The 58,246-nt window shown below is 55.2% G+C and overlaps 3 protein-coding genes across 10 annotated transcripts; 1 reads left to right on the forward strand and 2 right to left on the reverse strand.

Moving 5' to 3' along the window:
• Nucleotides 1–596: 596 nt before the first annotated feature.
• Nucleotides 597–34,310, forward strand: UPF1 (UPF1 RNA helicase and ATPase). Of its 6 annotated transcripts, none has more exons than XM_044948353.2 (25): nucleotides 600–1,070; nucleotides 12,387–12,485; nucleotides 12,917–13,059; nucleotides 14,699–14,788; nucleotides 17,104–17,271; nucleotides 17,655–17,835; nucleotides 18,956–19,117; nucleotides 19,747–19,864; nucleotides 20,015–20,113; nucleotides 20,563–20,671; nucleotides 20,828–20,987; nucleotides 21,091–21,209; nucleotides 21,630–21,794; nucleotides 21,888–22,002; nucleotides 22,789–22,932; nucleotides 23,304–23,517; nucleotides 26,496–26,613; nucleotides 27,010–27,166; nucleotides 27,333–27,475; nucleotides 28,872–29,046; nucleotides 29,557–29,638; nucleotides 30,906–31,067; nucleotides 31,199–31,416; nucleotides 31,751–31,894; nucleotides 32,452–34,310. In XM_044948353.2, exons 1-24 carry the CDS (start codon nucleotides 849–851, stop codon nucleotides 31,868–31,870), a joined length of 3,483 nt encoding a protein of 1,160 aa, XP_044804288.1. In that variant the 5' UTR covers nucleotides 600–848; the 3' UTR covers nucleotides 31,871–31,894; nucleotides 32,452–34,310. The 6 variants fall into 6 exon arrangements, 5 of the variants coding, with proteins under 5 accessions (XP_044804288.1, XP_044804287.1, XP_044804289.1 ...); XM_044948352.1 differs by having other exon boundaries at nucleotides 31,751–31,873; XM_044948354.1 differs by having other exon boundaries at nucleotides 601–1,070; nucleotides 19,747–19,831; nucleotides 31,751–31,873.
• Nucleotides 34,311–34,614: 304 nt separating this feature from the next.
• On the reverse strand, nucleotides 34,615–36,402 carry GDF1 (growth differentiation factor 1). Its single transcript, XM_006058017.3, has 2 exons — nucleotides 36,078–36,402; nucleotides 34,615–35,460 (listed from the first exon to the last, which is right to left on the reverse strand). The coding sequence occupies exons 1-2, from the start codon at nucleotides 36,400–36,402 to the stop codon at nucleotides 34,676–34,678; spliced, it is 1,110 nt and encodes a 369-aa protein (XP_006058079.1). The 3' UTR covers nucleotides 34,615–34,675.
• Nucleotides 36,403–36,647: 245 nt separating this feature from the next.
• CERS1 (ceramide synthase 1) lies at nucleotides 36,648–56,116 on the reverse strand. 3 transcript variants are annotated; one of them, XM_044948357.2, is made up of 8 exons: nucleotides 55,621–56,116; nucleotides 53,272–53,431; nucleotides 48,144–48,324; nucleotides 45,898–46,059; nucleotides 45,211–45,358; nucleotides 44,885–44,994; nucleotides 38,386–38,552; nucleotides 36,653–36,786 (listed from the first exon to the last, which is right to left on the reverse strand). In XM_044948357.2, exons 1-8 carry the CDS (start codon nucleotides 55,855–55,857, stop codon nucleotides 36,776–36,778), a joined length of 1,176 nt encoding a protein of 391 aa, XP_044804292.2. In that variant the 5' UTR covers nucleotides 55,858–56,116; the 3' UTR covers nucleotides 36,653–36,775. The 3 variants fall into 3 exon arrangements, with proteins under 3 accessions (XP_006058078.2, XP_044804292.2, XP_006058076.3); XM_006058016.3 differs by lacking the exon at nucleotides 38,386–38,552 and having other exon boundaries at nucleotides 36,648–36,786; nucleotides 55,621–56,110; XM_006058014.4 differs by lacking the exon at nucleotides 36,653–36,786 and having other exon boundaries at nucleotides 37,986–38,552.
• Between the last annotated feature and the right edge of the window lie 2,130 nt (nucleotides 56,117–58,246).

A 58,246-nucleotide genomic window follows, 5' to 3' on the forward strand; every position in this document is an offset into this window, starting at 1 on the left:
GCCAGGTTTGGGTTTCAACCCAGAGCAGTGCTCCCAATCGCTGTTATTTCATGCCTCTGAATAACACCATTGTCCAGAGCAGCAGCAACCACCTTTTCTGTGTGCTAGGCTCTGTGGAAAGGACTGTCCCCATTCACTGATTCAACCAGTGCACACTGAGCAGCTACTATGTGCCATGCGCCCTCATCTTAAAGATTTGGCGAAATTAGCCCAGGGAGTTTCTCCGAGTGAAGGGGACGCACCACACTTTCCTCGCCAAGCCTCCCCAGCTGGGTGTTCCACCTCGGTAAGGCATCCAGCTGGCGCTCAATTACCCCATGGCACTATCGCCGCTTCTAGGGGCACGGCCGCACCACCCGCTGCCCGAGTGCCACAGACAGCGGTTGAGGCGGACCCAGGAACTCGCTTGGTCGCCGGGACGGCGGTTGGAAGCCCCGCCCCCGCGCGTGCGCGCTGCGCGTCCCGTCTGTCCGCTCGGCTCCGGCAGTACGGGCGCGGTTGAAGGCGTCCTCGAGGAGCGCGCGCGCCTGCGCCGTCGTCGGGCTCGCGCACGCGCACCTGCGCCGGCCTCACGCACGCGCACGGCGGCGACGACGGCGGTGGCGGCGGTTCCTGCCGGGGGCTGCGAGGGCGGGCGGCCCCGAAGGAAGCGACGGAGCTGAGGGGCTCAGCGGCTAGGCGCGCGTGACTCTCAACCCGGCTCGCTCCGCGGCGGGCGTTTTGAGCCGGTCCAGGGGCGCGGACGCGGCGGCGGCGGCGGCGACCCGAGGCCTGCGGCCTAGGCCTCAGCGCGGCGGCGGGCTCGAGTGCGGCGCGGAGCCGGCCGTAGGGCCCTGCGCGGCGGCACAATGAGCGTGGAGGCGTACGGGCCCAGCTCGCAGACGCTCACCTTCTTGGACACTGAGGAGGCCGAGCTGCTCGGCGCCGACACCCAGGGCTCCGAGTTCGAGTTTACCGACTTCACCCTCCCCAGCCAGACGCAGACGCCCCCCGGCGGCCCCGGAGGTGGCGGCGCGGGGGCCCCGGTCGGAGCCGGCCCGGGCGCGGCGGCCGGACAGCTCGACGCGCAGGTGAGCGGCACATGGCGGCGCCGGAAGCCGGGGCCGGGCCTCGGCGGCGGGGGACCTGCTCGGGTTTCCCCTCCGGCCGTACCGGGGCTGATCTGCTCGACTCCTGCAGTCCCGCCTGGTCCAGAGTGACCCGGCCGGGTATCTCCTGCTCAGTACAGGTCCGGAGTAACCTGCCTCCAGTTTCTGCTCTCCAGCCCGACCCGGGTAAACCTACTTCAAGTCCTTCTCTGGTCTCTCCCGAGTGATCTCAGGACTGAGTCTTCGCTGATCGGTCCCAAGTCCCCTTCCGGGCCTGTCCGAAGTGTCCGTCTCTGGCCTGGGCAGGAGTGACTTGTCCCCGAGTTCTCCTTCAGCTGGGTCAGTGCCCCACTCAAGCCAACTCCTGATCTGCGCCGATTCCCCCCTCAGTCTCATCCGACCGCTGCCCCACCCCCTTACCTGTGGTCGCAGTCTGGGCACCCCTGCCCTCATTCATGCCCACTGTGCGGTAGGTTTATATTTCACTGGGCCCACGGACGCTGGCGAGAGGAGGGCTGAGGCTCCTCCAGCAGAAACGGAATTTTTGCATTCAGTAGAGAACCCCAAGCTCGCAGACTTTTAAGATTATTGAGGCGGCAGTTTGCGTTTTTTTTTTTCTTCTTGCATTGCCTGTTGCTGAAACGGACCTGTTACGTAACTCCGCAGCCCTGCCTTGGAAAAGTTGGTTTTGAGTTTGTTCCTCCAGTGGGTGAGTGGTAGTGGGTTTTATATATGTGGCTTTGCCACGTCAGGAACTTTTGTTCTTAATGATGTGAACATTTAGCAAAGGCTGCTTGGTTATTTTAAATTTGGGTTTGTGTTATGAGAGTGTATCCGGCATACACTTCCTGGATCTGAGTCCCTGACCCGGGATGGGAGAGGGCGCTGGCTATGGTCTTGGGCTAGGCTCCCCAAGAATGTAGCCATCATCCTGTGGGTCTCAAATTCCATTCCTGTGCCTGGCACCTCCCTCATTTATTTTCCTGAATTCTCAGCCACAGAAGAGCTATAGGCTTCACTTTGTCACAGGTGTCCCTTGGCATGAGGACCCACTGCCAGAGTCGGGGGAGCCAACCCAGCCTCAGCCAGCATGAGCTGAAACTGTCTCCTGGGGGCTTGCATTCCAGTTGATTGAGTCACTCCCGTGGGTAGACCACCCACTTGGACTTTCTTTTAGCCCCTAATAGAAGCAGAAAACATTTGACTCATTCTAACCCCAGATTCCTTAAAAATAGAAGCTTAATGGGTGGGGCATCAGGGAGAACAGGTGTGCACATATCTGTGTTTTTTCCGTTTTGTTGACATATTATGGGGGAAGGGAGAGTGCGCTTGGGAAGTAAGTGAGCTGCTGTAAGCTCATGATAACACCTGTTATCAGAGTGGTTTCATGCTCTGTGGATGCTGTTTCCACAGCTATAACATGGGAGTAACAGCTGTATTTTTGTTACTTTTAAACATACCTGAAATCTGGACTCACGTTTGAATGAATAGAGCAGACAGTGCTTTCTGTGATTTGTGTCCGGTGTGTCCAGAAGACAGAGGCTAAAGATCTCTTGGCTGAGCAGTGTGCCATGATCCGTGGCAGTTCAGGGTGGCTTTGTGGAACCTTATCGTTTTATTGCAAATCCTTTTTAAACTGTAGACTGTAAAACAGCAAACTTGGGTCAGCTCTGAGTTCTAGTTTTGTCCCTTGGGTTCTGTTTTTGATTAATTGCGGGGGCATGTCTTTCTGTTGAAGTAACTGATTTCTCTTTTTTTTAAAAATAAATTTACTTATTTTTTAATTGAAGGATAATTGCTTTACAGTAATTGATTTCTTTTACTGCACCTGAACACTGGACTGTACTGACTAAGAGTATTAGAACACTCCAGCAGAGGGAAACATTACAGTTGAGCTCACTTGTTATGACATCAAAAGGGTTTGTCCTTTTTCACTTTTAAGTAACTCTGATGACCCACCCACCTGTAGCCTAACTTTGGACTTGTGTTTGGGGAAGAGGAGTGAAAAGTTGATTATCTCCTGTGTTGGTGGCATTGGCTGCCTACGACATTTGGGAGGTTTTCCCTTATTTGTCCTCAAGACTTGCTGTATAACCAAATGTATGGTGGGGCTTCTGTTCCGAGTGCCTTTTGATTTTATCTTTTTGGATGAGTGGCTGTGAATTGTCAAGTGCTGTGCAACTCCTTTTGTTTCACAGCTTTATTGAGATAGAACTCACATCCCGTACACTTCAGGCAATCCGAGTGTGCTCCTCAGTGGCTTTAGTGCAGAGTGTGCAGCCTCGCCTACAGTCGGTTTTAGGACATTTTTGTCACCATGAAAAGAAGCCCGGCGCACCTCAGTCTGCCAGTCCTCCCTTCTCTAACCCCAGGCAACCACTGATCTCTCTTTACCTGCTTTGGACCTTTCATGTAAATGGACTGTATGTGGTCATACTGTGCCTGTGGTCATTTGCTCTTTCACTGAGTATGTTTTCAAGGTTCATCCACGTTGTAGCATGTATCTGCTGCATTCCTTTTTATGACTGAATGTTGTTCCACAGCATGGACAGACGACATTTTGTTTATCTACTTGTCTGTTGGTGGACCTTTGGCTTAGCTACTATGGGAAATGCTGCTGTGAACATCTGTGTACAAATTTCTGTGTGGGTGTAAGCCTTCAGTGAAATTCTGGGTGGTCTGGTAACAGCTGCCTGTTACCTTTTCAGGGGCTACCAGACTGTTTTCTAATGTGTAGCTTTCTATATCACTGATACCACCTCTAATATCAGTCTTGACTGCCAGCTTTGGTTTTGCCTGAAGGTTTAGGTAAGACATGTGTGTCTTGGGGCAGCGGGGAGAATGGCACGCTGAGTTGAACTGAGTTGGTTCAGATAACACTTGTTTTCTTATTTATGAAATGAACTGATATTTGTCACAGCCCTGTCAAGTGTCCTTAAGATAAGGCAACAGTTTTCTTTTGAGTATTTGACCCTTTCGGGGCCTGTCTCCCAGCGTCTCCAAGGGCAGGGAAAGGTGAGTTCAGAAGTCCTTGGCGTGACAGCTGGCGTTGCACCTTCTGGTCTGCCTAGTTGTTATATTTCCCTTTGGTGCTGCTGTCGTGTTTCCTCCAAACATCGGACTTAGGATGATGAAAATGTCGAGTTGGGAACACTACCAAACAAAAGAAGGAGTGAACCACTGATGCCCTCGGCAGCGTGGATGCGTCTCAAAACAAGCACGCTGGGTGAAAGGTGCGCTGAAAAAAAGTATATACTCTGTGATTCTTCTCATATGAAACTCTAGAAGGGGCTAGGTAGCCTGTGGTGACGGAAGGTAGGACAGTGGCTGCGGGGAGGGGAGGACAAAGGCAGGAAGAGACTGGGGGTGATGGACGTGCTTGTTATCTTGATCGATGGATTCATGAGTATTTACATACATCAGTGTGTGTCGGTTTTAAAAGCTGTAAAGAGCTGCTACCTTGCCTTCAAACGCTGGCTGCCTTCAGAAGTCCAGGAAGCTTGTTCTGACACATCCTCGACTATCTAGGTAAACAGATCGTCTTCTGACTCCTGGCCCTTAGCTTATGATGAGGACTGAGTTCCTTACAATCCCAGAGTTCCTGAAAGGGGTGAGTTGAAACTTTGTGTGGCCCTTTTTTGGTTGTGTGAGCACTCGGTTAGCACAACTGTGGCATAGTGCGCGTTGAGAAAACGGGAGCTAAGATGCTGCGAACTTCACAGGAGCTCTGGCAAGCATTCTACAGCGCTTGTCTTTCATTGGATTTCCGGCGTTTGAAAACCAAAAGGGAGGACTTATGTGGCTTAGTGCTGAATAGCTGAAATAGCTTCTAACTCTGTTTACCCAATTAATTTCTTTACCCAGATTTAGCATGATTGAGGGGGAAGTTAACACTAACACCATAGTAAAATTCTCTATCAGCCTAGGTCCCACAACCAAAGAGGAGACACCTTGCAAACAGCTTTACTGAGGTATGGTCGTACACCGTGGAGTCCTCTTGTTTTTAAGTGTTTGATTCAGTGGGTTTTGTTTTTTTTTTAGCTGTGCAGCTATCAGACAGCCACTCACTGTCTTCTGTTTCATGCCACCGCTCTTTCCTCTTCTGTTTTGCTCCTGCTGATCTTGGTAGTCTCTTGTTAAAGCCCTGAGGTAGGGAATCAGATGAGCCCACACTTGGCCACTTCAGCCGGCCCGTCAGGGACGTGTGCGGCCTGTGTGGGTTCCGCGGCGGGGTGCGGAGGCTTGGCCACCCGCTCAGTGACGAGCCCGTGCGCCCCGTGTGTCTGTTCGCCGGTTCTTCGGTTCCCTCCACACAGGCTCCCAGGCTGCCCTCCTTGGCCTGATTCTCGACAGCTGCCCCTCCGTACTTCCCTTTCCGTGTCCTGCTGTGCTCCAGGAGCACTGTGGGCGGTGGCTCCTGCTGGGGGGCAGAGTGAGTCCTTTGTCAAGCTGCTGTGTTAGAAATGGCAGGTGCTGCCCAGTCTGCAGTTGGCCATGGGGACAGTGAGGGTCCAGAGGAGAGGGTGGTCTGCCCGGCAAAGTGAAAGCCTTTACGAGTGGTGCTCCTTGAGTCGTTCAGGAAGGTGTGTGCACTTGGCAGGGAACACAGGGCTTGGCATGGAGGGCTAGCGAGTGCAGGCAAGGGCCAGTGTCTACACTGAGGGGCTCAGCTCGATCTGGGAGCCTTGTGTTGCAGCTGAAGGGTGCCGTGACCTCACTTGAGAGCGGGGCCCTTCGATGTCGGGAGGCCCGGCAGAGTGTGGAGAGCGGGGCCCTCGGATGGCGGGAGGTCCGGCAGAGTGTGGCTGAAGCTAGAAGGGGGATTCAGGTAGAGAGTGCTGGGGTTAGGTGTGTGGCCTTCTGTGTGTGTGACAGAGAACGCTCATGGTACCAGGTGGCCCTTCCTCCTCCTGGGGTCCCACGGCTGGCATCAGATCCTCTTGTCCTTTTAAAACGTGTGCTGGTCCAGTAGCAGCTTGCGAGCTGGACAGCCAAACCCGGCGTCTCAGGACCCCTGTGGACTGGGCTGTGATGGCCTCTAGACCTCCAGTTGGCTCAGGCCGCCTGTGGAGCTTTGGGGACCTTTGTCACGACTGAGGATAGCACCTTCCCGTCTACTCCAGCTCCTCCAGTAGCTCACCGGCTGGGGGTGACGTGAGCCTGGCGGCGCCACTCCTCGTCCCCGGGTGGAAGGCGTTTGGCTGTGCTTGTCTTCCCTCCTCTCAAGTGCGTGGCTCTGCAGAGCTGACACAGTTTCCGGGCAGCACTTTACCACCTGTATTGTATAAAAATGTATGTTACGAATTCTCTCGTGTATAAGTAAATAAAGCAAACCTTGCCCTTCTTTCTTCTTGATTTGATGATTGTGAAGATTTTCCTTTTTCTTTTCCTTCTCTGACGTGTTTTAAAGCAAATCCAACTTATTTCGCTCTTCTGAGGTTGAGCCATATGAGTTAGTAATACTTAGCCGTTTAGACCTACAGTATTTAGAATGCATTTCTACAAACAGAGAAGGGGCGTCTTCATAGCCTCACTGCTGTTATCAAATGAACAGCGCCGACGGTAGTCTTGCCGCGATCGTCTGATACACGGGACTTCCCTTTCTCCAGTCACGTTGTTTACCTGGCCCCAACCCCTGCGAGGGCTGGTGTTAATGTGACTGCCTGTCGTGTCTCCAGCCCTGCTCTCCCGGGCAGCTCCTCTCTCTTTTTATGCCACGAGCCAGGATCCTGTCCAGGTCACTGTCCTGTGAGGGGTCCTGCCTCCTGGACCGAACCTCTCGTCATAGTCTGGCTTCTCCCTGCAGGTGTGGGTGGATCCCATTTCAGTCTGTGAGCTCCTCTGAAAAGTGGCTGACCCCAGAGCTGGGTAGTCGGGCGAGGTAAGCCTCAGCCACCCCAGACAGGTTGAGGGTACTTGTGAGCTTTGGAATGAACTGCAGGGGTGGGCTCAGCTCTCGATGAGAACAAGAAAAGGGGAGGCAGGTGGGGCCCGTTTAACTCAAAGCGTCGGGGCTGCGGTGCTGGGTGGGGCCGTGTGCAGTCCCCTTTGTTGCAGGTCAGAATGGTCAAATTGCAACAGTTTCTTTTGATTAAAACAGATTAAAGAAGGCTAAGAGATTGTATCACAATGTGTAATCATTAACTGGATCTTGAATTTAAAAAACTATAAAGGATGTTTTAGGGCACTGGGGACAGGTGTGTACGTGTGTTAGATAGCAGTGTTATATTAGCATTATTCCTGAGTGTGATGCTTATATTGTGGCTGTGTGGAGAAAGCTCTTGTCCTGGGGCCTGTGACTCTGAAATGGATCAGGAAAGTAAAAGCATTGGTGTGTGTGCGTGCTTGTGCAGAGCAAGAGAGGGAGAGAGCAAGCCTGGTAAAATGGGAGTGGCTGGTAGATCCAAATGGGGGATGAGTGGTCATTCATTCTCGAAGTTTTGAAACTTTTTCAAAGTTGAGGGAGAGGGATCTTCTGTTAGGCTGTTCCTCGGGGCTCAGAGACCCAGCAGCTCCTCTCTGCCTCAGGCCACCTCAGGAAAGGCAGTTTCCCATTCACTCTTTTTTAGACGGTGGAAGAAAAGAATAAATGATGAATCATTTTTCATCACAACCTTTATATTTTGGATGAGAAGATGTATTCATTAAGCCTGTCCTGTGAGAGCATACTAGGGTGTGGGCTTAGTTCTAGGTGCTGGGGTCATAGCGGGAAGCAGAACAGGCAGAGTTGGCCTCACTGGCACCCCTTGGATGGGGTCAGCAGTGGATGGAGACTGAAGGACCAGGAGCTGTCTGTGCAGAAGCCAAGGGGGTAGTGAGTGCAAAGGCCTGGGGAGTGGACCCATTCAGGGACTGAGGGGAAGGTCCATTTTATGGTGAGTGGTTGACGCTTACAAGGTTTGGGTAATGTGTGGTCTGAAAGTTCTTACCAACACATTTGGTGGTAATTTTTAATTAACGTGCGTTTCCTCCGTGAGAATGAAGTGACTTTTCTTCCTGCTGCTCTGATGTGCACAGAATTCTGCAGTGGGTCATAAGAAACTCTCTTGGCAGAAAATCCCTGCAAGGCCTTGATCAGGGGTGGAGAGGAAACTTTCTTTGGCTTTCTAGACCCAGTGACCTGGTGCCTGGGGGTGTGCTCAGAGAGTTCAGGGGGAGGCTTGGGGAGGCCTTTCCCCTCTTGAGCCCAGCAGGACCCAGGGCTCCTGGCTGTAGTTGAGGGGTTGATAACTTCAGTCAGTTCTGTGCCAGACAGGGACCTTCCCCTCCCTCCTTCTGTTATGTTGCCTGGCTTGGGTTGTGTGCCTTCTCTGTGCCAGGCACTCTTTAGTGCTTTAATTCAGTTAATTATAGTTTCTAAGGTCAAATGTATTTTTGAAGTTAATGTTTATCTTAAAACTTTCCAGAAAGTAGAGAGAGAAACTAACAACCCAGCTATGGAAGTCTGTGCTGTGGTCAGGTCACAGCAGGGCAGGAGTCGGGCCGGGCAGGGGCTGGACATGCACGTGTGCGTGTGCAAAAGTACTTGTGAGAAGGGTCACACCCATACTCCCAGCCACACAGCTGAGAGCCTGTCGGGGAATCTGGACTGCTCTCTCTGGTCTCCTTGCCTTAGAGGCTGAGGGAGAGTCCATCTGACTTTGTCTCGTCTGTATTGCATTGTCTCTCAAGAGAGTTCCTAGAGCAGACTTAGATTTCCTGCTCCTTATGAAGCCGGAAGGGTTCATAACAGTGATGCAGGGAAAGGATTGCCGCTTTCAAGAGCCTCACACATTCCCGATGCTGGCTCTCTCCTCCCTCTGTGAGGGGAGAAGTGTGGGGTCTGAGGCCTGGATGAAGCAGGATGTGTAGCTTGGGGGCCCCTGGTGGCACGCAGGTTTCTGTATTACTCTACATACTAATTTTGGCATTTCAGGAAAGTAAAGATTCACATCACTAATGTTTCCTTGAAGAAAAAAGTTTATGCAGCCTGATGACACATTTTAGAGGCTCCTCCTCTAGGAGTTGGTGAGATTTTCATTTTTCTTTTCTTTAAATTAACCATTTTTAAAATTGAAGTATAGTTAAAGTACTGTGTTTGTTTCAGGTGTACAGCAAAATGATTCAGTTACACACACATATATGTATACTCTTTTTCAGGTTGTATTCTGCTATAGTTCCTTATAGGTCTCTATTGCTTATCTGTTTTATACACAGCAGTGTGTACGTGTCAGTCTCAGAATCCTAGTTAACACCTTCCCGCTCAACCCCTTTGGAAACCATAAGTTTGTTTTCTGTGTCTGTGAGTCTTTCTGTTCTGTAAATAAGTTCATTTGTTTCATTATTTATTTGTCTGTTTTTAATATTCCAACATATAAGTGATATCATATGATACTTGTTTTTCTCTGTCTGACTCCACTTACTACGATACTCTCTCATCCATCCATGTTGCTGCAAGAGGCGTTGTTTCATTCTTTCTGATGGCCAAGTGGTATTCCACTGTGTGTGTGCCACACCTTTACCCACTCATCTGTCAGTGGACACTCAGGCTGCTCCCGTGTCCTGACTGTTGTGAATGGTGCTGCTGTGAACACTGGGGGGCATGCATCTTTTCAAATTAGAGTTTTCTCAGGATACATGCCCAGCAGTGGGATTGCTGGATCATATGATAACTCTATTTTTAGTTTTTTGAGGACCCTCCATTGTGGCTGTACCAGTTTACATTCCTACCCAGTGTACCAAGTGTAGGCAGGTTCCTTTTTCTCCACACCTTCTCTAGCATTTATTATTTGTAGACTTTTTAGTCATGGTCATTCTGACTGATGTGAGGTGATACCTTATTTGGTTTGCATTTCTCTAATAATTAGCGATATTGAGCATCTTGTCATGAACCTATTAGCCATCTGTATGTCTTTGGTGAAATATTGGCAAACATTTTCTTAAAGCGCTAGGTACTAAATGTTCTAGACTTTGTGGGACAAGAAGCAAATACCTACTATTAGGTACTTAATTCAACCATTTAAAAATGTAAATACCGTTCTGAGCTTGAGATTGTGGCCCACATCCTTTGATCTCCTGTAGCATGATATATGTATCTGTTCCACTGCCATTAAGTGAAATCCAGGTACCGTAATCTGGCCACACACTTTGAGAAAACCAGCGTGTGTGTGCTGAGCGGTCATCCCGAGAGACGCATTGGTCTCTGTGCGCAGCCTCACCCCGGTGCTGCCGCTGTGCGTGGCGGGGGAGTGCTGCCGGCAGGAGAGGCGACTTTGGACGAACAGAGCACCACAAGGAATTCAGCAGATGAAAAGCGGGCAAAGCACTTCAATAGACTTTTCCTCAGAGAAGATATGCAAACGGCCAACAAGCATAGGAAAAGCCCCTTAGCATCGTTAGAAGCCACGGTGAGTCACTGCCTCGTGCCCCGCAGGATGGCCACTGTCGAGAACGAACAGAAATCACAAGTGTTGTCAACACTGTGGGAAAATCAGGGCCCTTGTGCACTTCTGGTGGGTGGGAAAGTAAAATGGCGTAGCTGCTGTGGAAAACAGTAGTAACTTCCTTACAAAGTTAAGCATAGAGTAGCTGTATGATCCAGCAACTCCATTTCTGGGTATATACCCCAAAGAATTGAAATCAGGGACTTGAAGAAAGACTTGGACTTCATAGTAACATCATTCACAACAGCCAAAAGGTGAAAGCAACCCAACTGTCCATTTTCAGATGAATGGATAAGCAAAATGTTGTGTCCGTACAATGGAATATTATTCAGCCTTTAAAAGTAAGGAAATTCAGACACAGTTATGACATAGATGAGCCTTTAACCCCTTATGCTGAGTGAAATGTCAGTCACAAAAGGGCAAATACAGTATGATTCCACCATGTGAAGTCCCTGTAGTAGTAGTTAGATTCATAGAAACAGCGTAGAATGGGGGTTTCAGGGACGGCGGGAGGGAAGACAGACAGAGCTCCAGTTTGAGAAGATGAGGAAGGTGTGGAGGTGGATGGTGGTACTGTTTGAACAACCATGTGGATGTACTTAATGCCACAGAACCACTTAAATTTTTTTAAAAAGGAGATCAGGGCTCTCGGCCTTAGCGCCATCTTTTGAGAAACCTCTGCGCCATGAGAGCAAAGTGGAGGAAGAAGCGAATGCGCAGGCTGAAGCGCAAAAGAAGAAAGATGAGGCAGAGGTCCAAGTAAACTTGTACACCCGTGGAAGCCACAGAAGCAGAAACAAGGGAAGCCAGAGGCCAGGGACGCTGGTACAAAGTGTGGACTGCATGCCTACTATCTAGAACTTATCAATGGATCCAGAACATCTATGGCCATTCTGATCGCCTTGACCACCTTTTGAGAGACCTACCTTGCTCATATCGAAGCCATCCTTTTGGTCCATTGCCCTGGACCTGTGATGACTATGGACTAGTTCTCTCCTCAGTTGTAGCTGAATGTAACGTGTACAATAAATCCTCTCCTTTGCTGTCTTAAAAAAATAAAAAAATAAAAAAAGGCGCTCAGGGATTCACAAAGAGGTGCTTGTGATGATGTTAATAATATTATCTTCATGACATTAAAACCCAAAAGTTGTTATTGATTTTTCATTAAAAAAAAAAAAAAATTCCCCTAAACAAAGGATACAGTCTTCTTACATTTAACCTGGACGTTCTGAAAATGGAAGTATATTAAAGTGGTGGCAGAAACTGAAATGGGGTTCTGATCTGGGTGAGACCATTACAGAGACAGGGATTCCTGTGCTGGGTCTTGGCTTTCTTGACAACCCGAATGCATCTTTGAAATTCTGGGGCGCCCTTCTCAGGAGACGTGTTGCTCTCCGGCTCAGATGGGTGACTGGAGCAGTGGACGGGCTGGCCTGGCCGACCCTGCACACCGTGGGTGTGGGTTACAGTTTCAGTCTGCCAGCTGTGCATGGCAGCGGTTCTGCAAGGGAGCCAGGCCAGTGTCTGACCCGCCTCACAGCTCAGAGAAACCAGGGCTCCTGTCGCTCCCTGTCCTTCGTCACGGGCTGCTCCTGCTGCTTGACCCAGCTTCGTGTGGGCTGTGGCCCCTGGGGGTGATGGGGACTGTTGGCTGCCATCTGAGGGGAGCGTCTCTTCCCCTCGGATGAGCTGTCCGTGTACCCGTGAATGGGTGTGTGAGCTCAGCAGAAGTGCCTGAAGTTCACTGCTTAGTTACTTAAAGTTGCCTGTTTGTATGTTTTTGCTGTTACAACATGTAAAAGGTAGTATATTTAGTACGATTGTATCCTGAAACTAGAAGATTGTCTTAACATTCAGTTTCTAATTCCTGCTTAAGGGCTGCCTTCCGGAGAGGGGAACTGACAGTGAAGAACATTTGTGGACTAGCAAGAGAACCACGTTGCTACGTCTGCAGGACTCTCAGCCTTTGCTTCTGGTGCCTAGGCAGAGGAATGGGGGGCGGGGGGGCGGCCCCTTCACCGTGGTGGGGTTCCAGGCCCTCTGGTCTGGCGCTGCGCATCTGTCCTTGGGGGGACCATGCCTGGTTTGTGAGCGGTCCTCTTGCTCCTTGTTGCCCTCCGCACCCTGGTGGTGGTGTGGCTTTGTGGCTAGATGGGGTTTGCTGGGGTATGCACGTGGCGAGGCGGGTGACCTCTGCTGCGCGTGCCCTGTTTCTGGCCAGGCAGGTTTGATAGGGAGGAGAGTATGAAAAGTCACATCGGAAGAAGCTGGACTGTCTCACAGTGGAGAGCAGGCCAGTGCTTCACGAGAAGGTTGCCATGGCTGCTCATGTGGGGAGGCGCCAGGTGCCTGGGCTGAGGCCCAGAAGCTGCGGCCTTTCATGGTGATGCTGCCCTTCTGCCGTAGGTCGGTGGCCCTGAGGGCATCCTGCAGAATGGGGCTGTGGACGACAGCGTGGCCAAGACCAGCCAGTTGTTGGCCGAGTTGAACTTTGAAGAAGATGAAGAAGATACCTATTACACAAAGGATCTGCCTGTACATGCCTGCAGGTGAGCGCTTCAGCAGAGGGGGGACTCGCCTCCCAGAGCATCCACCTTCCACATGCAAGTTCCAACTTTACAGAGGCCCATCTAAGACCATGGACTGTGACACTTGGAAACACTGTCCTTGGAAATAAGGTTGCTCAAGCCCTTGTACGCACATAAATCCCTCATCCTGGGCAGGAGAGTGGGGTCAGCACCCTCTGTCATCCCTGATTGTCTCAGCTGGAGGGAGAAAGAGTCCCCTTCTCTGCCTTCCTCGGGCCTTAAGGTTGTTCCCTGGAGCCTGCCCCCTCACTCATCCGAAAGAACTCAGCACATCGGGTGAGCATCTGAGTCCAGAGGGTGAAGAGAGCATCTGAGACTTCGCTCACAACGAGGTTCCTGTAGGCTTCTTTAAAATAGCTGCCTTGGGGACTTCCATGGCAGTCCATGCTGCCAGAGCAGGGGGCGTGGGTTCCATCCCTGGTCGGGGAATTAAGATCCCACAGGCTGTGTTGGGCAGCAAAGAAAAATAATAATAATAGAAAGACCTGCGTGTTGACCAAATTGGGAATTCTGATCTAGAGGAGGACCCATCCCTTGTGTTTGGACTTTCTCTTGCTTTTTTGTTATATGCACACAAGGAAATTGAGACCAAAAGAGGTGAAATGCTCTTGCTCGGGGCACTCCGCCAGTCAGGGCACTGGGCCTCTCGGCCCTGCCCACCCTCGGGCGCGCGGCCCTCCGCGATCAGCACCCGTGACGGCACAGAGGGCTGCTGCTTCCCTGCTTGACGGCAGACTGTCTTGCTCTGTTGGTTCTGTGCTCCCTCTCACTCCCAGTACATTTTTACATCTGTACTAGTGTTCCTGTTCTCAACAGGCCTGTGTGGTGGCCTAGTGAAGCTGCAGTGGTTAAAGTCTGCACACCCCCTCGCACTCCTGCCGCCCGCTTGGAGCGGAGGAGGGAGAGCTGGCCTGGCACGAGGGGCCGCGGGGAAGGTTCTTGGCCAGAGCACATTCTGGTTTGAGACAGAGTCTTGGCTTTATGCACATACAGAACTTGACTCTGTGCAGAGCCAGAGCCAGCGCTTTTGTTTCTGGTGTGTTGATTTTCAGAAAAGGGAGTCCGGGGGCTCTCCCGAGGTGCTCCTTGCGGGACCCTCCACTGCTGGGTTGAGCTGAGTGTTCCCAGCAGCATGGCGCCCTCTGCCGGAGCGTATGAGGCTCTGAACGCAGCGTGGTCTCAGCGTACCTTCTGTGTGCCCAGAGCCAGGGATGTTGACTTCCCTGCTCACAAGTCACAGTTCCTGAAACTTGAGACCGAGGGAAATGACTCCGTCACCTTGGGGGTGTTAGGTCTACGTTGCTGGGCTCACCTGGCACCTTGCACTGCTCTCGTGCCCCACACCCCCAACCCTGCCTGCAAGGGTCTTGGCTGCCATCTGAGGAGTCTCCACAGCACCCCTAACCCCTTCCCTGTGTTCACAGGGTCAGGAAGCCTCTGCAGTTAACTGATTGGATTTTGTTAGTGGGATCGTTGGGTTTGAGTATGTGTTTAATGAAAAACTTAAAAATGTTGTAAGAGGAAAGAATTTTACATCCTGCCAAATTAAAACCAGAGAGCAATCTTCCAACTTTAACTGTTGATGTTTTGACTTTTTTAGTTACTGTGGAATACACGATCCTGCTTGCGTCGTTTACTGTAACACCAGCAAGAAGTGGTTCTGTAATGGACGTGGAAATACTTCTGGCAGGTAGATAATCAAACCGCGCATGTGTCTTTAATCAGTGCTGTGCTCAGATTTGTGTGTAAATTATGGAAATGTTGAAGCGAAGCACAATATAAAAGCACGCTAACAAACCTGGTTTTTTCCCCTCCTCTGTGACTGGTTTAACTTGAAACAGATGGTGGTGTGTGAATGCCTTAATGTATTTACCCTTGATTTATTCTCTGCGGTTCTTTTTATTATGCAAGTAGGGTTGGTTTAATTCTCATTCCCAGTTTTTATTTATATTTTTCTGCAAGATGAGCTCCTGGCATGCCCGTTCATCTTCATTACTGGGTGCCTGGGGAGGATGTTCCCAAGACAGTCATGGGCATCCATGGGAGCTGCTTCCTGAGAAGGCTCCCTCTGGCCTTAGCTCATTGGAGCAGTCCTGAGGCTAATATGGGCCAGATCCTGAATCATCAGATTAAATTAAGTTCACTTGACCGTCGACTCTGGGCTTCCCTTCCTGCTGTTGATCAGCAGCAGCTGTGACTAGGTCCCTTTTTTTTGGGTTTGGGTGAGACCAGCATGATGCGGGTACTCAGATTCCAGGGGAGAGTCCGTTTATCTAGGCTCGAGTGTTGAGATTCCTCGGCCCCCACCACTGGCACGGGTCTAGTCCTATTGGCTTCTCTGAGGCTGCCGTGAGGTGAGGACTCAGGCCATTGCCACAGAGAAGCAGAGCAGAGTCTCCGTGGGACAGGGCTCCCAGGTCACCAGCACGGAAGCAGCATCTTCCTCTGAGATTCCTGTTTTATAGAAATAAAGTGACGAAATTCCGTAGGCGGCTTTATTCGTACATAGCCCCCTTCCTATGTCTTCGGCAGCCGGACGTGGGCTCATGATCTTGTGCAGGACGCAGAGTGCTCACATCTCATGTCACCTTGGAGTCAGTAATGCAAATATGGGCTTCTGAGGCAAGAAAGGGAGCTGGGTTTTTTAGGGATATGAAAGGAGAAGCGTCTTTAGGGTACCCAGAAGAGGCTGGTATCCCACTTTCCAAGTGTTCTGGGTAATTTAAGTGATACTGTGTTTGCATTAGTTCCTCTCCTGCAGGAAAAGCAATTAAATAAAACTTGCCTTAGTTGGCAACCCCATCTTCAGGTCAGCAGAGCCAAGGTCAGGGAAGTGAGCAGAGAATCTCTGAGAGAAAACAGACTTGGTCAGCCAGCATTGTGTGTTCTGTGCAAGGTCACATTGTGAAGGTAATGAACCCGCCTTCAGGAAGCTTCCAATGTGGTGGAGTGTGGTGGGCCTAGAAAAGACAGGAGGAAATCACTGATTCTGGTAGAATACCCAGGGGTGGCAGCTCCAGGAGGGGAGGAGGGGGTGGGGGCTTTGGAGGTACAGAGAGCAGTGGTGATTAGCTGGGTAATCTGACAATCTTTGTGGGGCCAGAGAGGATTAGGATGTTGGCCTCTGAGCCAAAGTGTGCACAGGAGGGGTTTCCCAAGGTGATGCGAGGGGAGCAGCAAGGAAGGCTGGAGGCCCAGCAGGCGCGCTCAGCGTGTGACACATGCACAGCAAGGCTGGGGGTTGCTGGGGAGGCTGGGAGAGCTGAGGCAGGAGCAGGCACTACCTGGGGCCCCGAGTGAGGCTGGCGTTGGGGAGGGCGAGTTCAGTGCTAAACCAGGGACTCAGGGCCTGGCTTAGGTGAGCCGTGTCCCGGAAATGAGAAAGGCGTCGAGAGTTCTGGCCACGCGCAACAAGGAAAGAGCTGAGACAGCGGGGCTTCCAGACAGTTCAGAGCCGGCCCTGTGCTTCTGGAGAGTAGCCTTGACCTCCCCCTGCTCCGTATTTTTTTGCTGTCCTCAGGTTTCTAGTACATTTGGTTATCAGGTTTCCTGGCCTGCAGCAAATGAGAAGGGGTGTTGCTCCTGGAAGCAGGCATGGGGCCAGGAGAAGTGACTTCGAAAGGAGCAGCGGAGAAACTACGTTGAGTGAATAGGAGCAGTGAAGGGGCGAGCCTTCCTCTCCAAGACAGCAGCCTTGGCACCCGCGTTAGATTCGGTCAGGCCCAATAAGCTGGATTTAAGAAAGCAGGAATGGGGGGAGAGGGAACTGTGTGAAGCATGTTAGGGGAGTTTTCCTTAGAAATGGTTCAAGTTGGATCGATTTTTGCACTCAGTGGGGAGCCAGTTCAGGGGCAGGCCGGTCCCTCTGGATGCCAGATGGATGAGGTGTGACCACTCCTGCTAATGGACCGTGAACGGTACCGGAACTTTTAACGGAGCTCGAAAATTGGAAGTGGTGAAAAGCCAAATTTTGGGTGTTAACTATTGATCATTTCCTGGTTTCAGCCACATTGTAAATCACCTTGTGAGGGCAAAATGCAAAGAGGTGACTCTGCACAAGGATGGGCCCCTAGGGGAGACGGTTCTGGAGTGTTATAACTGCGGCTGCCGCAACGTCTTCCTCCTCGGCTTCATCCCTGCCAAGGCCGACTCGGTTGTGGTGCTGCTGTGCAGGTGAGGGCAGGGCCCCAGTTCCCTTGTTTGGGGGGGTGCCTTTCAGGCGAAGACTCAGTCTCTCCACGGCTCCAACTGTCTGGAGCTTTAAAATAGTTTTAAGTGGTTTCTGCCAACTGGCGAGGTCTAAGGAGGTTTGGAGGGTTGGGGCTTGTTACAGAGCTAGGAATGTCATATGACCCTTTTGGGGTGTCTTCTGGTTAAATCATAAAAGTTTTAAGAGTTCAGACCTCAAGAGCATGGGGAGATGCATTTATTGCTAACAATTTAAAGGCACTGTGATCATACAGTAAAATGTAGGGAGCACCACTCTGAAGTGAGAGGTAATAAGGGGGCAGAGGTCATCCTCACCTGGGCTCTCCCTGCCCTCGGGGTTTCTGCAGGCAGCCCTGTGCCAGTCAGAGCAGCCTCAAGGACATCAACTGGGACAGCTCCCAGTGGCAGCCCCTGATCCAGGACCGGTGCTTCCTGTCCTGGCTGGTCAAGATCCCTTCTGAGCAGGAGCAGCTGCGGGCGCGGCAGATCACCGCCCAGCAGATCAACAAGCTGGAGGAGCTCTGGAAGGTGAGGGCCTGCAGCAAAGCACATCCCACTCTGTGCCAGGTGTTGGTGGGGGAGGGGGCTGGGACCGGGGCTGGGGTCCTCAGAAACAAGAAGGAGGGTGCCAGGGATGCCTCCTGCCAGGTCTCTGGGAAAGGAAAGCTCTGGCCAGTGGAGTTTTTCTCTTCTTGTTGAGGGCAGGGGTGGCTGGTGGGAAGGAGGAGGATGGAAGCTGGCGGTCAGCGACTGCGGCTGGGCACGCCAGGAGGAGCCGGGCTCGAGCAGACGGCTGGGACTGCAGTGTACTGTGTGAGACCTGCTTGGGCTTGAGATGGGTGACATGTTGGAGCCAGGGCGACACCAGGCTGCGGGCCCGCAAGATTCCTGCCCTGCCCACAGGCCGTTCTCCAAGGAAGCCCTCCTCTGGTTCTGGCTGCTTGCACACACCCACACACACGTACACATTTTATTTATTTTTGGTGCAGGATGTAGGGTCTTGGTTCCCTGACCAGGGATTGAACCTGCAGCCCCTGTAATGGAAGCTCAGCATCTTAACTAGTGAACAGCCGAGAACTCCTAATTGCTGTTATAATTAATTAGGCTAGAGATTTTAATTAGGCACCCATATAATTTTAAAAATGTGAATTTATCTTCTCTTCAGCTGCAGGGCAAAATATTTGTGAAGCATTGGCTAGCAGGGACCCTCTCCACTTTGATTTTCAGGTTGCCGCAGTTATCTCGCTGTTCTTGTTTATATCTAAACAGCCCACTTACCTGCCGAGAGAGTGTGTTTCTCCTTTTGGTGCAGTGTAGTAGGATCAGGAGGAAACGGGGAGCCGGGCCTTCCTTTCTGTTTACACACTCGGGGAATCCAGTGCTCTTTCTGGCAGCTGGGGAGAATAACCTCTCCCGTGTCAGGGGCTAGGTGTTGGTTGAGGAACGTGCCCGCCTGGTGGAATAAGTGTGTCAGGCTGTGTTCCTGGGGCTTCCCCATCTGTGTGCCACGTGGGCTTCCTGACGAGAGGGCTGGGCCACTGGGAGCCCTGCTCGTCCTGAGAAGTGATGACGGGTGTGCACTCGCATACAGGGCGTCTTAAGTAGAGGTGAGAATGGGGAAGAGCGTGGTGCCGGCTCTTGTCTCTAGGAGAACCCTTCTGCCACCTTGGAGGACCTGGAGAAGCCCGGAGTGGACGAGGAGCCGCAGCACGTCCTCCTGCGCTACGAGGACGCCTACCAGTACCAGAACATATTCGGGCCTCTGGTCAAGCTGGAGGCTGACTACGACAAGAAGCTGAAAGAGTCGCAGGTGATGTGGTGTGTGCACGAGGGCTTGTTCATTTTAACAGAGCATCTCTCCTCAGGTCTGCGGAGGGTGGGTTTCTCTGCAGACTGCAGATGCTGACTTGGGCCTCGGTGCAGCCCCTGAGAGACGGAGCCGCGGATTAAGGACAGGCCTGTGGGCAGGTGCCCCGCCACTCATGGCCAAACATCCATATAGGTGCTGTCTGATCTAAAGTCCAACAAACATTGCTTCCATTTGGGCTTGTAGCCTTTGCCGCGGTGGGGAGAGTCAGACCCCAGGAGCCCGAAGCACCCTGAGGACGCTCCTGTGCCCATTCCTTGGAAACTGCACGGGAATCGGGAGCCCCGAGGCTCACGGGCCATGTCCTCAGCTGTCAGCTTCCTTCTCTCCCTCCACCACCCACAGAGCAGCTGTCTCCAAGAACAGACGTCGTGTGGGGGGGGGGGTCTTCTGGTTGTCCTCTGCAGGTTTTGGGGTCCTCACGCCTTCTCTCCTGGATGTGCCCTGGTTGGTGTTTCAGGCTGTCTGGTGCTGCTTGCCTAGAGGCACCTACCTATGGAAAACAGACACGAGGAGCCCAGACCCGTGTCTGTGTTGCAGGCTAACAGGGCTCTTATTTTTTATGTGCTCAGACTCAAGATAACATCACGGTCAGGTGGGACCTGGGCCTTAACAAGAAGAGAATCGCCTACTTCACTTTGCCCAAGACTGACTCTGGTAATGAGGATTTAGTCATAATTTGGTTAAGAGGTGATTTTAAGTTTTAAAATATTTGTGACTCTAAGTAGCATAAAATTCCTAGCTTCACCCTTGTAAAGTGTCCCTGAATTTGAACTGTTGGTGGTGGTGTCTGTGATGCGTGTGAAAACGCCGGTTTTCCTGTTGTCTTCCCTCTGTAAGACATGCGGCTCATGCAAGGGGATGAGATATGCCTGCGGTACAAAGGGGACCTGGCGCCCCTCTGGAAAGGGATCGGCCACGTCATCAAGGTCCCTGACAGTATCCTTTGTGTAAAGAAGGGCCGGCACAGGCAGCCTCTGCCCCAGGCTCCGACGGGCTTGTCCCAAGTACAAGAGACCTGTGTGGGCCACCATGGAGAGCGGTCTTGAGGCCTCAAATGCAGGGAAGGCTGTGTGCAGCCCCTTTAACTCTGGTTTGTTTCAAGCCATCAGGCTCTAGTTGTCCTAGCTGATACAGAGCTGCTTAGGCAGAAACCAGGGTACTCCGAACCGTGTGCCCGAGGGCTCTGTGGAACCTGGGCCCTGGGTTTGGCTGTTCCTTGCTGGGTGCCACCCTAGGCTCGTGGGGAAGACGCCCCTGGCTGCAGTGGCCGGAACCTGCCATGGAGAACACGGGCCCCTCGCTGTGCTTCCTGTGTCTGGTGCGGAGGGGCTGTCTCCTCAGTGAGCGAAAGCTTTGACAGGATGAGACTTAACTCGGCGGTGTAGATTATGGCGATGAGATTGCTATTGAGCTTCGGAGCAGCGTAGGCGCCCCTGTGGAGGTGACTCATAACTTCCAGGTGGATTTCGTGTGGAAGTCAACCTCATTCGACAGGTATGCCCACCCCCTTCTGCCCGCCACTTGCCTGCATCTGCTTGGCAGGCCCCGGCCCTCGGTGTGGCTGCAGTCTCCCCACTGCTCCGTGTTGTGGGGAGCCAGGCTGCCTGGCAGCTCCGTGTGCCCGCCACTGACCTGCAGCTTCCCCTTCAGAATGCAGAGCGCACTGAAAACCTTTGCCGTGGACGAGACCTCCGTGTCGGGCTACATCTACCACAAACTGCTCGGCCACGAGGTGGAGGATGTGATCATCAAGTGCCAGCTGCCCAAGCGCTTCACGGCACAGGGGCTCCCCGACCTCAACCACTCTCAGGTTCTCACCTGTCCCGGGGGCAGGAGGGTCCCAGGCCCCAGGGCCTGCGTGCTGAGCGGCCCTCCGCCTTGTCTGCACCCCTAACGGCCGCTTGTATCCGAAGGTTTATGCCGTGAAGACTGTGCTGCAGAGACCACTGAGTCTGATCCAGGGCCCACCGGGCACAGGAAAGACCGTGACCTCAGCCACCATCGTCTACCACCTGGCTCGGCAAGGCAACGGGTAGGGCTCTGTGCAGCCCAGGGTGGGGAAACGGAGGGGCCCAGGGTACCTGGCACGCTGCTTCCTACGCCATTGGTAGTAGGTCTGGCCTCTGTGGCTGCTTGTAACAAGTGAGCTTGCACAGGGTAGGTTCATCCTCTGTTGTGTTGTGCCTGTGTGCACCTCAGAGCTTGGAAAGGCTCAACAGTGTGGTCAGGAGGTGATGACGCCGGAATCAGGAGTTAGTGGGGAGTGGCATGCACAGTGTGAAGATCAGGAAGTTCCAGACCACCCACCGTGTTGCTCCTTCAGCACCGTGTCACTCCTGGCTTTAGTCTTAGAGCTTGAGTTGGCTCCCCTGCCACCTGTGATCCAAACAGTGGTCTTGCTCTGGGCTCTTCTCTGGGCGAGCACTGACATTGCGCTCACATTTTATTGAAGGCCTGTGCTGGTCTGTGCTCCAAGCAACATAGCCGTGGATCAGCTGACTGAGAAGATCCACCAGACCGGGCTGAAAGTCGTGCGGCTCTGCGCCAAGAGCCGCGAGGCCATAGACTCCCCGGTGTCTTTCTTGGCCCTGCACAACCAGATCAGGAACATGGACAGGTGGGTGTCGGGTCCCTGGCCTTAAAGCGAGGCACGTCTCCCCGGGGCAGGCCCTGGCGGCACCCACCTCCTGCTCACACGCCGTGTTTGCAGCATGCCAGAGCTCCAAAAGCTGCAGCAGCTGAAGGATGAGACCGGGGAGCTGTCGTCGGCGGACGAGAAGCGTTATAGAGCCCTGAAGCGCACTGCCGAGAGGGAGCTGCTCATGGTGAGCTCCTCACCTGCCCTGCTGCCCGGGAACGGGTCTGGGCCTTTGGGCTTTGTCTTCCTCACTTGTTCACTTTGGGCTTCCCTGGTGGCTCAGACGGTAAAGAATCTGTTGGCAGTGTAGGACACCCGGGTTTGCTCCCTGGGTTGGGAAGATTCCCCTGGAGAAGAGAATGGCAACCCACTCCAGTATTCTCGGCTGAGAAATGCCGTGGACAGAGGAGCCTGGCGGGCCACGGTCCATGGGGTTGGAAAGAGTGGGACACGGCTAAGCAACACTTGGAGTTTTACGTGTTCTCTGGGCCAGAGGACCTGTTTAGATGCATTAAGTCCATGTGTAGCGCCTGTAGTGGGTTCTATTCCATTTGAGGAGAGAACTCTGATACCATCCTCCGTGTGCTTCCTCTCAGGTCACACAGAGACATCTTATTGTCTGAAATGACAATTTTGTGCGGTAGAGTCCACTCCCTGCCAGCCTCCCTGTGGCTGGACTCTTGGTCTGTGCCTGGAGCCCCAGGCAGGTCCAGAGCACTGTCTCCTACTCTAGGTGACTAACCAACTGAAACCATGGTTTCCCTGGCTCGGCACTGCCCCTCAGAGGCTGTCGTGAGGCACCACGCCCTTTTTGAGGCATGACTCGCAAGCACTTAGGATCACCACAGCCTGGACCGTAGAAGCTGTCAGGAAGGGTGTGGACCAGAGTGGCGTCTGCGTCCCGTCCTGCCTGCCCTTTGGGGTCTGGGAGCCTTGACCTGCAGGTGTCCTGAGGCCTGGCTCTCTTCCCCAGAACGCAGATGTCATCTGCTGCACGTGTGTGGGCGCAGGAGACCCGAGGCTCGCCAAGATGCAGTTCCGCTCCATTTTAATCGACGAAAGCACGCAGGCCACCGAGCCAGAGTGCATGGTCCCCGTGGTCCTTGGAGCCAAGCAGGTGGGCCAGAGCACGTCCATCACAGTCTTACTTGACGTTTTGGGTGCATTCTCTTTTGTTCTAGTTCTGTGTGATACTTAGTGCTGGAGGTTTGCTTTAGTGTCCTAGGCTCTGTTTCCTGCCCTGGCAGAGCACAGAGGGGTGCACAGCAGGCCTTGAGGGGGTCTTCCACGGGTGGGCACGGCACAGAGTGCCTTCATGAAGGTTAAGAGCATGTCCCGTGTGTGGTGGGCAGTTTCCCCCTCCAGGTCAGTGTCTCGCCACTTGGATTAGTGTAGGCGGGTGGTTGTATGGACCCCCAGTCCTCTTAGTCCCTGAGTGGACATGTAGGCTGTCCACATTTGAACTGTGATGCGGGCCTCTTACCACAGCTGATCCTCGTGGGTGACCACTGCCAGCTGGGCCCTGTGGTGATGTGCAAGAAGGCGGCCAAGGCTGGGCTGTCGCAGTCGCTCTTTGAGCGCCTGGTGGTGCTGGGCATCCGCCCCATCCGCCTCCAGGTCCAGTACCGGATGCACCCTGCGCTCAGCGCCTTCCCGTCCAACATCTTCTACGAGGGCTCTCTCCAGAATGGCGTTACCGCAGGTAAGCTCGGCCCAGTGCTGGGAGTCTGGGGACAGTGCCTGGTCTCGCTTCCTTCTCAAGTGGCCTGAGGTGGTGACTGTGTGTGTAGGGGCCCCTCAGAGAGGTGCAGTGGGCAAAACGTGTGCTCTAGAGTGCAGGACGTTCTTGGGCATGGGCGAGGGGGAGCCCGCATCTTGGTAAGATTCGCAGAGTCAGCCATGAGGATTCCCGCAGTGGTGCATCACACACAGAAGAGGCGGTGAGACGACTGCCTGCCCCACTGCTTCCTCTGTTGGCGGTTCTCGAGGCCTGTGCACGCCCGAGAGCAGACTTCCGCGGTGGCCCTGGGGTGTCGGGCGCCTTCGGGCTGTGCTCACACCTGCGGTGCCAACAGGCTGCTGTGCATTGGCACCACCACACACCTGTGGCAGGCCCTGTCCCGAGTTCAAAGTGAAGAGTACTCCGTTTACTGGTCCCTGAGGCACGTCCTTGGGATTCGGTGTGAGGTGGGAGAGGATGGTCTCCCGAGACGCTTGGCAGGTGTGTGAGGTGCTTGAAGGAAGGACCCACACACTAGTTACACAGACTGGACGGTTCGTAGGCATTTTCTTCAGAGGGATCAAAGCTGGCCTGTGGCTTCAAGGAAAACATTTCACAGTATTCATCACCAGTGATAAAATATGAGACTTCACTCCAAAATGAGAGTTTTGGAAAACACATGTCCCCTAGTATGAGCTTACCATGTCTTCCAGGTGCCGAGTAAATTTTCTGATGAGATCATGGTGGTGATGTGTCAGGGGTGTCAGCCTTTGGAAGCCCTGCCTGACAGGGTGAGCAGCACTTCCCATTCCAACAGGCAGCAAGGGTGCTTCCACGTCACTGGGGGTCAGAGGCCATGCAAGTCAGGGCAGAGCAGAAAGGCCATCGTCCCTGAGCTACAGGGCAGCCTCTCATCCAGTTTTCAGATAGAATTGAGATAATGCCACAGTAGTGGGAAAGGTCTTAAAAGATGTTTCCTGGGACTTCCCTGGTGGTCCAGTGGCTAAGACTGTGTGCTCCTGGTGCAGGAGGCCTGGGTTCAATCCCTGGTCAGGGAACTAAGATCCCACACGTTGCAAGTAAGGGTTCATGTGCCACAACTAAAGATCTCAGGTGCTGCAACTAAGAACTAGCACAGCGAAATAAATACTTGAAAACAAACATGCTTCCCTTTTCCAACCACTTGCATCTGTGAGGCCTGTCTAGCCTCACATGCTGTGAGGGCTCACAGGAGACTGGGAGCAGTTGAGTAAGCTGGACAGTGAAGTGTGTTGATACAATTCACTAAATATATATTTTAGTGAAATATTATTTTTCATAAAAATATTTTTAAGTTAATATGTTTATCTTTCAATGAATTCTTTAAATTATTTAAAATTTTGGGGTTTTAAAATACAATAAATATCAGTAGATGTAATGCACAGAAATAATAGCTGTTTGGACTGCTCCACTTTCAGAGTTTAAAGAGACGCTGAGAGCAGCATTCGTTTGAGAACTGCTGATTTAGAGTCTTGTTAATGCCAGCAGCCCATCACATCGGCTTTGTTTAGCCCACTTTATAGATGAGGAGACTGAGGCGGAAAGTGTGAGTGCCTGTCCACGGCCACACAGCTGCTGTGCGATACAGTCTTGACCCTTGGAGCTGCTGGTCTGGCGGGTGGTAGGACTAGAAAAGGCCAGGTCATGAGGAGCTTGTTGGTGACGCAGTTGACGCTTGTTGGGAAAGCCACCACTCAGCACTGGTACACACTCCCGCTGGCCTTGCTCCACCTTCATGGCATCGGCTCCACAGGTTGCTGGCGGTGGTTCACTGCTGAACCGTCACTGTTTGGGACATGGCACCCCCGAAGTAAGTTTTTTAAAAACTCTGAGGAAGTGTAAAGAAGTGCCCAGGCTTAGTGAGCTTTCACGAGGAGACCGTGTCTGTTACCAGAACGTGCACCTGGAAGCCCCGCCTCACCAGCACCCTGCAGCCCAGCAGCGAGCCCTGTCTGGGATGGTGCGGGCGCCCCGCCCCGGGGTGGCCGACGTCAGTGGTGGGGGCGTGTCTACAGCATGGGAATTAGCCGGCACTGTTTGCTAGCCCTTGCCCTGTCCCTTGCAGGTGGTTAAACGTTTGCCAGCCCCGAGCTTGCTCTAGCCACTGCCCTCACTTGAAACATTGAGTCTTTGCCTCATTTTCAACTTGACATAAAAGGGATCATACCATGTGTCCTCACAGCTCAGGCTTTTCCTTCATCTATGGTAGTCTGTTTTGGTGCAAAAATTCCAGTTTTTGTTTACATTAATTTGATTAGGTGTAACTCCAGTCAGAAATTCCCAAAAGAATGGATGGACTGTCTGATTGGACAGACTGATTTTCAGCATCGTAAGGACTTGCAGAGGACTGAGCACCTAAGATGAACATAAAAGAGCTTGAGGACGGTGGCAGCTCATACTCAGGGATGTCACGAGTTACTGTCCAGCTGCAGTCCCAGAGACGCTGCGCACAGGGCCTGAGATAGAATCCAGAGGCAGACCCACCTGTCCACACGCCTTGGTTTGGGACAAGACGTGGGGGATCAGCAATGTCATTGTTAAAAGCCAGGTGTGAGTACATATGAGTCCCTTAAAGTACATCATAAACCTTCTAGAAGGAGATAGAATATTTTCTTTACCCCGGGGCAGACATAGGCCACAGAAAACACTAACAGGGAGATCTGTTCCGCGAGTAAGCCAGCTTTGTACCAGGTATAGTGCTAAGTGTTGCTGGGAGTTTCAGTCAGAGGACCCCCGCCAATGGCCTCCCCTGGGACCCACAGACCTGGGTCAATTGCTGGAGCATGCCGTTTCCTGCTCTGCTGTGTGCCTCCGCCCAGGATGGAATGGCCTCCACTCCTCTCTCCACCTCAGCTCACCCAGACCCGCTGCACTTTTCTTCTCTAACAGGATGTTTTCTTTTTTCTCTTCCATGATGCCAGCGGATCGTGTAAAGAAGGGGTTTGACTTTCAGTGGCCCCAACCGGATAAACCAATGTTCTTCTATGTGACCCAGGGCCAAGAGGAGATTGCCAGCTCAGGCACCTCCTACCTGAACAGGTAAGCAGAGACTTGTCTGTGGTGCCTTCTGGCCTCAGTGACAGCTTTTCCAGTGGCTGCGCACCTGTGGTCTTGTTTACTGTGGTGAAACTTGTCCTTGTTTTCCTTGTGCTCATTCTGTCCACACACTTAAACCAGCAGCATAGGTCCAACCTCATCTTTTCAGTGTATGTTTCCTGTTGAGCAGATCCTTTAGGAGCCCCCGTGTGAGCCTTTTCTGTCCCTCCTGACTCCGTTGGTAAAAGCTGGGCTGCCTGGCCATGGTGTGCCAAGCAGGGCCTCCACAGGGTTGCACTGGAGGCGAGGCTGCCCCTGAGCCTTCCACAGCCTCTAGCCTTGGGGGGGTCTCAGGAGCCCAGAGATGGAGCCTGGGAAGTGAAAGCCTGACTTTCTTAGGACGGAGGCTGCAAACGTGGAGAAGATCACCACGAAGTTGTTGAAGGCGGGCGCCAAGCCGGACCAGATCGGCATCATCACGCCCTACGAGGGCCAGCGCTCCTACCTGGTGCAGTACATGCAGTTCAGCGGCTCCCTGCACACCAAGCTCTACCAGGTACGCCCCGGGTGCTGCCCTTCCACTGCCTGGCAGCGGGGGGCTCTGCCAGCTTCAGGTCCCAGGCTCATCTGTGGGATTCAGTGGTGCATTTTGATACACTTTGTGCGGGCTGAGGGCTCCTTGAAGGAAGCCTGTTGGCTGACCGTGATTATTGCCCCTGTAGGAGGTGGAGATTGCCAGCGTGGATGCGTTCCAGGGGCGTGAGAAGGACTTTATCATCCTCTCCTGTGTGCGGGCCAATGAGCACCAAGGCATTGGATTTTTGAATGACCCCAGGCGACTCAACGTGGCCTTGACCAGAGCACGGTACAGAGAGCTGAGTCTCGCTGGGCCTTGTACACAAGGGGCAGCCCTTCTTGCATAGGAGGCTTTCTGAGGTGCTGGGAGGGGTTGGCCTGAGAGCTGCTCCCTGCCTGCTTCTCCTTCTGTCAGTTCTCGCACCCCAGCCGCGCCTTGGGCTGTGGCACGGGGCACGGTAGAGGGGCCTCGGCAGTGCCGGGGCAGAGGGCTCCCAGCAGCAGTCTAGAGAGAACCTCTCGCCCGTGAGTTGTCTTTGTTTCTGTGTCCTGGTGGCTTTCTGTCCAGTTGCCTTGTTTAGCTCTGGAATATAACTTTTGAAGTAGTGAGGGACCCAGAGAATCAAGTGGACCCCATGTCACCCCCACATGAAACCAGCAACAGCCACCCTTGTGCCAGCTGCAAGCGGGACTCAGGTTCACATGTTGGCTCCCTCCCCACTGAGGGCACCTTGGTTTTCACTTGGTAGCCAGCATAGGCGGGAGAGCCCTGAAACAGCTGATGAATGTAAGCTTACCCCCAGAAGCTTGGCTTGGGCACCAAGTGACGTGCCCAGCCCATCAGAATGCCTGAGGCGGCTGTGGACTCTGCCTCTGCCACGTGTGACTTGGTTGTCCAGGAGGCTGACTCAGGTCTGCAAATGAGGAGACTCGTCTCTGAGTTCATCTTCCCACAGAGATGTTTTGACATCTGGGCTCAACAGAAACCTGCCCTCAAATAAACCCAAGTGCAGGGTTGGCAGCTTACAGGATGGGCTCCAGTGAAAGTCACCTCAGTTCGCAGTTACCCAACCATCCCCAGCATTCCCAGAGGGCGCTGCATAGGCAGGCCGGGCATCTAGGCAGGGAGGTTGAGGGTGGCTCTCAATGCTCCTGTGTGCTGAGAAGACAGGGGCGTGGTGGGCAGGGTGCCAGGGGAGCTGCCTGGGTACCTTGCACTTTCAGTTCAGTCTCTCAGTCGTGTCTGACTCTTTGCGACTCCATGGACTGCAGCACGCCATGCTTCCCTGTCCATCACCAACTCCCAGAGCTTGCTTAAACTCATGTCCATGGAGTCAGTGATGCCATCCAACCGTCTCATCCTCTGTCATCCCTTCTCCTTCTGCCTTCAGTCTTTCCCAGCATCAGGGCCTTTTCAAATGAGTCAGTTCTTTGCATCAGATGGCCAAAGTATTGGAGCTTCAGCATCAGTCCTTCCAATGAATATTCAGGGTTGATTTCCTTTAGGATTGACTGTTTTGATCTCCTTGTAGTCCAAGGGACTTTCAAGAGTTTTCTCCAACACCACAGTTCAAAAGCATCAAATCTTCAGCGCTTAGCCTTCTTTATGGTCCAGCTCTCACATCCATTCATGACTACTGGAAAGCCATAGCTTTGACTAAACTCTGGGTTTCTACCTCTTGCAGATATGGGGTCATTATCGTGGGCAACCCGAAGGCCCTGTCCAAGCAGCCGTTATGGAACCACCTGCTGAACTACTACAAGGAGCAGAAGGTGCTGGTGGAGGGACCCCTGAACAACCTGCGGGAGAGCCTCATGCAGTTCAGCAAGCCCAGGAAGCTGGTCAACACCATCAACCCGGTGAGCGCCCGCCACGGGCAGGGAGAGACTGCTGGGAAACCCCTCCTCCCCAGGCCAGTGTTCCGGGCCTGTGGCAGTGCGTGATGGCAGGTGGGACTTGTGACGAGTACGAGCTGGGGGTGGGCTGAGAGTGTCAGTGTGTGAAGACGAGCGGTGCATGCTAGCCTGTCCCCGCAGAGCTCCCACGCCAGGCGCCTCGGGTGTCCGAGGCTTTCTCTTCTCGGCCCTTGTGGGACACTGTGTCACAGGTGGCGCCCAGCAGCTCGCCGTCAGACCCAAGCAGCTGGAAGCTTGGTAACCCATGGTGCTCTGGGGCTTAAGGAGTGGGTGCTGCCCGAGCTGTTGGGCATCAAAGGCAGGGTCAGGCGAGGAAAGGTGGGCACAGCCCGGAGCACACGAGTGGCAAGCCTCTGTGTGTGCAGCTTGGCCACCTCCCAGGCCACCAGATGTTTGGAAAGTTCTTCCTTGTGTCAGCATGACAAATTCCTCACTGACCTAAACCCTTTGCAGGGAGCCCGCTTCATGACGACAGCCATGTATGATGCCCGGGAGGCCATCATCCCGGGGTCGGTCTATGACCGGAGCAGCCAGGGTGAGTCTGCGGGGGACCGCCTGGCCCTGCACTCGTTGACTCTTCCCACGCCCACACCTTCCAGCCCTGTCACTCCTGCGTGACCTCTCACGCCTCTGTCCGCAGAAACCTGCCTGGCAGTGAGAGTTTTCTCAGCTTCGCTTGTTTGAAATCAAATAATTGGTCTTGGGCAATTTCTCAAAAGACTGATGTTTTAAATAATGCAGCTCTGGTGTGCAGTGGCGCCTCAGCAAGTCCTGCAGCTCCGTCAGTTTGCTTGTACGCCCTCACCCCACCCTGCCTGCCCTTCGCTCTCCTTCTCTGTGGGAGGGGCACACCTGCAGCCTCTCTCAGGTTTTGCTGCTTTCCCTGAACTTCAGCTCCATCTGTCAGACCTCAGGGTTGGGCACCCTGCCTCTCTAGCTGGGTGAGGCTTCTGTGTACTGTGCACTAAGGCCGAGCCTGGCCCTGCTGCCTGGAACCCCTCCTCCGGCCTGAGGCGGTCTGTCGCAGGTTCCCCTTCATCCCACAGGTCCCTGCCTCCCGGGACCCTTCCCTGAGCCAGCTGTCTTGGAGGGCCAGCGCCTCGCCCATGTGCTCTGCCACCTGCCCAAGTCTCGCAGCTGCCTTTGGCCTCCTGCGTGCTTGCCATTCCCCTCCAGGGCAGGTGGACCCCAGCTGCTCCTCTTCCACAGGAAATTGTTAGAGACCCTTTCCCTGCCGCAGTGTTCTTCCGGTCGTTAGGCTCAGACTGGGGGTTGTGTTGTTAAATAACAACAGATCTTGTCACCATATCTGATGAGTCCCTGTGTAGCTGAGGGTGTCCTGGGTCCATCCTTCATCCCTGAGGCCCCGTGGATCTGCCTTGACCGAAGGTTGCCCTGGGGGCTTTTGTCTTCAGTGAGATCCACTGGTGTATCAGGCTTAAGCTTTTTCTTAGGGGTGGCGGTGGTAGCTTGTAATATAACATTTGCAGTAAAAAGGGCTATTGAAAGAAATCAGAAATGCAGCGTGGTTTCCGTTTTTCACATCTCCGTAGGCCAGTGGTTCCCAGATTCCCCCAGGAGAAAATGTTCACTCCCAGACACCAGCCCCAGGAGGCTGTCGGGTGGGGAGGATGTGTTGTACGATTCTGCATCAGGTGACTTTGCTGTCGGAGCACACCAGGCAGCGCTGGGACAGACAGCAGTGAGAGGACAAGACAGACGCTCCCGCTGTGGGCAGAGCAGCGGGCCGTGGGCTCGTTTGGATGCAGTGTGACGCCTGCCGTTCACCTTGTGTCTTACAGGCCGGCCCTCGAACATGTACTTCCAGACCCACGACCAGATCGGCATGATCAGCGCCGGCCCCAGCCATGTGGCTGCCATGAACATCCCCATTCCCTTCAACCTGGTCATGCCGCCCATGCCGCCACCGGGGTATTTTGGACAAGCTAATGGGCCAGCCGCAGGTGAGCGCTGAGCGGGGTCCCGTGGAAAGCCGGTTTCGCCTGGGCTGGGGTCACACCCTAGGGTCGAGCAGGCATGCTTGTCTGTGAGGCTCAGAACCTCTTTCAGGGAACCCTGGACTGCTGTCTTTCAGGCCGAGGCACCCCGAAAGGCAAGACTGGTCGTGGGGGGCGCCAGAAGAACCGCTTTGGACTTCCTGGGCCCAGTCAGACGAATCTCCCCAACAGCCAGGCCAGCCAGGATGTGGCGTCCCAGCCCTTCTCCCAGGGCGCCCTGACCCAAGGCTACATCTCCATGAGCCAGCCCTCCCAGATGAGCCAGCCCGGCCTCTCCCAGCCTGAGCTGTCCCAGGTGAGCCCTGGCCCCTAGCGTGAAGCAGCACGCCCACGGTGGGGTCAGAGCAGCCCAGGGAGCCCTCTTGGCACACCCAGGCCCGGTGACTCGCCCCTAACGACCTCAGCGCAGGCACTGTGGGTCGAGAACACCCCACACGCAGTGCTGTCCTGGGTAGCACATATCCAGTGGCGAGGTAACCGGTGTGGGTTTCCTGCCACGTGGGCTTCGAGGTAAGTTTCCAGATGATTTCTTGGGGCTAGCAACGGGTTGGACATGGCAGGTTCTCACGGCCGGGAGGATGAGTGCGCCTCCTTGATTCAGTGCTCATCTCTCCAACCTTGTCTCGCAGGACAGCTACCTTGGAGATGAGTTTAAGTCACAGATCGACGTGGCGCTGTCGCAAGACTCCACATACCAGGGCGAGCGGGCGTACCAGCACGGTGGAGTGACGGGGCTGTCCCAGTACTAGAAGGCAAGCTGGCCTCTGGAGGAGGTGTGGCTCTCGAGTCCTCCAGGGGCCGCCCACCCTGTCCCTGCCACTCGGGGTCCCGGTGCCTCTGCTCAGCTGTGGGGGAAGTGAGCCTCAGGCGCGCTCCTCTGCCACTCTCCAGAGGGTCTTAGCACTGCTTCTGGTGGGCAGCCAGGAGGCAGAGGGTCCCCTCACCCTGACGAGGCCGGTCATGAGGGTGGAGAGGGCCCAGCCCCCAGGTGCCTGCGGCACCTCTGGGTGTGCGTCTCAGTCCCTCGGGGGCCCTGTGTCATGGTTGTCTGCCCATAACAAGGCCAGAGTGGAGTTAGAAGGCCTTGGGCCTGCCGCACCCGCCCATGACCAGGGGCTGCGGGAGCTGGCGATGCTGGGAGCAGGGGCAGGGCTGTTGATTGCACAGGCCCAGCAGCCGTGACTCTCAGCCACCTTGTCTCTGGGTGGGAAGTCAGTGGTTGGGGCCCCCAGCTGGCCACTGGAATGGGGGAGCGTTCCAGGCCAGGTCCACGAGCTGCCCTGGCTCCCACCTGTTCTAAAGCCTCTTGCCCTCCCTCTCTCCCTGACAGGTGGCAGCGGAAGAGCTAAGCTATGTGGCTTAGTCCATCAGCATCTTATTCTGGGTAATAAAAAATAAAAATAAATGGATACCTGTTTTCCACTGCTAAAACTGAAGCACCACTGTGAGCAACAGGAGAGGGAGAGGAGCACCCGAGGGAGAGAGGAGCCCGAGGCAGAGCGAGCGCCCACTGCTGGCACGTGGCGGCAAGGAGACGAAGGGAGAGCGGGAGGTGGGGCGGCCACGGAGGACCGCCGCCAGCGAGCCCCGCCAGCCCCGCTCGCGAGGAGCCCAGCTCGCCCGCCGCATCCACACCTGGGTCTGCGACCAGGGCGGAGGGAGGAAGACCCTCATCTCAGAGTAGCCCTTTCCTCTGTTCTTTTCTTTCTTTTTCTCTTTTATTGAAAGGGGACTACGTTTTAGCAGGAAAAAACTTCACGTTTCTGTGCTGAGCAGGCTGCTTGCAGTGGTGGCCGTGCCGGGAGAGCCCCACAGAGTGTGGGTTCTGTCCACACCGGCTCTGATACCGCCGCGCTCATGCTGCCTGCGTTCTAGGAGGGTTTTCATTTCAAGAAAATATGGTGGTTTGTGTTTTTCTGTTTGTTTTTTAAAAATTCTTTCTAAGGAGTACTGAAAAATATACTTTCCTGAGTTTGTCTCTCAAATCTTAATGGTGGGCCTGGGAGATGCGAGAAGCTTCCAGAAACGAAGTTTAAACATGCCAACACGACTCAAGATTAGAATCAACACCTGCAATGGGACGAGGATTGTTTTCAGTTTTTAGCTTCCAGCAGCTTCTCCCAGCGCATCAGGGCAGTGAGGGAGCACAGTCCTGGGCTGGGCAGGCAGCTCTGAGGGCCCTGCTGGACTCCCACAAAGCAGAGCGCTCCCGTGCGCCGTGGACTTGGCCCCACAGGAGGGGCTTCGGGCGGGACTGGCCGTGAGGCTGGAAGGCCGGAAGGTGGCTGTTCCCCGGCCAGTTGCTTCTTCCCCAGGGTCCTTCCTGAGGATTTGGTGAAAGGCGGCAGTCAGGAGGACCCATCCCCGACCCCAGGGAGGCCCCCACCACCCTGAGGCCAGTTGGAGTCACTGAACGCCCCCACCCCCACCTTGTTCCCCACCTGCCCCACTAGTTTGGAGCTGCTCTACACGTGGGCACAGCTTCCATGAGCTGGGGTCATTTGTGGGGGGAGAAAGGAGTAAGTTTCCAAAGTAAGCTGGTTTTGTGCTAAAGGGCTTGAAAGAGTTTGTCACAGGCGTTACACACGGCCTCTGCCTGGGTCTGAACTGCAACTTGAAGTTACTGTTGCTGGCAGAGGCCCCCCACGCCCAGCTCTTCGCACACGGTGGGGTATTAGCCTCCCTGGCCGGCCCTGGTTGGGGACCATCTAGCCCTAACCCTGCCTGTCCAGGCCCTGGTGCCCCTGACCCCACCATCCCCCTCCCAGTGTGCCTTATCCCACAACCTCCAGCTGGCACACGGGGGAGAGGGGACGCAGGCCCCCTTCCTCTGGCACACAGGAGGGGGCACAGGCCGCCTTCTCTGGCAGGCCTCTTATTTATCACCTTCGCTGCAGGGCCTTCGGTCCCCACTTCTTTTGGTAGCTGCATAGTTAGGATAGGTTTCTGCTGTGACCCCTTGTGCGCTGTCCCCGCGGGTGACACACCCACCCTGTTCTGTTCCTTGGAATGCTTTGCCTCTGCTTTGTGCTGTTTGCTTTTTTTCTCCACCTTCTTAGCAGCAGTTACTATAAGTTCCCCAAATTAGAAAAACATCTGTACCAAGGCAATGTAACTTTTGGTTTTTGGTCAATTTGTTTTAAGCTCTTTTGTCACCAATAAAATCTTAATAAACATCTCTTGCTTTCACACTGGGACTGGATAACTGCAGGGGTGTGTGGCAGAGCACTTGCCCTGGGGGTCTGGCTGGTTGGGGATGTGGGGTTCAGAGCCACCTTGATGACAAAGCTGAGACAGGGCTTGAAAAGGGGGGCCTGGGCCTGGGTCCGGCGGTTCCTAGGTTTCGGGCACGTTAGATGTTGGGCTCCGGGACGGTTTCTCCCATGGCATCATTGTTGGGAACCCCCACCCTTTACCTTCGTGGTCAACGGTGATGGTCAGTGGCTGCCAGCCCCCACCCCCCGGGCCACATAACAAGAGCAGAGGGGCCAGCTGCGCGGACCACGGAGTTTATTAACCTCCGCCCCCACCCCGCCGCCCGCCCCGCCCGCCCCTCAGCGACAGCCGCACTCGTCCACCACCATGTCTTCGTAGTGCCGCAGCACCACGTTGTCGCTGTTATCGAAGAAGAGCACGGAGATGGGCGACAGGCGCGCGGGCACGCAGCAGGGCAGGCCGGCGGCGCCGGGGGCGGCCGCGTGCATGAGCGTGCGCAGCACCGCGTGGTTGAGCGCGGGAGTCCCGCCGGGTTCAGACAGCACCGCAGGCAGCGCGCACTTGCCCTGGCAGTAGTTGGCCAGGAAGCCGCGAGGCGCGATGACCCAGCGGTGCCAGCCCACCTCGCGGAAGCTCACGTAGAGCCGCCGTGCGCGACACGAGCCCCCAGAGCCACCACCCACTGGGAGCTCGGCCTCGCGCCGCGGCCGGGCCAAGGGGTGGCACAGGCGCTGGTCGAGGGTCACCAGCAACAGCGAGGCCTCGGCCAGGCGCGCGCAGGCCGCGGGGGTCCGGTGACGCAGCGCCAGCGTCAGGCGGAGGCTGCCGGGCGCCGAGGCGTTGCGGGCCCAGATGGAGCCCAGCAGCTCAGCACGCACCGGCTGTCCCAGGGTGGGCACCACCTGGCGGAGCCCCACCGGCCCGAGGCCCGCTCCCGCCGGCGCCACGCTCAGTTCCCAGCCGCCAGTCGTCCCCGCTGTCGCCTCCGCAGCCTCGAAGCGCAGCTCCAGGCGGGCCTGGCTCGGGCGCTCGGCTGGTTCCACGGCCGACAGGTCGAAGACGACGGTCCACTCAGGGCACTGCCCTGCAGCTGAGGCGGGTTCCGGGGGGCGAGCGGCGGCTCCTGGGAAGAAAGGGAGAGGGCTTGGCTGGCGCTGGGTCCCTTCGCGGTGCTGGCTGGCCCACGAGGGGGGCCTGGGTTGGGGACTGCAGAGAAAGGTGAGCGTCCGAAGGTGGGGGCGCACCGTCTGTTAGAAGGCGTCAAGCGCTGTGAAGCGCCAGGGGGTGGGGGCAGGGCATCACTTGAGAGGAAGAGGCCCTACCCAGTTTGCGTCAACCCGCGGTTGGGGACTTCGGCAGACAGGGGGCCGCGTGCGGGGGCGGGGGGTGGAGATTGGCGAGTGGGGGATGAACGAAAGCCCGCCTGGGGCCAGGGGAACCGATGCTGGGGCGGGGTGGCATCAGCAGGAAGGCATCAAGTGGTGTGAAGCGGCAGAGGTGCTGTGATGGAGTGGGGGCAGGGCTTCAGCTGCAAGCCAGGGGGCCCGGCTCGGAGTAGAAGAGCCTGGCTTTCGGACCGCTCCCTTCGCTGTCCCCCATCCCCTGTCCCCACAGGTGTCCACGCCCAGGACCTCATGGAGTACTGAAGCCCAGGTTTCTTGCGGGCTGGACGGGACGGGTGGGGATTCTCAGGGCTCTTCGGCCTCCCAGACCCACGCCGCCAGCGCAGACCCCACTCACCGCGGTCCAGGACGTGGCGCACGATGTTTCCCGCGACCCCCAGCTCCTCCACGTGGCACGGCCGCAAGGTGGCCCCCGGGGGCATCCTCCGCGGGTCCGCCCTGGCCTCCTGGTGGTCCCGGCGCCGGAACAGGCGCCACATGACAGGGGGTACGGGCCGGGATTCGGGGGCGCCCCGGGGCACGTCGGGCAATCCGAGGGCCTGGAGCAGGGCGGCGGCGGGGCCCGGGGGCGCGGGAGCGCAGGCCGGGGGTGATGAGGGCAATAGCAGGGCCAGTAGGAGGAGAAGGACTCGGCGGCCCGGACGGCGGCACAGAGGTGGCATCTTCCTCACAGGCAGCGGCCGGGCGAGTGCTCAGGGCCTGTCGGGCTCCCTGACCTGTGGGCTGGGGGCGGGACCAGGGTCCCTGGAGAGATCTGGGCTGGGTCAGGGTCCCGGGGGGTGTGGCCGCGATCCTGAAGCCGAATAGGGACCAATTGCGGGGGCGGGGTCTCCAGGGGGCGGGGCAGGGGTCCAGGGAGTGGCCAAGGAGGAGTGGGTGGGAGAGGGGGCGGGGCCTGGTAGGGCTAGGGTCCCTGGGGCGGGTTGGGGAGCCGCGTGGCTGGTCTCCGAGGGCGAGGTTGGGCGGGACTGGGTCCTGGGCGGCGAGGCCGGGGTGGAGGGGTTCAGAAGCGTTTGTCTTTAACCAGGCCATTCCTCAGCGGCTTCCTGCGAGCCAGAACCGGCCCAGGTTAGCCTGGGGACCCCACGCCCTTGCGGAGCGCCCCCAACCCCTGTCCCGCCCTCCTAGCCTTTCACATCTCTTTTCCCAGCTCCGCCTCCACCCTTCCTCCCAGCCCACAAGGCCAAAAGACCCTGCCATCTGCCTGCTGGGCGAGTGGTCCCCGCTCCTCCCCACAATTAAACCCTTCTCTCCCCTCCCCACCTCCTGAGCCACCCGCGGCTGCTGGAGGGCAAGTTACCTACCAACTCTGCCTGAACCAGGACCTGGACCTCTGCCTCCACAGGAGGCAGAATTGACCAGAGCCCCCTGCGACCCCACTGCAGCAGGGCAGGCTCCTACCCACCTCCAGGAGCCTTACCAAGAAAGGCTTCCCAGGCCACGATTCTCCATCCACTGCCTGCTGTCTACATCTGCCACAGCCCCTATTTTGCTTCCATGTCCTTAAAACAGGTTATGTAGTGTTTTAAAAAAGAATCAATACTATAAGTGCCCAGCTTGAGATCCCACAGAAAGACCCCTAACTTCTAAACAATGTGCACGGTTTGCATCTTTTGAACTGTCTAGAAAGATGTGTGCTCCTGCACTTCAATTTTCCAAATGGTGCAGCTGAGATGGCACCCATGTGCCCTGGCACTCTCCTTAATTCCATCTTCCCTGCCTGTGTTAGTGACAGATCTCTGGGCTCCCCACTGGGAGGGGACCTGCGCTCTGAGGGGTCTACCCAGGCCCACCTTACTGGACCCAACAGGTCTGCCCTGCTCCTCACTGCTCCTCCAGCCCTTGCTCAGAGTTACACCCTGTTTAACTGCCAGTCTGCTGATGCCAAGATGGACCTCACTGCAGCCTAATGGTCATGGCCATTGGCCATTCCTGTTCCCATGTATGAGAACTCTTCATGCCTTTGCACATGATCGATCCATCAGTCTCTGCTGAAGTGAGTTCTACAGTCCAGCTTACACACAAATGTATTTTTTTGAGCCAGTAATACATTCTTGGGCTTCCCTGGTGGCTCAGTGGTAAAGATCCTGCCTGCCAATGCAGGAGATGTGGGTTCAATTTCTGGGTTGGGAAGATCCCTTGGAGAAGAAAATGGCAAGCCACTTTATTCTTGCCTGGAGAATCCCATGGACAGACGAGCCTAGTGGGTTACAGTCCAGGGGATCGCAAAAGAGTCGAACACGACTTAGCAACTAAACAACAAATATATTCTCATGATCTAGAATCAGAAAGCACAGCAAACTCAGTTTGACTGGATGACTCCTAACAATCCACTAGTTTTCCTGAGAATGCTCACAGACGTATGTGGATTACTGCCCTCTGCAGCTCTCTGGTGTGTGCAGCACTCTAGCCCACACACCCTTTCATATGAGGACTTTCCCGAGGAGACGGTCTCAGTCACTGCGATTCGCTCTTCCCTTGGGCTGGAGCCCTGGATGTCCCTTCCTGGGAGCACGACTCTCCCCCTCAGCCCACTTCTCCGTGGGTTGCTGCTCTCTCACTGCCACCACAGGAGTCCTTTATCTAGGAGATCAGAGATAAGCCCCCTGTGGACCACCCATCTGTCCCATAGCTTCTGGCTTTGCCTGTTGGTCCTTCAGACAGAGCATAGGTGGGATTCCTGGCTTCTCGAGTCTTCTCATAGTTCCGTTCGTTGTTGGACGACACAGTCTCTCGTTTCTGCTCTTGTTCGATTGCACAGCCTTCATTTCTGCACCGACATCTTTGATCTTTTGGAAGTCTGTGCTGGGGGCTGATGTGAGATAAAGATGGTTACCAAGGAAGCGTCCCACTGACACTTCTTCCCTCCCGGGGTTCCTTCTTTGTTAAAGTTTGATAGGCTCAGCTCTGTTCCTGCTGTTTTTAATTCCTATACTTTTATAGAAGGTTTAATACCTCCAAGGATCTGTATTCCCTGCCCTGGACCTTTTTATCAGAGCTTTCCTGGGGTGATTCAGGTTGGTTTTTCTGCACAAGCTTCCACGTGTCCCCTCCCTCCTCAAAAACAGTGTTAGTATTTGTGGGGGGAGGGGAGTACCCAGTTCTGGCAGGATGGCCTCTCTGCAGTATCAGATTTACACTTTTTTAGCCTCAGTGCAACACTGCAGGGAAAGAAAAAATCAGAGTGAGGGTGGAAGCTGGAGGGAGATGTGGACAGGCAGGGACCCAGGGGGGTTTCTGGATATTTCCTTGCGGATAAGGAGAAGGGAGAGAAGGGGGTCTCTCGAGGGTTTTGCAAGGTTTTCAATTTAAGTTGCCGTCAGCTGCGATGGGCAAATGTACAGGAGAGGTAGTTTGGGAGTGGGGCTGGGGGTTGATTTTGGATATTTGAGAAGGTGCTGAGAATGGTGCTCAGAGCAGCACTGGGAGCTGGGAGAGGCACTGGGAAGTCGGGTTGGATTCAGTGACCCTGGTGGGGGAGAAGCCAGGCACATGAGCAGGAAGGTGGCAGAAAGTAAAGTGGGGAGCAGAAGCAGACTGGCGATTGCAAAAGGAGAGGTCGGGCTGGGTATGGGGTTTCTTTTGCGGGGCTGACAAAAATGTCCTAAAACCGTGGTGAGGGTTGCACAACCCTGTGGATGGACCAAAAACACTGAATTCTACATAGTAAATGGGCAAACTGCATGGTGTGTGTATTCTATCTCGATAAAACTGTTTTTAAAAAGGGGAGGGGTTTAAGGGACCACCAGGTTTGTTTAGCATCAGTGGAGCAGACAGGAGTGGTCTCAGTGGGTGACGGGGGAAAGATCCCAGAGGGAGCTGGGTTTGGGAAGGGAGAGGAGCGGGGTGCTGTGCTGTAAAGGGGGATGGGGTGGGGAAGATGCTGGCCAGACTGGCAGAGAAGCGGCTTCTCTCTTTGATCAGAATGTCCCTGAGCAGGCAAGGGGGTAGACATCGGTGGCCCAGACGGTGGCTTCAGAAGGAGATGGACCAGCTACCAAACTGCCAGCCAGGCAAGAGGGTGGACATCTTCCTCCCGGGGACACGGGGGCCAGTCATCAGGTGAGGGGACGATGATGAAGACACTGGTGGCCGAGGAGAAGGGAGAGTCCCAGGAGCGCAGGCACCACCCCGGCATCATTAGGACCCTTGGCCCACGTGGCTGCTGTGGCCAGACGTGGGTCTCAGCTCTTAAGATACAGCAGGGCCTGCTGAGAGCGCAGCGAAGGCCAATGTCTGGGGAGGTGGGGCTGGCAAGTCAGCAGAGCCAGAGTGGGGTGAGGGGCCTGGATGAACGGCGGTCCCAGCAGCCTGAGAGGATGACAGGGGCTTCAGGCCGAGGTTGTGCCCAGGGAGCGGGGGTCACTGCAGGGGCCCGAAGATGGAGGCCCAGGAGGGGTCCCGTGGAGGCGGATCAGAAGAGAGAACCAGCAGAAGCAAGGGAGGCATCGGTGCCGCCCTGCCACAGGATTTGTTCTTCCACTCCGGAGTCCTTCCAAGTGATTCTCAGTCGCTGTTTTCTTACTGTTTCCAGACCTAACTGAATTTTCTCATCATACATGGTCTGCGTGATCCCGGTTCTGAGTAACTGAGGTTGCTCCTGTGGCCTGGTTTTTTTTTTTTTTTTTTTTTTTCAATTTTGATCAGCGTTCTGTGCTTTAAAAGAGCATCTGTCCCTGGGCTTCCCTGATGGCTCAGTGGTAAAGAATCCGCCTGCCAGTGCAGGAAGACATGGATTCGATCCCTGAACTGGGAAGATACCACATGCCTCAGGGCGACTGAGCTCACGCACCACAACCACCGAGCCTGTGCGCCCTAGAGCCCGCGCTCTGAAGCAAGAGAAGCCACCGCAACGAGCGCCCAAGCACCACGACTAGAGATTAGCCCCTGCTCGTCGTGACTAGAGAAGCCTGAGCAGCAGCTAAGACCCAGCACGGACAAAAATACGTCATAAACATTAAGTTTAAAAATACAGAAAAGAACACCTGTTCCTGCTTCCGAGCCGCCTGTTGGGGAGCATGGACTTAACCTCCCGGGGTCCCCTCTCGCCACAGTTTAGGGCTGCACTGTGCAGATTCCTCCAGATCAAAGGTTACACCCGAATGTCTCTTCCTGTCCTTTACTTGCAACTTGCATTTTATCCTGGAGTTGAAGTCTTTTAACCAGGTCAGAAGTGGGTTTATTTAAAAGCCCAGTCTCGTAACTGTCCTGATGATTCCATAAGGGTTTATTTGGATGCCTATTATTTGAGATTCTGAGCTCTATTTTGCATTACTTATTCTGCTTTTTCTAACTTTCCTTTTCTGTATTTGTTATGCCTGTTTTTTGTTCCATTCTCCCCTTTACACCCTAATAGTGTTAACGTAAGTACTCACTATAGTTGGTTTCCCTGGTGGCTCAGACAGTAAAGAGTCTGCCTGCAATGTAGGACACCCGGGTTTGATCCCTGGGTTGGGAAGATCCCCTGGAGAAGGAAATGGCAACCCACTCCAGTATTCTTGCCTGGAAAATCCCATGGACCAAAGAGCCTGATGGGTTACAGTCCATGGGGTTGCAAAGAGTTGGATACGACTGAGCGACTAACATAGATAACCCAAAGGTAATCCCCTGGGGCTTCCCAGGTGGCGTTAGTGGTAAAGAACCCACCTGCCAATGCCGGAGACATAAGAGATGCAGGTTTGATTCCTAGGTTGGGAAGATCCCCCAGAGGAGAGCATGGCATTTATTTTTATTTTATTTTATTAAGCTTGACCCAAACATGGCATCTTTGTGATTCTTTTTTAATTTTTGGCTGTGCAACATGTGGGATCTTGGTTCCCAACCAGGGGTCAAACCTGCACACCCTGCAGTGGAAACGCAGAGTCCCAGCCACTGGACCACCAAAGAAGTCCCAGCTCTAATTCTTTTAAATCTCTGAGATTAGGCATTTAAAAGAATTTTACCCAGATATGTGTCAGTTTCTCTGCTGATGTATCTCTTGGGTATAGTTTTCTTGTTTTCTGAAATATTCTTGTAGAGAAGATCTGCAAGTGGTAAGCATTCTTAATTTTTGTTCCTGTGGATATTCTTTTTTTTTTCCTCTCTCTCTCTCTCTCTTGATGGGGATGCTGGGGACAAAATCCAGGATCTCATTCAAGCCAACAGGTATCTTTTCTCTTGAGTAATTGTTTTTCAAGTTGTATACAAGAGCCCTGGTTTCCTGTTACTTTCTTTCAGCGTTGGAGGTGGTATCTGACTCCATAGTCTTCCAGCTTCCCTTGCTGCTTTAGTCCGTCACTGTTTTGTAGGTCATCTCTTCTTTTCTGTGGCTGTTTCACATTTCCCAGGCTCCCCTGCCCATGGGATTCTCAGGCAAGAACACTGGAGTGGGTAACCATTCCCTTCTCCAGGAGATCTTCCCAACCCAGGGATTGAACCCAGGTCTCCCACCCTGCAGGCAGATTCTTTACCATCTGAGCCACCAGGGAAGCCCCATGTTTGGGGCAAGGATGCTTTTTTATTCATCCTACTGATGATTTATGGTTTGTCACTTTCTGGAAGAATTCTCAGCGTTATGTCTTCTCATTGTTCTCTTTTCCTGTCTGTCTCTTCTTAGAACTCAGCCAGGTAATTCTTACCATTCGAGTTGTCATATTTTCCATGTGTTTAGCTGAATTCTGGATAATTTCTCTACAGCTTTCAATTTACTGATTCTCCTTTAAGCTGTATCTAATTGTTGGAGACAACTTCTACAGTAGGTTGAACAGTGGTCCCTAAAAAGATAAAAAGTTCCCATCCTAATCTCTGGAACTGTGAATGTGACTATTTGGAAAAAGAGTCTTTATAAAGGTAATTAAGTGAAGGAAATTGCAAAGAGATGATAGTGGTCTAAATGCAATGACAAACGTCCTTAGAAGAGAAGAGCTGGAGAGAAGAGACCTTGTGGAGACAGGAAATGGAGCCTCGAGTGATGCAGCCACAAGCCAAGAGGAGCCCCAGAAACTGCAGGAGGCAAGCAAGGACCCTTCCCTAGACCTTCAGAGAGAATCTGTGGCTCCTGTTGACACCTTCATGTCAGACGTCTGGTCTCCAGAACTGTGAGAGAAGAACCTTCTGTTGTTCTAAGCCCCCTGGTTTGCGGCACTTTGTTACAGCAGACCCAGGAAAGTAACAGAACGTCCGATGCTGTTTTGACTGGTCTCTCGGGTCTTTTACATTTTTCATAAACTTTCAACTTTAGAATAATTTTTAGATTTGCAGAGATAGCATCAAGAGTTCCAGGGCAGGCCTTGTCCAAGCTTCCCCAAATGCTGACATTTCATATCTCCACAGTGCATCTGTCACAGCTAAGAAACCAACGCTGGGGACACTGCGATGGGCTAAACAGTAGACTTTATTTGAATTTCACCAGTTTTTCTACAGATGTCTCTTCTGGTCCAGGATTCCACAACTGCATTCAGTCAGTCTGAGCTAGGACAGCTCCTCTGTCTCTTGTTTTCCATGACCTGACAGTTTTGAGGTGTCCCGACCAGCTCTTTTGTGGCACATCCCACATTCTCATTGCTTTTTATCCCATCTTGTTTTGTACTCAACTGTGCTAATTCTAGTTATCCTTAGGGATCGGGCAGCATTCCCTGGTCCCCTGTCATCTCTGTATGGAGTTTGTTCTTTGCCATCCTAGTGGGAATGCTGTCATTTGGGGCTGGAGGTGCCAGCCTCCCAACCTACATTCTGGCTGGACATTCTTAGGGGAGACAGAGCAGGGAATGGGGTGCGGCTAGGGGGTCTGACTTTCCCTTTGCCTTGGGCTCTCCAGGAGTTCACTGTCTTACAGCAGAAATAGCTTTCAGAGTTTCAGACTTGGCCAAGCAAGTGCTTTCCTTCCAGAAGCCTCTGAGGGTTGATCAGACTGCTTGGTGAGACCTCACCGATCTCTATGTGTAATTCCCAACTAAAATTTGCTGGACACGGACAATCCAACACCCTTAGAACTAGATTCCCAGCTCCCACCCCCATGGGTGCACATGGCCCTGCCCTGAGTCCCATCTCGGTAAATGGCAGCTCAAGCCAGAGGTCTTAGATCGTCCTTGATTCTTTTGTTTCTGTTTCACCTACATCCAGAGCAAGTCTGGTGAGTTCTCCAACACACCTCGGATCTGACCACTGGGATGACCTCACCTGCTGCCCAGACCTCTTGTGTCCACCATCCCCGCTCCCTGGCCTGACTCCTCTCTCGACCCCAGGCTCTGACCATCCCCCAGTTCTCTGCTCCCCTTCTCAAGTCTGTTTTTCTCTTCTTCCTCACTGCCCATGCTGACCCATGCGTCACTGCACTCTGAGCCCACTGCTTCCAGGGAACCATCTTGCCCAGCCTGGTCCCTCACAATCTCCCAGGGGTCAAATCAGAGGTCTGCTGGGAAGCACCCTGGGGGCCTTCAGCGGTCCCCTCTCCCCCACCTCACTGCTGCTCAACCACTCCTCACACTGCCTGTGGGGTGCTGCATGCCTTGGACCTGGCTGGTCACCCCAGCCTGCCTCCATTCACCCCTGGGGCCCCTCTAGGCCAGGGGCTTTGGGTGCCATCTGGCTCACATCCCAGGGCTGGAAGTCCCCAGGCCCACCTCCAGAAAGCTTCAAGAGGTCCCTTTTGCTCTCCGTCCCTATGGCTCCCACCTGGGTCCAAACCCTGAGCCCCATCTCCTGCTTGGCTGACCAGTGGTTGCCTCAAGGGACCTTGAAGCCAGGGAGTATCAGCATGAACAGAGTGCAGGCTCTGGCGCCCACAGCACCCCCTGCCCCCACCTCCACTGCCACCTGCTTAGAGGCTGTTGTCAGTCCTGGCCAACGGCCGCCCCTCACCACTGGGCTTGGCCATTACAGTTCCCGCCACTGAGACCCTGATGTCACCCCTCACCATTCTGCCCCGACCAGGCACCTCTCTGCCCCCACCTTCCTCGCTGTCTGTTCCGACAGCGTCTAACTCTGTAGCTACATGGTCCATGCCTTTATTGCAGTCTCTCTTTTGAATGGAGGCTCCGGGTGGGGGACAGCGTCCACCTGGGCTTCATCCGCCGCCGCGTCTCCAGGGCCCGCCCTCAGCGCGCGCTCCATCATACAGAGGTAGCTAAAGGAATGAACCGGGGCCACCGGCCCCTCCAAACTCACTCAGCTTTGCGGGGCTTGGGGCTCGGGGCCTCTGCCGTGTCATATTCCCGCACATCCTTCAGCTCCCGCACCTGGCCCGTCAGCACTTTGGCAGCAAAAGCCACGATGTACTGTGGGAGGGGAAGGCAGAGGTGAAAAGAGAGCCCTGCGCCTCCTGACCGCCGTCTGCTCCTGCCACAGGCCCTCTGCCCCTTGCCTAACGTGGCCCTCTCACTGGACCTGTGTGAGAAGGGCCTGCACCTGGAGGGCTCCTCAGGGACGGGGACCGGAACAGGACAGGCATCTGAGGAGGGCCAGGTGGGGAGGCGTTGCGGGCGTCCACTCACCAGGAACCAGTAGAGGTTCATGAGGGTGAGCAGCAGCAGGAGCACGTTGAAAAAGAAATAGAAGGGGATGTCAGGCACCGACCGCAGGCTGCAGTAGCTCGTGGCGTACAGGACCTTGAGCGGGAACCAGTAGAGGCGGAACCAGAACCTGCAGGAGGGAGGGGAGGCTGTGGGGGAGAAGCGGAGGATGGCCCCACCCCGTGCCTGACCTGTCCCGGCTGGAATCATCCATCTGTCCCTGTCTCCTTACCCCACCCTTGTTCATTCCTGCCCATCTGTCTCCTTTCCTGCTCTGTCCTTTCCAGCCCACTTGTTTCTTCCCGACTCGCACCGCCTACTGCCCTGCAAGGCCCTGCCCACCCCACCAAGCCCCACCTGCTTCCCCGGCCTGGCCCTGTCCCTTCCCACAAGCCCTATCCAGTCCCCAACTGGCCCCACCACCTCACCAACCCCACCCGCTTCCCTGCTGGGCCCACCCCGTCTCTGGGACCGGCTTTCTCCTTGCTCGGCCACGCCCACCCTTCTAAACCCCACCCCCTTCCCTGCCGGGCCCACCCCGTCTCTGGGACCCGCATTCTTCTGGCTTGGCCACGCCCACTCATCTAAACCCCACCCCCTTTCCGACCTGGCCTCGCCCGCCTCCACCAAGTCCCCGCCCCTTCCACTGGGCCCGCCTCCTCCCCTCACCAGCTGAGGCAGAAGCTGAGGCAGCCCAGGTCGGCAGCCAGGGCGTGCAGCCTATGGTGGGCGCCTCCGCGGGACTTGAAGTAGACATTGAGCTTGGTGAACTCCAGCTGTACGTCGCTGATGTCATGCAAGAAGAGCACAAGGATGCCCACCTTGTGGTACCTGGGGAGGAGAGCGGGAGAGCAGAGAGGACCAGTTACATAGGACCCTACCCACACCCAGGCTCCCAAGCACAGGCCCCCTTGGCCGCCCCGCTCAGGCTTCCTGTGGGCGGGTTCAGAGCCATCCTCCCTGGCCCGGCTGCCCTGCCCATCCCTTCACGGGGCTAGGTCAGCAGTAGCACCCAGACCGAGTCCACCCTGTGGCAGCCCCACCCAGGCCCTCACCCTGTCCCTCGTGACTCAGGAACCTCTCTGGAAGTACTTTCTCTGATCCTTCCTCACCTCCTGACGGGTAACCCCACCCGTGACCCCTGACCCCTCTGTAACCCCTGACCCTCACATGTCCAGACCCCTCAAACTTTAAACACGACTGCCTCGCTGATGTTCCCAGGTTTACACATTTAACCTGAACACGGCCACAATCTGCAGGCTTGCCTGAGACGGGCTGGGTCCCCACCAGGATCTGCAGGAGCCTGGAGCCCCGCTCCCAACCCCTCAGAGCTGCGTGGCCCAGCGGCCTGAGTCCAGCCTGGATGTGGCCGTGTGCCTCGGTCACATCTCCGTCCCCACTCTATCCTCCTGACAGCTCAGGCTCCTGACAGTCACAGGCTGTGCTCACCACCTAACATCCCTGGTGTTCCTGGAGCCTTCCTTCACCGCCCTTCAGTCTCTGCTCACCTGTCACCCCCAACCCCCCACACCTCAGCAGTCCTCATCTTTCCACTCGAATTTTCCAGTTATCACCTTCAGATAAATGTGGGGCTTTTTTGGGGGGTGAGGGGATGTTATCTGACTCTACCCTCTAGAGCAGGGCTGTCTGATAGAATTTTCAGGAATGATAGGAATGTTCTAAACCTGCACTGTCTGAGACCCAGTCACCAGCTACAGAGTCACCAGCCACATACTGGCGCTGAAGTACAGAATGTGTGATTTTATTTGTTTAATTAACATTAACAAGGCCACCCATGGCCAGCAGCTACTGTGCTGGAGGGCATAGCTAGTCCAATAGGAATAGAATATGAGCTGTATATGTCGTCATTTTTTAAATTTTATTGAAGTACAGTTGATTTACAATATTGTGTTAATTTATGCTGTACAGCAAAGTGGTTCAGTTTTATATATATGTATTTTTATATATATAAAGGCTTCCCTGGTAGCTCAGCTGGTAAAGAATTCACCTGCAATGCAGGAGACCTGGGTTCGATCCCTGGATTGGGAAGATCCCCGGAAAAGGAAATGGCAACCCACTCCAGTATTCTTGCCTGGAGAATCCCATGGACAGAGGAGCCTGGCAGTCTACAGTCCATGGGGTCGCAAAGAGTCAGGCACAACTGAGTGACTAAGCACATTCTTACATATATATGTGTGTGTGTGTGTGTGTATTCTTTTTCATATTTTTCCATTAGGATTTATCACAGGGTACTGAATATAGTTTCCTGTGCTATACAGTAGGACTTTGTTGTTTAATCCTTCTATATGTAAGTATTTACACCTGCTAATCCCAATTTTGTTTTAAATTTTCTATCAGCCACATTAAAAAAAAAATAAAGTGGAAGAGGTAAAATGAATTCTAATAATATATTCTAAATAATTCAGTATATCTGAAATATTGTCATTCAACATGCAAATGAGGTAACAAAGGGATAGCAAGGTATTTTCACTCTCCTTTGCCTTGGAATCAGAGTGGCTTTTACATATACAGCAGCTTGTGGCTTGGACAGGCTCTGCCTTGAAGCACCGTGACCACATATGGTGGCCACAGCGGGTTCTGGAACATCAGGGTCTGTCTGTCGGGCTCATGGTCGCACCCCCAGCAGCACCTGCCACATGGCAGGTGTTCAGTAAACACTTGCTTTGTGACCCGGCCAAGGGTGCCATCTAGGAGAGGTCAGAGTGGCACAGATGGGGTGGGGGCAGGGGGGCCTCTTTGCACCTGTCTCACCCCATCACTTTAGAGTCTCTCTCCAGAAACCTCCCCCACGGACACTCCCATGCCTGACCCAAGGATCAGCCTCTGTCCTGTGCCAGCCTCCTGCCACTGCTCACGCCAGCACCCTCCACCCTCCTGTCTCCCCCTGGACTCACCGGAAGGCATAAGAGGAGACGATGAGGACCAAGGTGACCACGTGGTGGACAAGCATGACCACTGAGTCCTTGCGCCAAGCATCCAGGTACAGCGTGGCATAGATGGAATGGCCGTAGAAGCTTCCCTGTAGTAGGTAGGCCACTGCAATGTCCCGTGGCACTGCCATGCCCGTCTTCCAGTCTGGGGAGGGCCGCACCATGCCGTCAGGGACTCACAGGGCCTCTGGGACCCCCAAGTGACCCCCCTCACCCCCTCAAGCCAGGCGGGTGCCACGTGTCTCTGCAGGTGTGCTGGTCACTGGCCTTCTGTTACCCACTCTCCACCCATCATTAAGAATAGGCATTACCGTTTAGACCAATTCTAGATCTACAGAAAAAGGTGCTCCTACCCTCAAATTGACTCCTACAAGTCCATCCTAAAGAAAATCAACCCTGAATATTCATTGGAAGGACTGATGCTGAAGCTCCAGTACTTTGGCCACCTGATGCGAAGAACTGACTCATTGGAAAAGACCCTGATGCTGGGAAAGACTGAAGGCAGGAGGAGAAGAGGGTGACAGAGGATGAGAAGGTTGGATGGGATCACTGACTCAATGCACATGAACTTGGGCAAACTCTGGGAGATGGTAAGGGACAAGGAGGCCTTGTGTGCTGCAGTCCATGGGGTTGCAGAGAGTTGAACACGACTGACCGACTGAACAGCAGCCCTGGAATCAGTCCTGTGCAGAATTTCCAACTCTGCCCCAGGCCCCCTTCCTGTTTCTCTTACTCACCAGGCTTGCTCGAGACCCTCTCAGCAAATCCAGACTGATGGAGGTGCCACCTGCCTCGCTGTGCCGGCCAGTGCCCATGAGTGTGGGTGCTCCTGCACAGCAGGCCCGGCTCCACCTCCCCTCCTCCTGTAGTACCCCCCGCCCCACCCCCGACACATGCGCCCACCCACACTCCCGTCTTGAGCCTTCCCAGTGACTCCGACCCCCAGCTACTTCTACCAGCTCCATTCTCCCTTCCTCAGCCCATCACCAGTCTCTGCCTGATCTGACCTAGAACTCCGGGCTGTGCCGTGCTGTCTGCAGCTCCTCTGTTCACTGCACCCCTGAAATGGCCTCCACGGGCTCCATCCCAGGCCTCCTGTTCCCACCCTCTGCCTCCATGACCTGGAGCTAGACTCAGGTCCCCCTGGAGCCCTATCCCCTAGCTGCCTCCTCCAGTGACAAGCCTTGCCTGTGCCCCAGCCCCTCCTGCAACAGAGATCCACTTGGGCCCCTCTCGGAGGGTCCCTCCTTGGTCCCTGCCCCCACCCCCGCCCTGGACCAGGCACTGCCATCTCCTCCCAGCACTGCCCCAGCTTCCCGGCCTCCAGAGCCAGTTCCTGACTGCCTGACGGTCCGTTCTCCCCGCAGCCACCTCGATGGCTGGGAATACACAGACCCCATGACCTGGCAAGCCCACTCGGCCTACAGCCAAGGGAAATGAAGACAGGGGCCCTTTATACCCATGTTCATGGCAGGAAAGGGGAAGAGCCCCAGTGCCCATCAGCAGGTGAAGGGATGCACAAAATGGGATAAATTCACACAGTGAATATTGTGCAGCCACAAAAAGGAAAGAAACATTAACACACTACAACGTGGATAAACCTCAAAAACATTATGCTGAGTAAAAGAAGCCAGACACAAACTAGTCACAGATAATCACAAACCAATGATTCCATGTAGAAGAAATGAGCACAACAGGCAAGTCCATAGGGACTGAAAGCAGATTAGTGCTTACCTGGGGCTGGAAAAGGGAGGATGGGGAGCTGCTAATGGGGATGGGTCTCCTTTGGGGCAAGATGGAATGTTCTGGAACTGGACAGACATGGTGCTTGCACAACACTGACTGTGCTAACTGCCACTGAATTGCTTGCTCACTTCAAAATGGTGAATTTTGAAAAATTGTGCTAAAAATATATATAACATAAAATGTACCATCTAGGCCACTTTTAAATTCAGTAGCACTAGGTATATTCACAGTGTCGTGCAACCAATCCCCAAACTCTTTCCATGTTGTAAAACTGAAACTCCGTTCCCACTGGACACTCCCACTGCTCCCCCTCCCCCAAGCCCCTGCCCCCCACCATCCTACTTTCTGTCTCTGTGGACTTGACAATCCTGTGCTGTGCTTAGTCGCTCAGTTGTGTCCGATGCTTCGTGACCCCATGGACAAAGGAGCCCAGGAGCCTGGTAGGCTTCTCTGTCCGTGGGATTCTCCAGCCAAGAATATTGGAGTGGGTTGCCATGCCCTCCTCCAGGGGATCTTTCCAACCCAGGGATCAAACCCAGGTCTCCCGCGTTGCAGGTGGATTCTTTACCATCTGAGCCATCAGGGAAGCCCATGAATACTGGAGTGGGTAGCCTATCCCTTCTCCAGGGGACTCTTCCCAACCCAGGAATTGAACTGGGGTCTTCTGCATTGCAGGCAGATTCTTTACCAACCTAGCTATCAGGGAAGCCCTAAGTGCCTCATATAAGTAGAATCACACAATATTTGTCTTTCTGTGACTGGTTAAAATCCATTGATTCTGGGAATTCCCTGGAAGTCCAGTGGTTAGGACTCTACACTTTCATTGCTGGTGGCATGGGTTCAATCCCTGCCAAGGAACTAAGATCCTGCAAGCCACATGGTATAGCCAAATAATTAATAAATAAAATTAAATAGTTAATTCTTTGTTATGCGTAACTAATTAAAAGAATACCAAACACCCGACAGATCACTCACCCCAACTTTAACACGCCCAGGGCTCCCGAGACTCTGCAGCCGAACTCAGTCTTAGGAGGCTCTCTCAGCACGTCGTGTGTGCAGCCGCGTAGCAGCGCTGCAGTCAGCAGAGGGAGCCCCCCACCCCGCACCTGCCAGGCGCCTCTGTCCCTCTTGAGAAGGAAGGGACATAGAGGCGCCCTCTGTGGAAACTGGACACCCACTTTTCCACCTATCGCATCGGCAAGACTGGTACAGTGGGGAGCGAGCATCCCCTCTCCAGCCTTGGGCCCCGGATCTGGGGTAGAGGGAAATGGGGAGCAGATAATTCCCCATCCAGGCTGCGTCTGTACCTCCTGGCACATTTGGAGGGGGGCAGGCAGGGCTGGGTTCTGTCCCTTGGCCTCTGACCTTATCTCCACACACACTCCCTTGCTGCTCTGGACTCTCCACATCACCCTCGCCTCATCCCCATCCTTGACCTCCAGGATCAGCTCCTGGTCTCCCCAAACCTGCCCCACCTCCACGCCCCTAGACCCCAGCATCAGCCCCACCCTCCTCTGCTCTCACACCCACCTCTGGTTTGGCAGTGAATCCTATCAATTCTGCTTTCAAAAAATTTCTTAATGATATGATCTCTCTCTCTCTCTCTCTCTTTTAGTTTTGGTCATGCCGAGCGGCATGCGGGATCTTAGTTCCCAACCAGGGATCAAACCTGTGTTCTGTGCAGTGGAAGCAGAGTCCTAACCACTGGGCAACCAGGGGGAATCCCCTTAAAACAGTTCTTAACCACTTCTCTCCTGGCTTCAGCCCTGTTCTGGCCACAGACACCAGCGCCCGCCCTCAGCCCCTCAAGTCATCCTGTCGATGCCCCACCTTCTGCTCTCCGCCCTCTGGTTAAGGCCCCCAGTGCCCCTGCCCCAGCTGACTGGGCTCCTTGCTGTTTCTGATCAGCCAGTAGCATGTCTGTCTGACAGTAGCCTTTACATCTCCTATCTGCCCCCGGCTCCTCCCAGTCCCCACACAGAAGTCACCTTTGGTGGGACCATTCCCATCCCTGTGGCCTCCCTGGTGGCTCAGACAGTAAAGAATCTGCCTGCAATGCAGGAGACCTGGGTTCAGTCTCTGGATCAGCAAGATTCCCTGGGGAAGGGAATGGCTACCCATTCCAGTATTCTTGCCTGGAGAATTCCACGGACAGAAGAGCCTGGTGGGTTATAGTCCATGGGGTCACAAAGAGTAGGACACTAGCTAACGCTTTCCCCATCCCTGTAGAAAATGCCCTTCTTCCCACCTCCCAGACACCCCATATCCCCTCTCCTCTCCTCACTCAGGATTTCTCATCTGTACTTGTCCCCATTAACAGGCTTGCTATTTCAAGGTCTGCTACCCCAAAACACAGGGGTAGGGCCCTTTCTCTGACCTGCCCAGTTGTGCCAGAACAGCACCTGGTACACTGTAGGTGCTCAATAAATGTGCACCCAAACAAGTAGCTAAATTGCAAGTGTGGTCTCACAGAATAATTTATAAGGAGGAGCCAGAGGCAAGTCCATGCCCGAAACTTTGAGAAAGTTCAATTACAGTTCATTCTCAGAAAATCGAATGACAACTAAAACCTCCCCCCAGGGATGCATGACATGGGAAAAGTGCCCTGTGGACAGCAGGGTCCCAGAAAGACAGACACACAGGGCTTCCATGCTCGGCTCCCTGGTGCCACAGGAACCCTCTCAGGATGTTTATATCACACGGCAGGAAACACGCCCATGCGTGTCCCAGACACATGGCCTGTGTGGTCAGCACAAGGGGAGCGAAGTCTGACCCTCACTGCAGACTGTTCTCTATCAGCCTGCCGGGTGGTGACAGACGACACTGCAGTCACCTTCCTGCCCACCCCCCACCCAGAGCGCAGGCCAGCAGACTTCCACACCGAATCCACTCAATGGATGCAGCCACTTCTCCCCACCTATACCTCCTCGCCAAGCTGGTCCAAGCCACACTGGTCTTTCGCCTGCCCTCTGGGCCCGGCTCCCCTTCTTACCCAGGATTCATCTCCTGGGAGCCAGAAGAAGTTTCTTATAATCCACAAACCCACCCCATCTAGGATGAAACTCAAGCTCCTGCCCATCCTCCTCTCATCTTTACATATCGAGCTCATGCAAGCCCCAGGGCCTTTCCACTTGCCGGACTGACTGCCAGGGCCCACACAAGGGGTACCCCTCCTCTAGGATGTCTCCCTGTGTCCTGACACAGGGTCAGGTGCCCCCTTTCCTGGCCCACAGGCCCCTTGATCGCCATTGTCTCAGGGCTGATGTCCAGTATGGGATGTCTCATGAGTGTCTATGTCCCGAATGGAGCCCTCCCCCAACCTGCCCCACCCTGGGAGGGGCCCTACCATAGAAAACGGACGGTGGGTCATGAAAGAAGGGGTAGTCAGTGCCGAAGAGCAGGTAGGTGCTGTAGCTCCAGGCGCCCAGGTAGAAGAGAAACTTCCAGGCGCTCTCAGGCATCTTGGCGGCATCTCTAGGCTGGAGGCGGCACCGCTTGGCTAGGGGCTATGGGTGAGAAGGTGGGTGGGCCATCAGCACTGGGGGCCCAGGTCCACTCCTCCAGGGAAGGGAAACCGAAGCCCAGGGACTCCCCAGGCCAGGTCCCCACAGCCTCCTGGAACGTAACCAGAGCCCATGAGTGCCTGCCAAGAGCTAAACTTAGTGCCCAGCTGTCCAGTCAGTGGCCTGGGGAGGGGAGTGATGGGGGAGACCTGAGAGGAAACGTGAGGGGAGGCTGTGAGCAGAGGAAGGGGACATGTAGCTGTAAAGCCAGGGAGATCGTGGGGTCAGTCCAGGGGACTGGGGGTGGGGGGTCTCAATAGGAGCTGGAGGTATGACAGGGAGGAGGGAGGATTAAAGAGAAGATTTGGAAGGGGCGGTGGGGGTGAACCTGTGAAGAGAGCATGGAGGCAAATTTGGGGGCATTTGTGGGGGACACAGGGGGCTGGAACCCAGTGATCGCCAAGGGGAGAAACTTGAGGGGAAGGGGGTGCCTCAGAGGTGGAATCTGGGGAGACCTGAGAGGAACAAAAGGCTGTGGAAGATGGCGTAGGGATGTGGGGCAAGACCTGGGAACGCCGGGCGACAAAGGAAGGGAGGATGCAGGAGAGGAAGAAAGAGGGTGAGGGAAAGGACATCAAAGATGGGACCTGAAGGGACATCGGGGAAGGCACAAGAGAAGTGGGGACATGCAACGGTGAGACGTGGAGGAATCTAAGGGGCTCAGAGCCCCTGGAGTCCTGGGAGCAGAGCCTCAATCTCCCTGGGGGCGGGGCTCCACAGCGGCCGGCCAAGCCCCGCCCCCTTCCCGGAGGCGAGGCTGAGGGGGCTGGAGCACCAATAGTCGCCATGGAGACAGTTGGAGCCAGCTCCAGTAACCCCTGGCAACCAGACAACTGCCAAAAAGATGAGCTTTGGAGGACAAGGCAGCCCCTCCACCCGTTTCTGGGGAAGGGCGAGCCACAAATTTGGAGTGAGTGCCAGACCTCCGGGGATTCCAAAAGTGGGGGCGCTGTGACCTTGCTGTCCCCTACCCAGCTCCCTCAGGAAGTGAGGAGGAAGCCTGCTCCAGCCTGGTAGTCCCAAAGTGACCGTATCCCCTTCCCAGGCTCTGGTGTTCCTGGACCTCCCACCTCCCAGCTGGAAACTAGTAAGGTGGGGGAAGCAACAAAGCCAGACTGGGACCAGAGCTTACATATGGAAGGGCTCTCGTCATGCCTGCCGCCCCCTCCCTGGAGCAGGGTGGTGGCTGGGGTCTCTACCCACCATGTGGGTCAGATGGGGGTGGGGACAAGCAGCCTTGACTTAACAAGGGCCAGCCTCTTCCCCGCCAGCAGAGAAAGGCCCCTTTGTTGGCTCTGGGCACTCTGTCCCTGCACCCCCTGCCAGCTCTGGTCAGACGGGCGGAGTGACCCTAGCTGGTCCTCAGGGGAGTCACAGCCCAGCGATGAGTCCAAACGCCTTCCCACAAGCTCCCACAGCAGCGACCCCTCCCCAAGGAAGGGAGGGAGTCCAGGCACCAATGTCACCCCCGGTCACTCTCCAGGTGTGGGGGGGGGGCCTTCCCAGGCTCGCCGGAAATTCAGTAGTTCGGTCGCGACCCCTTGGGGGCCATACAGTCCGGCTGTAAGGACCCAGGCCGCGCGATCTCTCCCAAAGACTGAGAACGCGGCGTCGTCAGGGAGCCTCGGCTTTTGCAGCCCTTGATCAGAGGGTGGCGCTGATTCCAGAGAGACGAGCTACAGCGACCGGGCAGCTCCGGCCTCTTCCCCGTAGCAGCGGACAAGCCAGTCCCACCGCCGCACCGACCCAGGACACCAATACGGTTCGGAGAGCGCCCCGCACGACCCGGAGAAGCAAGGCGCAGAAGGCCCCTGTGCGCCGAACCTTCTCCTCCTGTGTCCTCCGCTCCTCGGTCTCCGGCTCCACCGGGTCCGAAAGAGTGCGCAGCAGCCAAGGCCCTCCCACCTCCCGGGGCCTCCTTGTGCCTCACTACCCGGATCGGTTCCCCATCTTGAACACCCTACCCGATTCGGGGTCCCCACGTCCCACGCTTCCCCTGCCCGGTCACACCCCCGCATCCACCCCCACTCCCACTCCTTCCTGACCGATAGGGCACGCGGCGGCCCACGATTCCGCGGCCCGAGCTCCTCCAGCCCGGGGGCCCCCATGTCCTAACCCCCAGCAGCACTGACCCGAAAGAGGCGCGAGGTGGCCGCCGAGCGCAGCACGGTCCAGCCGAGCGCGCCGAGGGCCAGCAGCAGCAGCTCGGGCGGCGCCAGGTGCGCGTGCTCGGCCAGGCCGCGGCGAGCAAGCCCCCAGCCGCAGTCCGCGCAACCCCGCGCCGCCGCCAGCGCGCTGCCCCAGCCGCGCTGCACCAGCTGCGCGTAGCTCGGCATGGGCTCGGGCCCCGCCGACCCCGCCGCCGCCATGCCGCCGCTCCCGGACGCCCCGGCAGTCTGCGCCCGCCCACGGTGGCCGCCGGAGCCGCGCGCCCCGCGTCACGCGCTGCAGTTGGGCCGGGGGGCGCGCTGGCGGGAGTTCTTGGGACGAAGGGGCGGGACCGGCGCTAGCTCCGCCCCGCAGGGACGGGGCGCGGCGTTTACGATTTCGGGGCGCGCGGTAGCTGGGTCCCTCGGAGGCAGCGGTGGCGTCGACCTCCGGTGTACAAGTCCCGGCGTTGTCGCGCCGCGTCCTGGAGGCGGGCCAGCGCTCGGGCTCGTTTTCCAGTGGAGGAAACCCAGGCGCGGGAGGGCGGGGTAGAGGTGGAACGGGCATCTGGCCTGCCGCCCGCCAGGCCTGAACCCAAGAAGGACCGGAGCGGCCCCGTGCCCCCATCCCTCGTCCCCGCTTGCATGCCCTTGATCACCCTGGGCCCCTTCACCCCACCAGGCTGTGTCCCTGACATGGGGCACAGCGAACACCAACCAGCACGCCGCACCCGGGACCTGCGATTCCCTTTCCCAGGCCCTCCAGTTTGTCGCTGTTGCCCTGTCCCACACTCACGCCTCACCATGTCCTGGCCTGAGGGCCACCTGCTGCTCTCCGTGCCCCTGAGGACCCGGCAGGCCACTGCAGCAGGTTAACAGACCTTCAGGGAGGCCAAGGGAGTGGGTGCCCCAAGGTGTGTGGGGGGCCACTTGGGTTGAATCCAAACCACTGCTTCATTGGGACCACCCCTGGTGATCTTCCATTATCCACCCACCAGGCCCTGTGTCCAAAGCCCCCAAAGGTCACCTCTTGAGGACATCGTCTCTTCTGCCACCGACAGCCTTCATTCCAGCCCCCGGGATTCTTGTACACTTGTGCCCCTCCCTTCCCCCTACCTAGGAGTCCTCCCACCACCCTTCAAGGTGCAGAGTTAAAGAATGAGTGTGGGCCCTGCAGGAGCCCAGCTGGGTTCCATACAGCCACTAGCCTGACCTGGCCTTCAAGCACACAGGTGAAAATGGGAGAGAGAGGGGTCAAGAGGACCCCCATCCCTCTTCTTTTCCCTTACTGCCTGTCCCGACCCCTAGTCTTCCAGCACATCCAATTCACTCCACCTTCAGACATTTCCAGAATCCAGTCAAGTCTCTGCATCTGTACAGCCGTACTGAACCCTTGGCCACCCTTGTGCCTCCTCCTTACCCCACACAGAGGCCAGAGGAAACCTACCTGCTCCTCCGCTGCTCACAGCCTTCCATGGCTCCCATCACCAAGAGTAAAAGCCCACCTTCTCACTGTGACTCAACCCACCCTCACGGCCTCCTCTCTTCACCTTGCTCCTTCCATTCCAGCTGCACTGGCCTCATGGCTGGAGGTAGCTCTCCAACAGCAAGCAGTTCTGCCCCAGGGCCCTCGCACTGGCTGTTTCCTCAGGTATTGGCAAGGCTCTTCCTTCCCCTTCAGGCTTTACCGACATCAGCTGGTCCTTGCACCTCCCAGATCCCCCTGCCCCATCAGCCTTCTTATTGGCATGTGTCACCATCTGTCCTGCTCTGCCTCCTACTATTTTTTAATGTGCTCTCCGTGTGAGCAAGGATTCTGTCCATTAAAGATACCCAATTCCATAGCCAGCCTGGCAAGCTGAGGGGAGCTAAGGGGTCCCAGGCTGCTGGACATGCCTCTGTAAGTCCAGCTGGGTAGCCCTGCACCGTCCCAACCAGTCATCTCTGCCCCCACCCCTCCAGGCACTATCTGGTCACTATGGCACCCATCAGTAAGGGGAGAGCTGCCCCCCCACACCAGCCCCAGCCCAGCCTCAAGTTTCATTTGGGCACGGCCCAGGTAGGAGGCTGCCAACGGGTGGGTGCAGAGCAGAAACAAAAGGTGGCTCCTGGTGCTGGCAGCTGGGAACCAGAGCTCCCAGGCACTGAGGGCTCCGAGGGGGGCTGCTGAAGTCCCAAGAAAGGGACCTGGACCTTGCCCTTCCTGAAAGGGCAGGTCTCCTCTTCCCCAGGGAGCTTACCCCAGCCCTCACCCTCATACACACCCCTGCCCCGGAAGTCTTCTGCCACCTCAATCCCCTGCTGACCTAGCGGGGAGGGGCTGGGGGTCCCTTGCTCTCTGTCCTGTCTTGGCAGTCAAAGGCCACCTCTGAGGCAGATGAGGTCAGGTTCGGGGAAGCCAAGTATCATCTTTCTTTCCCTCCCCAGGCAAGGGCCCAGAGACAAAGCCCCATCGGGCTTGTTGACTCTAGTGAGGCCCCAGGATCTTTGTACAGGCTGTTCTTTCTGCCCAGGAGGCTCGACCTCCCAGAACCTGGGCTGACTGATCCTTCTTGTTCAGGCGGACACAGCTCAACGGTGACCTCATCCCAGAGACCCCGGCCACTCCCCT

Source organism: Bubalus bubalis, chromosome 9, assembly GCF_019923935.1.
Source record: "Bubalus bubalis isolate 160015118507 breed Murrah chromosome 9, NDDB_SH_1, whole genome shotgun sequence".
Classification (NCBI taxonomy): domain Eukaryota; kingdom Metazoa; phylum Chordata; class Mammalia; order Artiodactyla; family Bovidae; genus Bubalus; species Bubalus bubalis.

What these genes read in the sequence shown, in the direction of transcription:
- UPF1 (XM_044948353.2), top strand. Translation starts at nt 849, where the DNA reads ATGAGCGTGGAGGCGTACGGGCCCAGCTCGCAGACGCTCACCTTCTTG. An exon ending in CAGATCAGGAACATGGACAG is followed by an intron (nt 21,795 to 21,887) that starts GTGGGTGTCGGG and finishes CCGTGTTTGCAG; the next exon opens with CATGCCAGAGCTCCAAAAGC. An exon ending in TGGTCAACACCATCAACCCG is followed by an intron (nt 29,047 to 29,556) that starts GTGAGCGCCCGC and finishes AACCCTTTGCAG; the next exon opens with GGAGCCCGCTTCATGACGAC.
- GDF1 (XM_006058017.3), bottom strand. Translation starts at nt 36,402, where the DNA reads ATGCCACCTCTGTGCCGCCGTCCGGGCCGCCGAGTCCTTCTCCTCCTA. An exon ending in GCGCCACGTCCTGGACCGCG is followed by an intron (nt 35,461 to 36,077) that starts GTGAGTGGGGTC and finishes CTTTCTTCCCAG; the next exon opens with GAGCCGCCGCTCGCCCCCCG.
- CERS1 (XM_006058014.4), bottom strand. Translation starts at nt 55,857, where the DNA reads ATGGCGGCGGCGGGGTCGGCGGGGCCCGAGCCCATGCCGAGCTACGCG. An exon ending in CCACCTCGCGCCTCTTTCGG is followed by an intron (nt 53,432 to 55,620) that starts GTCAGTGCTGCT and finishes TCTCACCCATAG; the next exon opens with CCCCTAGCCAAGCGGTGCCG. An exon ending in CCCAAGCCCCGCAAAGCTGA is followed by an intron (nt 38,553 to 44,884) that starts GTGAGTTTGGAG and finishes ATCTCACATCAG; the next exon opens with CCCCCAGCACAGACTTCCAA.